Raw genomic sequence first — 70,774 nt, forward strand, 5'->3', positions numbered from 1 at the left:
GCATATATTGCTCCTGCTAGCAAGCTGTGCCAGTATATATATGAGTCGTCTGCAAATAAACACTAATAAATTTTCACTGTATATACTTAATTATTACTATCTACAATTTATAGTAGTAAGTTTTTTTTTACTCCCTAAGGCTTTAATCACCACAGTAAATATATGACTAGCAAAACAAAAGAAAATATATACTCCATGTTGTAGTCCCCTACTTTTAATACCCTCTGCTTGCAGAGATATCCTAATTATTGAGAGAGATCATGCCAAAGATCCTCTATGCTGCGTGCATGCGGCGAGACAGAGAGAGTAGCAGCTAGCTGTTCTTCTAACTTGCATTGCTGTACTGTAACTGTATAGCTCTGCAACTTGTCCAGGTGTTGTATAAACCGACACTATGATTCAGGCGGTGAAAAAATGCATTAAATCCAATATATCCACTTGCTACTAGCGCGAAGAAATTACTACCATTACCATCTACCTCGGATCGGGCGATCCTGCAGCTCACGTAAGTAAATTAGTGAGTATACGTACCGGTACCACTCAACCTACGATGAATGTGCTTACGCACTTTTTTGTTTTTTAAATAAAAAAGGAGCGATAATTATGGCATGTTTGGTAAAAGAAGGTGTTTCATTTTAAGTAAAGAAAGAAATTATATGTTGCTTAATTAATTAGATAAAATTGGATGAATACCACAACTACATCAAACTTTCAACGAACAAACCTAAAATACCACGACACAAAATTTAAGAAAACCAAGCCTAACATACACACACGATGTTTGCCACATGCTTGCTCACCACAAGCTATGTAGTTCCGAGTTTCAAGCTGAAAGAATAAACATGACAACCACATACTTGCAACGGCAATGACGTCGTCATCATCACACCATCAACCTTATGATCAAGCGAATCCGACTCGCCGGGAAGGCGGGCACCAAGGCAAAGACAACATCCCGTGGCAACAACAGTACGGCCTGTCTTATTTTATTATCGTTGTGCTCGCAGCTCTAACTTCGTTTTGCTATCAACAAAAGCTCTAACCTCACCAGACATGTTAAGACACGGCTGAACCATAGCAACAAAAGCTCTATGGACCGAACAATTTTGCTATCTTGCAATGGAGAGAATCACCGGTGATAGGCTTGCAAGTAGTACATTTGCATCAACTCTGACTTTTGCAATGGACAATGGCAACCATGCACAACTTCGAGTCATTGTTACCTAGCTAGCTTGTTGAACGCTCCAACATAGCAGCTATGACTTCCCAATAGCTACATTTGGGTGCCAGTGTAGGACACGACAAGGAATTGCCGAAACACAGCGTTAGATTTGCTCAATGATGTCTCTTGGAAGGGCACGATGACAAACTGAGTCGCCATCATCAGTGTTAAAGAGTTTGCTTGGGTTTTCACTTAGAGAATCCAAACACCGCAGGATGAGGAGGCACAACGAAGATGCCTGCAAGGAGAGAATGGCGCCAACATGCATAGCCGTATAGGCTTTTACCTTGACCTCTATCGAACCACCATTACGAGGGTAGTCTGATATGACGCACGTTGTCACTGGTGTTGCGTCCGCTCGTAGATGTCTTTAATTTACAGCCATCTTACCTATCCATCACTATCGCAGTGCACCAAATGTAGTCTTCTCTCTCACACGCAAGCTCTACATGCACTGGTCGTTGCCCTCCCAGACCAACACTTGAACTTGATCTAGGAGGCGAGTCACCCACAGTTACTGTGCTTGTATCTAGGCCTGCGCACGGTGCTATCAGACGATATCCTCACGTAACGCTGCCATCTAGAGGACACCGATGCATGTCTACTAACCCTCCACTAAGTGACATTAGGGATAGGTCTACCCCCATTCTCAGCCACCCTAGCCACAACACGTCCACATAAAGAGGAGGTCTAACCCCACGTTTGTTCGGAGCTCTCAACCACCCCATACGGCAACGAGATCCAGGGGCCACCGTCGCCGGCCGTATGGCCTCGGCTAATCTACGTCGTCCCCAATGCACCTCCTCCCCCAAACCCTAGGTCCCCACACCATGAGGGACCACCGTGTCCCCCTCCGCGACATGCGGGGCGCTACTCAACGACTTCTCCCGACCCCTGGCACGCCGCTTCCCCCTCGTCGACCTTGATGCCCGCTCCGTGCACAGGGCGGCATCGAGCACGGCCAAGGCCTTCTCGCTCATGCCCTTGTCGGAGTCTACGAGAAACTCCACGACGGCGTGCATCACCCCGAGCTCAACTAAGCGTGTAGATTTTTTTATTATTTTAAAGATTTTATATAATTTTCATATGCCCATGGACAAAGATGCCCCCAAATTGATACCAACGGAGGGTCCTGTACTAGCTAGTGACAAGTACGTACACGCATTACATGCTTAACTAATTAACACAGCTGATGGAATGACAGCTCCATTTTTGCCTTTCTTCTACCTATCTATGTACCAGCTCCCTCCCTGCCCGGCCGTGCGCCAGAACAGACGAGATCGACGTACACGCCTGCCTCCTTCGTCTACATGAACCATATATATATATATATATATATATATATATATATATTCTTCTACGTATGCTAGCTACAATGCATGCGCACAAGAACAAGCTAGAACTCTACTTTGTCATACCTCTCTATTACTAGTTTCATCCCAAATTAAATAAATCAACCTAGCTAACTAGTACAGGATATTATGATATATCATAGTACTAAATCTAGACAGTTCTCTATTCAAATATCATATTATATTGATTTATTAAGATGTTTATATTTATAGAACTACTCCCTCCGTCCTAAAATATAAGTATTTTTGGACTCTGACACGGTTTCCGATATACTGCTTTGACCAACGATATCTATAAGTAAGATGTTTAAATGAAAAGAGTTGTATATATTATGATAGTTTGTTTAATAGTAAATTTAGCAACATCAATTTTACATGATTGATCTTTTTTATTTTTATTGCTATTAATAGTTAAAGTTAAAAATGTTTGACTTGTCACTATGCTAAAAATACTTATATTTTATGATAGAGGGAGTACAATATTTACATTGGTTTATTTTAAGGCTATATATATATATATATATATATATATATATATATATATATATATACATATATATACATATACATACATATACATATATATATATATATATATACATATATATATATATATATATATATATATATATATATATATATATATATATATATATATATATATATATATATATATATATATATATATATCAGCTAGCTAAGTCAAGCTCATCCATCATTTTACCGCGTTTCGCCACGGCCGTCCCCAGCCACCGGCCGGCAGTAGGACGTCGTGGTACCACCGCGCAATGTGGCACGTACTATACGTACGCGTGTGTGTGTCTCTCTCTCTCTCTCTCTCTCTCTCTCTCTCTCTCTCTCTCTCTCTCTCTATATATATATATATATATATATATATATATATATATATATATATAGATATATATATATATATATATATATATATATATATATATATATATATATATATATATATATATAATTCCTTCATACTCGTAAAGAAAGTTGTCTAGGAAAATATTTAAGTCAAACCTTAAGAATATAAATCATGAATAACTCTTAAGTTGTTGAGTTTGAAAATATAAAAATTATATGAATAGATTTGTCTTGAAAAATACTTTCATAAAAGTATACATATATCACTTCTCAATAAATATTTTTATAGAAATAAGAAGTCAAAATTATATTTTGTAGACCATCTCGTTGTCCGAAACGACTTCCTTTACGACGAGTACGGAGGAGTACGGATGTGCATACAGAGACGGCGACCGTATAACGCACGCACGCGTATGTGTGTATAAGTACACACGTAGGTACAGTGGCATCACGTAAGCATACGTACTCGTATATCCATGCGTATATCCTGCACTGCATGTAGAGCCATCAACACACGGTATTATCTCCGTACACTTCACTGTACGTACGAGCTTGGGCGGTGGCCGGCGGCGGCGACGCTAGCTGCAGGGTGGCCGGCCAAGCGTTGGTTTCATTTCAGGACTTCTGCGGGTTATGATGAACCCATCATGCATGGCACATCCACAAATGTCAAAAGGAAAGAAAAGAAGAAAAAAAAAGATCAATAATGTGTAGTGTTACCAGCTCACTGAAGTTCAAGTACGTGCTACCTAGAAGAAGAAGCAACTAGTAGCAAGCTACTTCCCCGTATCAGATTCAGACATAGCAATACAAAATAAAAAAAATATTTTTTTAAAGAATAACGAGTTAAGTTCATCTTCTAGCAGTATCGAATAGAACATGCTAAAGATCTTCTTCATGGAAACCTGCTCGATTTAGTTATTTCACTATTTATCTACTTAAAATATATTTTATCAACTATTTTTTATAAACACTAATACAATTATTGTTATAAAATAAACTTATTTTCAGGAAAAAATGAAGATACTAAAAATGATTCTAGAAAACAGGGAGTAAGCTACCATTTTTTTTTGAACCTTTTTAATTTTTGTACTTTTTTAAAAGAAAACAACCCAAAACTTATTTTCAAGATCTGAACCTTTTGGCCATACCAGCCAAACTGGCGTGGCAAAACAATACTGTCACGCTGCTCCCGCTGGCGTGATAGACGCTCTCGCTGTGTGGTAGGATAAAACTGTCACGTCCACCGCAGGCGGCATGCCAGTGTTGTTTGGCTGGCGTGGTCAAAAGGTTTAGATTTTAGAAATAATTTTTGGATGGGTTTATTTTTAAAATTAAAAATTAAAAAGGTTTGGAAAAATTCCTAGCTAGCTAGTAGATAGAGCCACTATGGCCGAGTTTAGTTCTAAACTTTTTTTCAAACTTCTAACTTTTTCATCACATCAAAACTTTTTTACACACACAAACTTTCAACTTTTTCATCACATCGTTTCAATTTCAATCGAACTTTCAATTTTAACATGAACTAAACACACTACCCTATCTTGATAGAGAGATCGATGGATCTTGATGAGAGCTACATGGAGTAGTAGTAGTGCATGCATGCGTGTGGTGGATGAATGGACATGGATGAACAGTGAACTGCTAGCAAGTGTCTCCCTCTCCATTATGACGCTCTGGGGCCAAATCTTTGAGCCCTCTGGATTTAGGATCCTGCTTCCTGCCTGCCCCATCCGTGTCGAATTCAATTGGATGCCATTGCCTATTTGCCTTCCCTTGCATTGCATTGCATTGCATGTGGAGTTAATACTCAAGATCCACGTAGCTATATCTTGCTATCTACTGTACTATCATATCCCAATTTTGTTCCCTTCTTCTTGTTTTTCTCATACACATATATATTACCCCTCATAATTCACACATTCAGTTAATCTTTTTACTATATAATCATTTTACATCATTGATATATAAGACTTTACTGGAAGCAATAATGATGCTATATACTCGAATCGTCGATCTCCCGTTCACCAACGTCGATGATATATATTTATTTGTATCTCTTATTGTTTTCTAAATGAATCAACGAGCATTTGGTTAGGGTTTGTCATTTTTATTGAATACATATAGCTGGAGATATGAATTATAATTAAGCCAGTAACATGCATGCATGGTTGCACATTGATCATACATGTACTGATATATCTGTCTCTCAACATTGGATATATACTAGCTAGCTATGGCTCAGCTGAATATGCAGATGAGACACAGAAGGGTGCAAGTCAAACAGGAAACATGCAAGGGGCTAAGTACACGTACGCGATCAATTTACACGCAAGAATCCAGCACAAATTAATATACATATATATACATATATATCGCATGTGTAGTTGCACGAAAGATTGCATCAAACGCAGCATGAATATATATAATTATAGCCAGCATCAAATGCATCGCCACACGTACGTACGATGAAACCACCACGGCCGTGATCTCTGATATATTCCTCTCCCCTGCATGCAACTGTAGCTAAGCTACATACTCTCCGACCTAGCTAGCTACAGGGCTACAGCTGAGAAATTAACTAATTAATTAATTAATTAATTGGCACATTAATCTACACTGAGAGTACTTAGTACTATAATTAATTAATCAAATGACAAACAGCTACGATCGATTAATTGATCGATCTAGCCATCGATCAATCGCGGAGGATCAGACATCTCATCGTGCAGAAAAAAAAGTAACTGTCTCCTGCAAACTGTAAGGCTGCAAGTCTGCAACTACGTATAAGAGCAGGTACAATAGCAGGCTATAAGCCAGCTATAAACATATTTTAAAGAGATAAAGGAAGAGAGAGAAGAGCAGCGGGCTACAGATCTGTAGCCAGCTACAGCACGGACTCCAAAACAAAATGTATGTATGATAGGTAGAGCCAGGTATTAATAGTATAGTAGGCAACTATTGTATGAATTAACTATTACATTGGTTATAAATGATTTGAAGCTAATAGTTGCTCTAACCAGATTTTACTACTCGATCAGTATGGATGCAACTTGCAAGGAGAATTTACCTGATGGGAGCCGTACGCCCGTTTTGTATGTGTAAGAACGGGAAGGAATGCATAATATGTGCAGATCGAAGTGAATGCATTCGTCCAATGCATGTTTAATTGCTACTACCTCCGTTCCAGAATACTTGTCGCTTTAAGTTTTTTTTATAATTTTTATCTTTCGTTTTATTTAAAAATTATGAAATTTTTATTTATTTTATTTGTGATTTGCTTTATTATTAAAAGTACTTTAATTATAACTTCTCGTTTTTATATTTACACTAATTTTTTAAATAAGACGAAACATCAAATGTTATAAGAAAAAAGTCAAAGCGACTACTAATTAGGTATGAAGGTAGTACTAATATGCCCAGGCATGCAGACATTCCTGTTTTTTTTACCGTTTACCTTACTACTACCCCTCTGTCTCTCTCTGTCTCGTCTGCACAAACTACTGTACATATTGTGTCATGCATATTGTCATGAGTGATACGGTAAAAACAAGAAAATAAACAGACGAGAGAAAAGAGAGGTAGGGAAAGTTAGCATCTCTACCTTGTCCTCCAGCGTATCTATGTCTAGGGCTGTCAACGAGCCGAGCTCGAGCTGAGCCTGTAAAATGTTCGAGCTTTCCGACTGGGCTCGAGCTCGATCAAGCTCGAGCTCGACTACCGAGCTTGTAAAAAATATATATATTTCAAAGATAACCTTTAAAAAATTAATTTCTAGTTTATCATACTAATAAAAGAGAAAAAAAGAATAAAATAAATATATTATGTCAATATAAGACATACAAATAATATATTTGATCTCCTAATTTATTAAATAACAATAAAAATGATATATTACTAGGCTCGTTAGAAGCTCGAGCTCGGCTCAACAAAGCTCGCGAGCTTAGGGAGAGGCTCGGGCTCGGCTCGTCTGGAGCTCGAGCCGAGCTCGAATCGAGCCTAGAACGAGCCGAGCTCGAGCAGCTCGTGAACCTCGAGTTTTTTTTTTGACAGCTCTATTTATGTCGGGTGCCGTGGAAAGACATAAAAAAATAAGGTGTACTGGTGAAATGTTTAGCTTTGCTTGCATATGCATGTTGTGTGTGTTACTACTGCTATTGATTTCTTTTTATGAATGAACAGGAACTGTGCATTTTCGTAACTTTGGAAGACTAATTAACCACTAGAGATCTTATTTCCTAGCTTCCTAATAGTGACCAATAGTCTTCCTTTCAAGCTAGATCGAAGCCTTAATTGGTGATGAGCGGGAGCTAGCTGTGCATTTCGGTAACTTTGAATACTAATTAATAACTGTGACCTCTACTGCATTATTGTCCCTAAGTAAGCCCTGACAGTGATTAGTGATCACCAAGAGTCCTCCCTTCAAATCTTACACTGCCATAGAACACATTATTGCAGACAATTCGAAACCATTATGTGCATGGCACATTGTTTTAATCATCATGATCAATATTTAAGAAAGTGTTTGTAATTTTTAAAATTGTTTGCAATACAATTTTTAGACAGTTTCTCGAAACCCACTACGTTGAATAACCTAGAAAATTGTTCTCTCTAGCTAGTAGTGTACCACTCCATATTTCCCAGAATAAAGCAACCTAGAACTGAACAAAAATAGTAGGATCTATGCATCCTATTTAATCATAGGTTGTTATATCATGGGACAGATGGAGTAGTGTTAATTGGTTATTAGAACCGACTTTGTTTTTCAATTGATTGTTATTAATATTGAGGCATATATCTATGGTGATGCAAAAACTTCTTGTTGGGATAAAGTGCTTTATTTCTAGCTAGTATATATACACATGCATATCTTTTAAATTTGTGTACGTTTTTTAGCAACAATAAAATCTTGACCCATGTACAATTTCTTTTATTTTTTAATTTGTTATTCTCATTGTAATCTTGGTTAATGATATAATCAAACATAATTAGATAAATTACCAATGAAGTGAAGCGCAAATCCTTTTTTTTACTTAATTCAGTCACTGTTGAACTTTGCTGTCTCAGTTTTGCAATTCACTGCTACAAACTGATTTCATATTATATTGCATTTATTAGTACTGCCCTTTGAGATATGATGAGGGACGTCCAAAGTCCACAGCAGGTAATAATATTGGTTTACGGATTATTCAATCATGCATATTCACTGTCCATAACTAAATTAGGAGCATCAATGGCCATTATATGGAGTGTTGTGCATGTTTGTTGTTAAGGCTATATATATATATATATATATATATATATATATATATATGCGTTTAAATTTGTACTGGACATATTAGAAATTCATTATTGGTGCCAACACTATGAACATATGCATGTGGATAACCGTGCCACTTGGTGCAAGCCACATAGATGCGTGGAGTGTACACACTGGTTTTTTCCAATATAAATTAAGGTAATACCCATGAAAACTTGAGTTTAGCATTAATAATCCACCTACAGAATGGAGTGACAAGCTCAAGACATCCTCCTCCCAGTTTTATTTGCATCATTTGTCGTTGTAAATATGTCTTAAAACCAATTTTTACATTGTAAATTATGTGGCACATTGTTTTAACCATCATATTGTTTTAACCAATTTTTTTTCTGATTACATTAAAGATACACACGTATACACACTGCTATACATACAAGCACACCTCTAGAAAAACTTAAAGAGATTAATTATGGGCAATGGTAAATCTCCGTCCTCATTAATTAATTCCTACTGAAAACACATCGCATGACACCCTACGAGTGCACTCTCTTTATACAACCTCAAAGAGATGAAAGCGAATGGCAAACTAATTCTCAACTTAATTAAATTTCTACCGAAATACATCGCGTATATGCAATATTATAAGAGCATATTGAACTCTGATGAGTATAGTCATGGATTCACGACTCTAACACCACACTATCAATAACTTTCCTTTTTACATGTATATTAACTAAGCTAATATAGCAAACTTGACAATGCATTATATATTTTTGGAGCAAAGAAACTAGGCACATTTGGTGCTGCATATTAAGCCAAGCGGCAAAACTGAGGATTCGGCACTTCTCAATATGGCCGACTCACATATATTAGTGAGAGTGTGAAATATGGGGTTCATAAGAGCTAATCCTAAGGCTAATTAAGCCTTAAGTTCTGCCCTCACCCCAGGTCTCGAGAGAGTTTCGAGTGTATACATCTTTCAGGTTGATAATACTCATAGTCTAGAACAAGCTAGCTTAATGTTAAATTTTAGAATCATAAATAATTTCTAAAACATTTGTCTTATAAATATGAAGACTATATGTACATATTTGTCTTAATTAACTTAACAACTCTTAATTAATAGTACTACTGAACCAACATTGGGAAGGGTGTCCAGGCTCCGGACAGGGAGAAATGGGACTGGATGTGCAATGGCCGGGAACACAGTTACCATTGCATCAGCTGTGCCGGCCCGGCCTGCCTGCAACTGCATGCTCTCTGTTTTCCTCTGCACAGCAAACACAGAGACGGCTGGCTGGGTTATCTGTGCGGTAGTAGTCCACATCCATGTAGTATGCAAAATGCCAAAACTTATATACTACTACAACACATATATGCCAATTGCCAAATGCTGGTTTGGCATGCACAAATCCCATGTGATCCTCCACACTGTTCTCCTGCAAATAATCTCAAAATAGTTCCAAACAAGAAATAGAAATAATAAGACCTCTCTCTCTCTCTCTCTCTGGTGTTCTATACTACATTTTTCAACTCCTGATCCCTTATTTTTCATGTGCACATTTCCTAACTGCTAAATGGTATGTTTTTCTAAAAAAAAATCTACAAGAGATTTGATTTTTTAAAAAATCATATTGATTAAAAATTGTAAGTTTCTAGGCTAATACATTATGTGTTAACCCACTACTTTGTTTTACATCCCCTCTAATCAAACACAACCTGTGTTTGAGAGGAGAAGTAAAGATAAAATTACGAAGATACGTAAAACGAGATAAGCTATTAGCATATAATTAATTAAGTATTAATTATTTTAAATTTTAAAAAATCAATTAATATGATTCTGTAAAATAACTACCCTATAAGTTTTAAAGAAAAAAGACACATTCTTTAACCGTTCAAAAATAGAGCATGTGAAGAACAAGACAAATCTTCTTTCTCATTCTATCGAACGTTGCCTTCAAGTTGAAGAGAGATTTTCGTTGTATACGAAACGAGAAATCTTATTAGCACATAAAAATAATAAATTTTCCAAACAACATATGTATAGAATTTCTTTTAAAAAAACGCACCATTTAACAGTTTTAAAAAAGCGTGATAACAGAAAGAAAAGAAGTTCAAGTTTGAAGTCGAAGAAAAAAAAAACTAGCCTTAGACTAGAGAGAGAGAGGGGTGGGTGTGTGTTTGTGAGTTTTCTCTCTCCAAAACAGCCATGGCGACTTGTTGCACCGAAAGAGCAATGGCGCCGTGACGAGGCGACGTCCGGCGAGGCGGACACATGCCACTACCGGACAACCAACACGCCAATAGTTATTACCCCCTCCCTCTCTCTCTCTCTCTCTCTCCTCTGCCTTTTTAACCACCCCTGCATTGCAACCCCTCCTCCTCTCCTGCAAGCTCACACTCACACACTAGCTTAGCTTAGCCACCTCACTCGCTAGCTCACTCTAGCTCGAGCTCCACTTCGTTGGAAGCCACCACGCCACGACGGCGACGGCGGCGGCGAGGAGGAGGCGGGCATGATGAGCGGTAGGATGAACGCGGCGGGGGACGAGTCGCCGTTCCCGTTCGGGGCGATGCAGGCGCCGGGGCCGGGGGCGTACGTCGGGTTCGACCATGGCGCGGCGGCGGTGGCGGCGGCGGCTGCGGCGGCGCAGCGGGCGGGGATGCTGCAGCACCACCACCACCATATGTACGACGGCTTGGACTTCGCGGCGGCGATGCAGTTCGGCGGCGGGCAGGACCCGCCGCCGCACCCGCAGCTCCTGGCGCTGCCGCCGAGCATGGCGGCGCCGCCGCCGCCGCCCATGCCGATGCCGCTGCAGATGCCCATGACGATGCCGATGCCCGGAGACGTGTACCCGGCGCTCGGCATCGTGAAGCGCGAGGGCGGGGGCGGAGGCCAGGACGCCGCCGCCGGGAGGATCGGGCTCAACCTCGGGCGCCGGACCTACTTCTCCCCCGGCGACATGCTCGCCGTCGACCGCCTCCTCATGCGCTCCCGCCTCGGCGGCGTGTTCGGCCTCGGCTTCGGCGGCGCCCACCACCAGCCACCTCGCTGCCAGGCCGAGGGCTGCAAGGCCGACCTCTCCGGCGCCAAGCACTACCACCGCCGCCACAAGGTCTGCGAGTACCACGCCAAGGCCTCCGTCGTCGCCGCCTCCGGCAAGCAGCAGCGCTTCTGCCAGCAATGCAGCAGGTAAGCTACTGCTCCGCCATCACCGTGCTACAGCGTGTCGCCATGATTCGCTATACTTGCTTTCTTGAATTCTTTCTCTCGCCATGACCGGTCTCGGGATCGATGGAGAGAGAGAGAGACAAGCGGAAAATCGCGCAGGAATCGAACGAAAAGCTGCGAGCTAGTAGCTGCCAACTTTTTCTTGATTCCTCCTCTCTTTCTGCACTGCCACGATGCGACGATCCGGTCTGTGCGTATCTCTCTGCGTCGCCTGCATGATATGCTTTTCTTTTTGAGTTTTTTTCTCTCTTTATCTCTGCTGCTGCTGCTGCTGTTACTGCCATCCCATCCACGCATTGACCAATGCAGCAGCATTATTCGTATAGTGTACTACGTATAGTATGTTGTGTGATGTACACGTTTTAATCTACAGAATTGTGACATTGTGGGTGTACGTACATGTGTTGGATAGGTTTCACGTGCTCACGGAGTTTGATGAGGCCAAGAGGAGCTGCCGGAAGCGGCTGGCGGAGCACAACCGTCGCCGGCGGAAGCCGGCGGCGGCGGCGACGACCGCCGTGGCGGCGGCCAAGGACGCGGCGGCGGCGCCGGTAGCCGCCGGGAAGAAGCCGAGCGGCGGCGCCGCCACGTCTTACACCGGTGACAACAAGAGTAAGCTCTAATCGATGACACTAAATTGTTGTAATAATTGGCTGTAGCTCCCTAAGCAAAGGCCGGGATTCTATTCTATTATCTAAAAAAAAGATTGCATTCTCTGCTACACTCTGCCGTTCGTTTTTAACATGAACTGATCGGATTAATTGATGCAGACGTGGTGTCCATGAGCGCGGCCAAGTCGCCCATCTCGTCGAACACCAGCGTGATCAGCTGCCTGGCCGAGCAGGGCAAGCATGCGGCGGCGGCGGCGAGGCCGACGGCGCTCACGCTCGGCGGCGCGCCGCCGCACGAGAGCTCGGCGCCGCAGATCGGCGCCATGCTCCATCACCACCACCATCACCAGCAAGACCACATGCAGGTGAGCTCCCTGGTCCACATCAATGGCGGCGGCGGCGGCGGTAGCAACAACATCTTGTCGTGCTCGTCGGTGTGCTCCAGCGCGCTGCCGTCGACGGCGACCAACGGCGAGGTATCAGACCAGAACAACGACAACAGCCACAACAATGGCGGCAACAACAACAACATGCATCTGTTCGAGGTCGACTTCATGTAGAGCTTTACCTTAGCTTAGTTACTTCAATTCCTACTCGATCCTACCATGTGTTCGTGTCATTTCACCTCTTGTGTAGCTAAAAGTAAGAAAAGAAGGGAGAGCAGAAAAGGGTATAACTTCCAGTACGTTTGCATCAGCCATGAACCAAGTGAAGAGAAGAAAAAAAAAAAGAGGAGCAAAAAAGAAGGTAAAAAAAAAAAGGAAAAGCAGCAAGGATTCCAACAGCTAGGATCAAACTTTTTTTTCTTTCTAGCTACCCTGTTGCACTGCAAGCAGCATGCATGCATGCCTTCTTTCTCAGCAGCTTTCTGTTTCACTTGGGGAATAATGTGGTTTGTGTGTGTGTGAGTGAGTGTGTTCTTGTTCATCTCATCTTAGTTATTAATTTCAATATTATTGTTGCAACTTGCAATGAAGCTAGATTGTACCTGTTCTTGTTATTGTTGTTGTTTCTATCATGCATATGCAAAGCTCCTATATATGCAATTAATTAACAGATATCAGAGTTTCACTGTTTCAGGTCCCAACATCTTATTACTACCACAGCATAATCTTTTCGAATCTTCCATTGCCTCGTTTTTCTAGTGTTTTTTTACCACGCATTGCGTGTCAATAGTAGAAGTGTCTTCTTGTTTTTTCTTTACCGTGCAGGAGAGTGATTCACATTTATTGCATGTGAAAAAAAAATTAGGGCCCCACAGATCCTGTGCTTATATATGAACCTTAAATTCACACGAAGCTGGCTTTGAACACATCTACGTACGTACTCCGGCATATGCATGCATGCATGTTGAGAGAGTTCATTAATTAATTCTGCAACCGGTTCCTACATTAGTAGCATGGCAGCAGTGTCTTATGGTGGGGTCCACCAGATAATTATGATTTAATGATCCAAGTGTAATAAATACTAGGCCATCGTACAAATTTCTTAATTAGCTAGGGTGCTAGCTCTACTGTATATAACGTCCTTGGAGTTTTAATTTGAACGTGAGGAGATTTTATTAATTTTTGGGACCCCTCTGGAAAGAATTGTTTGGCACTGTTCATTAGATTGAATGTATCAGTCAGTTTGTCTAAAAGAAGGCATGGAAACTTATTTATACTTTAATTTGACACACCACTTTTGAGTAGTCTAGGCCTAAAACATGATTGACGAACAATTAATTCATTTGCACTTCAAAACCAAAACTACGTAGCCCGGCCAGAAATTCAAAACCTCTTGGTGCCAATGCGGCAATGCCATGTTAGTTAAAACCTTATTGATGGAGAAGGTACAGTAGTGGAGTCTCTCTTTTTGTTTTTGCCATTAAGGTCAAATAGCATTACTTTATATTGTAGTGCGTCATTTTTTTAAAAAAATAATTTATTTAATTATATGTAAAAAAAATGCCGACTTGTAAGGGAGTTTGCGAAAAAAAAAACCGTGGTGTTAGCTGACCCCACAACCTTCTATGTAACTCTGCCACTACACAGACACACATCCCACCCCAACAAAATACAATCAAGCAGTGTTAGAGGAAGGATGTAAACATGAGGAGGGGGCATGCGTGGTATATACTCCCTACATTCCTAAATATAAACACTTTCAAACTCTGTAGACAATATTAGCATTTTTAGAGCATTAACATTTGGGAACGGAGGGAGTAGTAATCTCAGGATGAGAACAGAGATAGCTAGGAAGACGGTTTAAGGTTAGAATGGTATTGGTGTGATGTGGATCGAGTGGGGGCAAAGGATGTGGGGACACCAATCTTGAGTAAGCGAGTGCCAGGGGCGGAGACAAATCTTGGGAAATTAGGGTTTGAGCGCCTTAAGCTTGTGTCCTTAATAAATCCTTTGTAAATCCACTAATAAGTATCCATGGAAAGTTCCAAGATTCAACAAATTGAATTGGTTGAGCCTTAGGTTGTGTTCGGCAGCTTGTGTTCCCAACTCTCTTCCCTTGTGCTCCGCGCGCACGCTTTTCAATCTGTTAAATGCTGTGTTTTTTGCAAAAAAAAAAAGTTTCTATACGAAAGTTGTTTAAAAAAAATCTAGTAATGCATTTTTCAAAAAAAAAAAAGTAAACACTCCCTCCATTTCAGGTTATAAGACGTTTTAACTTTGCTCAAAGTCAAACTATTTTAAGTTTGACTAAGTTCATAGACAAATATAGTAATATTTATAATACTATATTAGTTTCATCAAATCAATAGTTAAATATATTTTCATAATAAATTTGTGTTGGGTTGAAAATATTACTATTTTTTTCTACAAACTTGGTCAAAGTTAAAGTAGTTTGACTTTGACCAAAGTCAAAACGTCTTATAACCTGAAACGACGGGAGTACTTAATTAATCATAAATCGCTCCATTTTATGTGCGCGGGGCCGAACACAGCCTTAGTCTTTGTTGGTTGAGCCCTAGTCCGCGTAAATTCCTGCTCCACCACTATATATCTCGGGATAATAATTATTCACTACTACTAGGTAAATTTGTGCAAACAAAAAATCACAGTGGTATGTTCAAACAAGGCGCGAAAACACCGTGTTTCCCATTCAACCCTAGGGCAAAGGCTTCGCCCCCATATATCGCCCAGTTAATTGCAGTATTAACTCCAAGATCACCAAGAGCAACACACACACACAATACATTCATCACCCTGGCCGTCCCATTGGGTAGCTCTCCATCTAATAATAAGGCAGGCAGGACAGGGCAATAAAGCGGCGTACTTACTTGCGCATGTGTGTGTGCAGATACCAGCGACAGTACAGGGACTAGATCAATTACCCCCATCCCCCTCAATGCAACGAACGAACGATAAACAGGAGAGAGACTAGAGAAAGAGAGAGATGTGATTGCATGTGTGTGGGGATCAATCTCAATCATATCTTGGGGTATTCATAGGAGCAGTGAAAGCTCCCGGGGATCCTCCTGGATATGGGGGGATCGTCGATCACACGGACGTACGTACGGCCGTCTCTCCTGATCGATCGCCTACTAGCCCCCCAGAAACAGCCACGGAAAATATACTCTGTATCAACATTGAAAATGGATTGATCCATCGCCATGGCTGCAGTAGCTAGAGCTTGCTGGATAGCAGTAGAGTGTAGGATAGCTGGGCAGTGAGTGGCCATGGCTACTGCTACAGCGGCGGCAGCAGCAGTAGCAAGCAGATGAGGTAGCAAGCGACGTCATGCAGAAACGGACTCTGGGGTGGCAGGCAGGCAGCTAGCCGCGGATGCCGCGGGCGGGGGGGCCTGCACCGTTTGGACCGACTCGGCCGATCCACCGCGAAATCGAGATTGATCCTCCCTCGACTCGCTTGCTGGGTTGCTGCCCCTGGAGTACAGTCTGTAGGGAGCAGTATTCATCTTTTTTTTTTCTAAGAAACACAGTAAAAACATAGATATACACACCGTGTGCACAATACTACGGGATATTTAACTTTCTGTCACTTTTAAACTTTTAAGATGTGGCAATTAATTATTTGCCACTCACCGTCTATAACACGTGAGCCCTTATATGTCTATGATATATGAATTTCATAGCAAATAATTTAGCACCACTCGTAAGAGTGGCAAATAGTTAATTAGGATGATTAAGTCACTTAACACTAGAAAAATAATTAGCTGTAAATAGTGAGTGCTCGTGTTAAGGGAGTGACTAGTAGTAGTATTCATCTTTGGCCTGGTTTAGTCTAAACTTTTTCTTCAAACTTTCAACTTTTTTATCACATTAAAACTTTCATACACACACAAACTTTCAATTTTTCCGTTACATCGTTCCAATTTTAACAAAACTTTTAATTTTGACGTGAAATAAACACACCCTTTGTAGGAGTACCGCTGTTAAATTTCAGACTTTTCAGTTGGAAATTTGTAGTAGGATGCCACTGTTGCCCTTCCTTGTGCTGAGGTGATGTGGATTGGAGCGTTGTTGTGCATTCACCATGTGGAGTGGGGTGATGTTGACACTTTGTCAATTGGTGGTACTACTGGACTACTGTGGCAGTGTGCTCTGTTTATCGGTTGGACTCGGGGTGTTGTCATGTAGGGATACTATTCTGCAGTACCGCATTGCTAGCAGGAGCCGAGGGGTGAAAACGAAAAAGAAACAAAAAAAATTTGAATTACCTCCTGAGCTTTTACGATATTTCGATTTACCCTCCTTAATATAAATACCTGACAAATTAACACCCTAAACTCTTCAAGCCAAACGAATTACCATCCTATTTAATCCGGAACAGTTTTGGTTCTATACTTCTATATGGCGTACATTTGCAATCCCTTGGCAGTCCAGTCAATCATTTTTTTTTTCTAAATCGTTGGGGCCCACCTGTCAATGCTTCTCACAACTTCCATTCATCCCCGACTCGCCAGTTTGCGCTGCTACCAACACAACACCACTCTCTCTCTCTTCCTCTCTTCCCTGGGCTCAATCTCGGTAGGTGATATCGAAAACAACGAGGCAGTGATCAACTGTCATGGGCCTAACCTCAGCAGGCAACGCCGTCGACGACGATGTAGGCCTTAGCTGATGCCACTTCATCTTTCTTCTGCCTCAGTCATCGTGTGCCTCACATAGGTCCATCACCTCCACACATATCCTTTTTCAAGCTCTGACGCTACAAAATTCATCCCCTTTGAGGATCACCGCTTCTCCCAACGTCCGACTCTACCTTGCTTTGTCAAAACGATACACCGCTTGTGACAAAGGAGGCATAAGAGACACTAGTGAACGACAAAAGGTGGCATGGGAATAGATTTAGAGAGGGTGGACAACAACTCAAGAGAGAGGGGTAGGGGTATCAAGGGGGACTCAGGGAAGCGGTGCCTGTGAGGCTGTGACACGAGGGAAATGCAATGTCCTTCGAAAAATCGTTGGGTGCATGTCCCATGGGAGAGGACGGAAGACAGAACTTGTAGAGGTGTAGTGGTTGCTCGGTGAGACTCGTATCTAAGCATTTCCTCAAGAGGACAAATATAAATTGTATCAAGATGGAAAAAAATGAAAATCTCATAGGTAGTATTAAAGTGAGAGAAAAAAAACTATTCCTTCCCCAAGTTAATTTCAGAGATTCAGGAAATACGGCATTCGAACTATTTTGGGAAGGGACTGTAGCCCTAGACTTTTGTTTTTTTTTTCACTTCAATGCTACTTCCTCCGTTTCACAATGTAAGTCATTCATTTCTCACATTCATATTAATGTTAATGAATCTAGATAGATATATATGTTTAGATTCATTAACATCAATATGAATATAAGAAATGCTAGAATGACTTACATTGTGAAACGGAGGGAGTAAGACATTTTTTTTTCTTCTTGACACAATTTATATTTTAAGTTGAAACATTGTATGAGGAAATGGCAACGTAGCTTGTAAGAACATAGACCGATTTAAGCCCTCGCGTGTAAAATGCAAACTATCACAAATTTTTTCTTCTGAAAACTACTCCTTGTGTTTCAAAATATATAATTTCTACAAGTTTCTCAAAATGTATTTTGGCATCCTCCGTCCAGATAGATATTTGGAAATGTGTAAAAAAATAATTATATTTTGGAAGGATGAAGTACTTTGTTCCATAGGATAGGCTGGCGTCTATCATCCAAAAGAATATATATATATATATATTATCAAACAAAAAAATATTATTAGATAGTGAAGTGAGACGCTTTAGTAGCTCGGGGCTTGAAATGACTCAAAAGTATTTTAGGCTTATTTGGTCGGGCGAATAATTTGTGAGTTAGGGGCCTTTTTAAGCCAGAAACAACTGGACCAGAGGTCTTCTGGGCCGCTGCTGCTGTGCAGGGCTGTAGAGATTACGCCAACCTAAGCATGAACGGCAGATTACTGGGCCGTTGTATGGCCAACATAAATAGGTTGGGCCACGAGCCCATAAATAGGCCTTCCATGTGTAGATGGCTGCAGGGCATTGAAGACATTTCGCAACCTGAGTCGGCAGAATAACTAGCAGGATGTGTCACTCAACAAGGACATGGACAAGGTCGCCCTCTCTAAAAAGAAAAAGTCACACTTCACAACAATCGAAATGCTGGTGCCTTTATCCACTGGTAGAATTCAGATTATTCACCAACATACTAATGGTTGAGTCTATTCTGTGCATTCGTACGATAGTGAAATTAGATGTACAAACTTTATGTCTGAGTTTCACATTAAGATGAAACAGTCTAGGAAAAATATCCAGATGAGGGTTTTATATTATCCAAAGAAAAAATCTAGAAAATGACGTGCAAAATCAAAATATACCATCGACGAGTGCGAGTTTTATAAAATATCATCGTATAAATAATTTTGTTATAAAAATGTTATTCCAGTAGGATTGCACCCATCCCATTCTGTTTAATACATTGTTTATCCTAAAACACTTAACGGATAGCTACTAATGAAACTCTAACGACGATAGCTTTGAGTCACTTGCAATATGAGTATTTTATAAAACTCGCACTAATCGATATTATTTCTTTCTTGTTTTTTTCGATTATCAAAACTGAATAGCCACCCGAATCTGCTGCATCTCGCATCACAAGTCAGAAAACCAACCGAAAGCACCGGAGCAGCAGAGAAAGCAACACATTGCCCTGAACTATATACAGAGTCATTGTACACAATAGATCAGGCCATCACGAGCCATTGAGCAATTTGGCACAGTATCTTGCAACATCTCAATTGCAGAGGCAGTCAGGCAGAGGAAGAGATGCCCCTCTCTCCGTTTTACATGGCGAAGTTGCAATCGGCAGTAGGATTCGGTTCACGCTGCTGCATGCCTCGGCCGCGCGGCGACCAGACGGCGGCGGGCCAGACCGGCAGCCGCAGCCGCCACAACGCACGCTTCCGCGGCGGCGGCGGCGGCGGCGCCGCCTCCTTCTCCGAGCTGAGCATGTTCCACATCACCTGCACGTCCTCGTACCCGCAGGTCTGCACGTCCTGGTGGAGGTCGAGGATGCCACGCTCTGCATTGACGATCGATCATATTTGTAAGGGAAAGAGAGAATTCTGAAGATGTTTGGCAGGAAATTCGTCAGAATTATATGGCAAATCCGTGAGAATAAAGATGGTAATGGCTGCAGATTGGGTGGTCCAATGCAATGTGAGGTTGGAAGCAAAAGATAACAACGATTCTTGGAGTTCATGGACCAGTACTGAACACTGATCGATTTGTTTGTTTCCCGTGTAATTTTTTTTTTCTTTTTGGTTGCAAGACACCCACAGAGGCTAGCTCCCTCCCATTCTACCAATCTACTGTATATCTTCTAGTAAGCTGAAGCCTGAAGCTTCTGCATTAGCATCGGGTAGATGGCTAGATCTGTGGATGCTATAACTAATCCCATCTTTCTTTGCAAAATCTCCAGTCTAACATACAAGAACTGAAGAACAGAGGCGTGAAACTCGATTGCATTGCGCAGAATCCTACTATTATCTCTGCTGCTTTATCAGTTCTTGCAATCAGCTCTGAACTCTCGAACCAGTGTAACCAAGAACTACAATTATACAACAACAGAATACGCATAGGAGATGGCTACGTATGAGCAGAGTTGGGGGGCGCGGGCGGTGGGCTTACCGCCGTTGCGGGCGCGCGCGCGGGCGGCGGCGACGGCGAGCCACGCGCGGCGCACGGGCGCGACGACCCTGGCGCGCCACCACGCCATGACGCGCGTCCCGATCTGCTGCCGCGCCGCCCGCCGCCTCCCCCCGGGCAGCCGCGCCTCGCCGCCGCCGCCGCACGGCTCGGCCGGCCGCCGGGGCTTGCCGCCGCCGAGCCTCGCCGTGGCTGGCACGCGCAGCCGCCGGCTCTGCCTGCTTCGCGGCTTCGCCTCTCCCTCCCACAAGAGGCAAACACACGCTGACACGCACCACCTCTACTCGCGCGAGCGCGACTTATACTAAGCGCGTGTTGCTTTAGTTTTGCCACCCTCAGCTAACTTTAATTAATTTCGGTTGTAGTTTTTTTTTTTTTTTTTTGCTATCCTTGGTTGTTACGATTATTACAGCAAATGGCCACGTGATTTTGGCCATCGGACCACGCTACCGTACAGTCTCCACGATTTCCAGGAAGGTGAAGAACACATATTTTAAACTGTATTACACACCACTGTAGTAAAGTAGCACATTTTATTTTACAGTTACTAACTAAACCAACTTTTCGAACACAAGAATCTTTTAAAGAAAAGTGACTGAAAAAGGTACTAGTATCAAAGACAGTCAATTTAGGACTTGTTTAGTTTGAGAAAATTTTTTAGATTTGGTTGTCACATTGGATATACGAACATATATTTAAAGTGTTAAACATAGTCTAATAACAAAACAAATTACAGATTCCACCAGGAAACTACCAGACGAATTTATTAAGCCTAATTAATCCATCATTAGCAAATGTTTACTGTAACACCACATTATCAAATCATGGCACAATTAGGCTTAAAAGATTCGTCTCGCAATTTACAAGTAATCTGTGTAATTGTTTTTTTTCTACATTTAATATTCCATGCATGTGTGCTAATATTCGATGTGACAGGATGAAAATTTTTGCTTTAGTAACTAAAGAAGGCCTTAGTTCGTATAGGTATAAGAAAAATGTCACGTTCAAAATAAAGGGTTAATTTAGAAGATGAGAGAAGAATTCTGCTATTTACACTTAACTCGAATTTTTTATGGTTGGCTTGCAATATGGCATGATCTGTTTATATTTCTTGGTCATTGGGGAAAATGGGGTGTAGCGCAGCGAGCGTGGGGCATGCGCTGAAGTTCACGTGCGCCCACCACTAAATCAGTTCGAAATCCGGATGCTGTACTCGCCCGGTGCCTCCTCCCAATGATGACGTGAAACGTCGCGCCCCTGGAAAATAAAATTACTAAAGAGACTGAAGCTTAGCCATTCAGAAAATTCGTGTTTAAAACTGCAAGGTGCGAAGTGTAGGAAACAATGGAATAATGGAAATGGTAGATAACAACTCTGACAAGAACATGGCAACTAGACGAGGATGAGATTCATTGGTTGGGATGATATGTTCTGAAACAAAGCCTGTGGATTTAGAACTCAATGATTGTGCAGAGATAACTTAAGATGCAACTGTGTGTGTTGTTTTTGTTTGCTGCAAACATTTGACTTCCCTTCATCAGTAACAGAGGGAATACTGGGTGTCTGTGACACGGCCCAGAAAAACTTCACCAATGTATGCAAGCGACAAGAATCTCCCAACAAAGAATAAATTAATTTTGATGCGTAACATTGCTTCCTTTAGTTTTTAATTTCTACTCACTGTGATATACTATTGCATAATGTAATCCTGACCGTGCAGTCGCAATCTGCCTGCCTTTGAGGCTTTGATCGAGGTCCTGTGCATATGAGGTGTCGACGGCCGCTGTGCTCCGGACACCACCAAATATGTTCCACCGTCGGCATGGACTTGTTGCCTTGTCGTCCATTTCATGGAAGCCAATGCCAGCCTGCGTAGATCAGCAATCATGTAAAATCATCGTTGCCGGCAGAGATTATCACCCTGTTCTCAGAACGATGGATATAATCTTGTGATATGTCCAACTGCAAATGCAACATCAACGTCTGGCTCTGCTACTAGGGCCCATGTATCCTGTTAATAATCGGTGATATAACATCTAAAGCAGATAAACAGTCAATTAGGCGTCTCATGCAGGACGCAGCACGTTTGCACAATGGGCTGATGTGACGTACCTGAAGATGGTTGTTAGATGCATGCTGCGGCAGCTTCGGTAGCTACTGTGAGATCATGGAGTGTCTGGAAAACTATCATGTCAAGAAGACCATGACAACAATCATGAACAGCTTCCTGTTTAGCATGCTGATATCCCTACATGGCCATGTGAGATAGAAGCAGGAAACCACTTTGACCATGGATGACAGCACCTCATCATGATGATACATCCTGACCATAACAATCAGTTCGGTTGGTATCACGAGATTTCTTGCCAAATCAATAACAGAATCAACCAACTGCACAAGGAGTGAGAGTTAGTTAATATTTATCGAATGCATAGGTTGCAGGACAATCACATGCACTAATTTGATCCATCTCAGCATGTAAGGTCAACAAAGAACATGCATTATGTAGCTAAGATTTGGAAAATTGTTCATATTTGTTAATAAGTTTTTGTGATTCAGTGGTGATCCAGATTTCATAACATGATAATGGCTACAATTTCTGTACTACAAGTCTACAAATAACATTTCACAATCATAATCAGTCGAGAGGAAAAGAAAACAGAACCTGCACCAATAATTTCAACATTATTGAAGAGTAATCAACAGCAAGTATCTGTATGTACCTGTGAACGTAGTCAATAAAACAGGTTTTCCAAAGTAAGAACATAATATATGCACTTATTCACGCTAATATGACAGGTACTTATTCATGGCAATTCAGAGTTAAAACTGATAACAAATTTCAATGATATGAGCGCAAGTGCGCAACTGGGCAACGCGATGTATTGATGGCCGCAAGAGAGGTAACATGACTAATAAGCTGTTATATGATTGGAAATGTAAGCTAACTAGATTTTGTTCACTTTTACAAGGTATATATATATATGTATATGATGTATAAAAAATATAGTGCGTGATGTGGTCCAGGGGTGTTGACTGAAAGAAATACCTGAGTAGCATTGATATGAAGTTGTTCCGCATACAATTTACGCTAACACTAGTAAGTAGCAACATTCCTGGGAGAAGATAAGATAATATTTAGTTATCCACGTGATGATGCTTAGCAGCCTTTCAAAGCTTCCATGAAACACATACCTCTGGAAAAGAAAGCCAGCATTTCTTCTACTACATGACAGGACTGTAATGGATCTAACCATGACGCACTCCACCAAGGGCAATCAACACTAGATGCACTTGGCAAGAACCACAAATAAATGCATGATACATGTGTTTCCAAGAGGTATTATGCAAGTGTGTTTTACTCCACATCAACAAATCGAGTACAGTCAATATCTTGAAGAGTAATCTTGCCAAGAAGAAGATCACTTGCATGCATGGGGCACAAAGGGAGGCATTTCTTGTTTAAACTCTCGTGAATGGCACTTAGCCCTTGGACCCACTTCTTCTCATTCAGAGGATCTACATTTAGACGATTCTGGAGTAAACGTATACGATAAATCACAGTGTCTGTTTCAGCACAAAAATGTGCCACACATGGATAGGTGGTGTCATCAACAGCTAATCTGACAAAGATCATTGTCAAGGCTCCATCCACAGGCTTTGGATCAGATAGATTCTTATCACCCATCATCCTGATCTCGCACTCTGTTGGGAAGTGCACTTCAGCCACTCCATCGTCATTTTTCACCTTCAAATCCTTTGAGTAATGGCTAATTGCTTGTCTCTTGGTGCATTCATGCTTCTCAGCCAATGTCAAGAAGCAGGAGAACCTCAAGTGGTAACTAACAACAGTTTTGACCATCTTGAAATTCCGACAACAGCAGAAAAAATCAAGCCACCTCCTCCCAACACCTGCATACCAATTGATAATATCTGTATCATCCAAACAGATTAGTAGCTTGATTGGCCGTGGCCGTCCCATGGAATTTGTAAACCCAGCCAACTTTACTGCTTTCCTTACCAGCTCTATTGGCGCATTGACCCTCATCTTCAATTCTGTCAAGTCCTGAACAGTCCTCTTCTCATACTGTCTCTCTTCCTCCTCTGCTAGCCTCTCCTCTTCATCAGATGTACCACGGTCTCTCATGGGCATCAAGAACCTGTCGAGTGTCTCTTGAAACTTGTCGTAGGAATCCACCAATTCTGGTGGCAACTGGTCTCTCACCCTAGCCAATGACAAAAAATCACCTGAAGTGAGCAATCGATGCCAATATCTGCAATGCTCTGGTGATTTGAAGTATTCAGTGACAACCTCCTCTGCCCACTCCTTGAACAGCTGCTGCACTTCACTCTCAATCTGGAAATCAAACTCGAATTCATGTCCCCGCCTCACCTTCTTGAACAAATGGCTCAATATCTTCAGTCCAAGCTTCTTCCTCCGTGTTTCCCGAGCATTCTTCAGCTCCTGTGCCTTTGCCGCCTTGCGCTTCAAATACATCTTCCTTGCCCTCTTTGCCTTCTCTGACATGGGTGGGTGTAAGACTGATGGTGGTACCGCTTGGAATTCCATACCAAGGAACTCCATCTTCTCCGACTCCGCACTATGAACTGAACTCCCCAATTTGTCCACCTTCACCTCCAAATCCCTCTCTAGGACTGCAAGGATTCTATCCCTCACCTCAATCGTGAGCATCTTCGAACCAGATGTCACAACCAGCATCTCATCGAGATACCGCACCGCGTACACTCTCACAGGCGTGTGAAGAACACTGTCATCCTTAACTCTAGGATTCTTCTTGTGCACCTCCTCACGGATGGCGATCACCTCTCTATCGACAGGATCGAAGAATATGTTCAGCAGCGTGGCGGTGAGCTCCGACTCCTGTGGGAGCCCGCGGCCAAGCTCGCAGCCGCCGAGCTCGAACGCTACGGCATCGGAAGCGAACAGCTCGCGCAGGAATTCCACGAAGCCTGGATCATCAACCTTACCGGAGATGGCGCTGAGGAGGCGGCGGACGTGACAAGGGCCGAAGGGCTGTCGCGGGATCGCGACGCGGAAGAACCAGGACGCGTTGGGGATGGAGCGGAGGTAGCGGACGGCGGCGTGGCGGGCGCGGTAGGCGAAGGTGGCGGCGCGCGGGGCGAAGACGGAGTCGAGGGCGGATGCGGCGGAGAGCGTAGCGAGGCGGAGCGGGAGGGTGGGGACGGGGAGCGGGCGGCCCTTGACGCGGGAGGGGAGGAGGAGGCGGAGGTGGGAGGATGGGGAGGAGATCGCTTCGGCGGCGGCGGCGGCGGCGGGAGCGAGAGGAGGGGGCTCGGGTGGTGGGGAGTGGAGCGAGGGGTGGGCGCGGCGGCGGAGGAGGAGCGCGGAGGAGAGGAGGAGGGAAGGGTGGGAGAGGAGCGGGAGGAAGGAGTGGAACCTGCGGGTGGAGGCGGAGTAGTGGTCGCGGCGGAGGAGGAGCTCGAGCTCCGCGGCGGAGAGCGGCGCCTCCGCCGCCTCGGCGGGGGACGCGGTGCTGAGCCCGCGGGTTCCGGGGAGGAGGACGCGGAGGCGGGGGAGCATGTGGCCGCGGCGGCGGCGGGCGGGCGGGCGGGCGGGAGGAAGCGAAGGGGAACGCGTTTCCGCTGCTTCGTTCTGGAAGTTGGCGGATTTGCTTTTCTTTGGGCTGTGACAAGCAGCCCACGCCGCCACGGCCCACAGTCAGTCTCGTCATCCTGTCTCTGGGCCCATTTCGGTAGGCCCATTAAGGTCTAGAGCCTGTTTGAAACAGATTATCCATCGGATAATTCGTTACAGATTATCTATAATTTACTATTATTTAAGAAAAATCTAAGAAATAACATTGGTAAACGTACAAAATCAACAAATGTCATCGGCAAATGTGAGTTCTATAAAATGTTATCGTATGAGCGACTTTGGCTCAGAAATGCCATTGTTAGTAGGGCTTCGTTACCATCCCTTCGTTAAATGCTATAGGATAAACAGTGCATTTAACGGCACGGAATGGATGTAACCCTAACGGTGATGGTATTTCTGGGATAAAGTCACTTGTACGATGATATTTCATGGAATTCATACTGTCGATAATATTTCTAGAAATTGGACACTTTGTCAATGGTATTTCTTGGATTTTTTTTTCTCTTTATTTAATTATAGAGCTGGCTGATTTAATTATTTTGTTAAATGAGCTTAATAAATGCTTAACTTAGAAGTAGAGGTATTTTTTGAAGAAACGTATTTTTAGAGATGTGGAGCAATTAATTCATAGTAATACGATGAAATAGCCGAGAAGAACAACGATTATTGACTTAACAAATCGATCTCAAGAAGGTAAAAACCTGTAGCTGCTCGCCTCCGGTACTGTAAGTACAGTACACATATGAGAGATTGGCACTTTTAACATATGACCAAACAAAAGGCGTGTTTGATATGGTTGACTTCTAAATTTAACTTTAGGAGCGGAGTTTGGAACATAATTGTAGAGCGGCTTAAATCCCATCCCGTAACTAGTTTAATTTTTTTAGCCACTCCAGCGAGCCCAACTTTTTTTCTTTTGAATGGAGCTAATACCGATTAGTTAAGCTCCAGCTTCAGAAGATATGTGGTTGGAGTTGGAGCAGAGGCTTAGAGCCCTGCCAAATAGAATCAAACACAAGAGGGCAACGAGACACGCTCAAAAGTAAAAGCTATCTGCTCTACTAAGGATGTGTTTGGATGGAGGGATATGGGTGGATAGGACATGGCGGCCCATTTTTTTTGTGGGTGTTTGGTTCCTGGTCGGAGATGGGATAGGGTGGCCTGGAGGGGAATATTCCCTCCAGATGCTGGATGAGGGGATCCGGCCGATTCAGCCGGATGCAGCCGCCCGAGCGCCCGGGCGAGCGACAGTGGGTCGCGTCACCCCTCTCACCACAACGCGAGCTTGGCGGCGGCTAGGGCGAGTGACGATGCGAGCTCGGTGGCGGCTAGGCCAGGCGACGACGGCGGGCAGCGAGCTAGGCGGCCGGCGTGGGCGACGAGCGCGGCGGCAGTGGGACGCGAGCGCGGCGGCTGGTGAGAGAGGAGACGGGAAGATGACGCGCTGACGACGACCGGATCTGGGGCGGCGTGCCGCGCCGGCGAGAGAGGACGCACGGCGGCGGTCGGGGAGAGAGGAGATGGGGCGGCGGCGGGTGAGAGAGGAGGCGCAGCGGTGGCCGGTGAGAGAGGAGGCGCTGACGACGACCGGATCTAGAGCGGCAGCGCCCAGGGAGAGAGGAGGCACGGCGGCGGCCGGCGAGGGCGAGAGAGGAGGCGATGGGCGGCCGGCGATTTCGAGAGAGGAAGATTTTTTTTTCTTTTTTCTGTTTTTCTCCTTCCCCTTTATTTCGCTCTGTTTTTTTCTTTCTATTATTTTTTTAGTAGGTTGAAATATTTTTTGGGTTTAGAGAATTTGGAGGGGTAAACTCACCACTTCTAATGGAAGGGTGATTGTAACCACTCATCTATCCCACTCCCCCAACCAAAAAAAAATGGATCACCATATTCCTTTTCATCCCTACAACCAAACAAAAAAACTGGATCGCCATATTCAGTCCACCGAACAAAAAACTGGATCGCCATATCCAGAAAAATATGAACCGCCATATCCCATCCAACCTTGACCGGGAACCAAACACACCCTAAACCTTTGCCTGAAGCTTTGGATGTCCTGTCTGCTGAAAGAACTTGTACTTGTTCCTCCTGTACTCTTGGTCTGTAATGTTTGAGCTTGTTAGTTGGGGTTGCTCAACTTACGATGCCGGTGTAATGCCGTTGTTCTAGTATTATTGTTCATTTTTTTTTCTCCTTCGGATGGAAATGGGGTTAACCCTCCTTTTTCCTCTTTTTTTTTCTCTTTTTAGAGACCAGTTTAGAGCTTAAGGCTGGTTACAGAATGCTTATGGGTTGACAATGCTATATATTCAAATTTTAAACATGAATTTGAAATCCAACGATCAAAATTTAAAAAAAAAATCGTTTCAATGTCTGCCCGGGAAAAACAATCAGCAGGATAGTCATCGAATTTCACTGGAGACTGATATTTATGAAAATACAGGTATTCAAACCTACGAACAAGTGTGCAACTAATAGCAACGAACGAGCAACATAATTTGCATTTCACATGCATCCTGGACAGCGAGGCAGAAGCTCGCACAAAACAGTAGTATCCGCAAACAGTAAGCACAAGACAACAGCTCAGGAAAATTCTTCAACAAACTCTTTTGTACACCATTTTCTGTTGCCGAAGTTACACCATATATGTCTCCCTTATTGTCTCAGGGAACCCTCTAGTTCAAAAAATCAAACAAATATGAGGCTTTAAGGTGGGGGGAAGAATCAAGCTCACAACCAAACCCTTGACCTAGGAATGGTGAAAAAAAATGGAGTAACTGGACCGCTAATGCAGCAATCCAACACAACATGAAAAATTGTCAATGAACAACAACACATATTTGGAAGCAGGAGCAGCTAAAAATTCACTGATCCTGCGTCCGCCCATACCTGACAAGGGGGTCCCTTGACCCAAAGCCAGGATACACTTACAACCAATGTTGCATACCACTGCAACCCCGCAAGAGACCACAAAAGTGACTGGTAAACATGATTTCTACCTTCGGAACCAGTCTCGTCATACTGTTCTTTCGCTAACTGTTGGAAACACTGTCTCGTTTCACAGTAAGAGATTTTAAAACAGCTGAAGGGCAATCTTTAACCTATTCTGCTTCCACTTTGGTAGCTTCGCAAAAGCTTCCTTTGTCATCCCAAACCTTTCCCTGAACTCCGCCGCAGATAGATATGTCTGCAATGTGCAGTACAGTAGTGTTAGGGTGGGAGGAGGCTTAAGACGATAAGGTCACAAGGATAGCCAGTGTTTACCTCACGCTTAGTCACATCAATGTCTGTCACAGGATTGATGGAAGATGTCCTCAAGCGTTCGTATGGATACACTGGGAGCCCTTCCTCGTTTTCTGGCTGTCCCTCCTTCAGATCTTCCTGTATCGTTGGAGTTACTGTTGGGCTATCCTTTGAAGGGGTACTATCCTTGCCATTTGCCTCTGGTTTAGGCTTGCTTGCTTCAACTTGGGGCTTGTTTACATCAGGACTCGCTTGACGCCACAATAACAGAGTGGGTAAGAGAACCATTTGAAACATAAAATACCTATATTTGCTTCTAAAGATAGAATTGTACCTTTGATTGACTTTGGTATCAGAGTTGGCCTAGGTCGCTCGAAAGAAGCAGAAATTGCAGCAATTGAAGCAGCTCGTTGAGGTGGCTTTGTAGGATCTGAAGAGGGGGACTTCGGAGATGGTTTTCTGATAGCTGGTGGAGGTGTTGATAGATTCCGAGCATTTGGGTTCTCAAAGTTAGCAGCTAATGCATTGAATGCTGGGGATCTTCCTCTGACTCTTACACGGTCAGGACTGAACGACATACTTCTGGAGCGCTGAGATTTATCAGGTACACTGGATCGTCCAGTGTGTGATGATGATGTCGTTGGCCTTCTTTTAGGTTTCTACAAATTTTACAACTCAGCGTTAACCTTGCTATAGGAGAAACAGCATTATAAACTTGACCTTTGAGAAGGGATGCATGTATCACTAGCCAACACCAATATGCTACCTAGTCTGTTCATGCCTAACAGAAAACATCCACTGTAAGCTCAGATACTTGGCCTCTCATAAAAGGAAATGGTATATGTCCATACCTTTTTCTTAGACTAGCTTTTTTTGTGTGTTCAACAAATAAGGACATAACTAGGAAGTAAATAGCCATTAAAATATACACTGATGGCATAACGAGTATATCCTAGCTAGCAATTACTACCCAGTACCACAACCCAGAACCTTCATCAATATGAAGAATGCTACCATAACTCAAAAGAAACACCAAAATAGCTATGGTGGACATCAGGTGATCCGAAATTCTTAATCCGGTAAGGCCCACCTTTGATCCCAATCATCATAGAAAGTAGGCAAGAGAAAATACGAGATTCAAGTTAACCAAGACAATCATCAATATCAGTTGTAGAAATCTTACATCTAATTTTGGTTTTACTCCATCCTTCACTATAGATAACCTCCTTTCAAATGAGTTTCCATGCATCTGAAACAGTTTATAAGACAACATATGAGGTAATTGATCCTGAAGTTTACACGATGCCAAAACATTGGAATCTAGGAAATGCTTAAGCTTACGGCTGATTTTGCAGAGTCCCAAGTGAAGAACCTGGTGAAAAATTGGGGCTCACTCCCTTCAGTGATGACATAAACTGGTGTTTCTTGTGATGAGTTCTCCATCAAAATGTCAAGTTCTAAAAATTTCTGGCAAAGAAGGAAGTTGGGAATTAGCAGTATAGATTAAAGATAGAATTTGTGAATTTGCTCTAATATAGTAGTCAGTCAATCATGGTATTGTCATATACCTCTCCAACGCTCAAAGCTTGTGCTCGCATTTTTGTGTCCACACGTTGTCCAACCCATACGAAGACACATGAATGACAGTCCAAAATAAAAACGTCCTCCGTCATCAAATCATCTTGAGTAAAGTTGAATATTTCTCTAACCTGCAATAGAAGAGCAGCAATCAATTTTTCATCAGTGTTTTATTTTCATACTAATAAGATTTAAGGAATGAACCTCATTATTGCTCACCTTAAGCACTCCTTCATTACCCCCAAGTGTACCACAGAGAACATTGATTCAGAAAAACAACATGTAAATAAGTAAGGTGCATATTAAATAAAAAAATACTGACTAAAATATTAAAGGGTGCATAGAAATTGTGAATTTTTCTTACCCTTTGAAAAAGTACAAGAGAACAAATGAGGATCACTTTCTTGATCTTTTGCAATCTTCTGGCTGGGGTACTCTGACTTGACTCCAAGTAGCTTCCAAAACTGATCATATTCTGACCCTTCCTTGAGCATTCTGGACTGAAGATTTGGCTGCAGATGAATATATTGGATGAGCATAATGGAAAGGCCAATATTATGGTAGTCTCTTTGATAGAGATTAGAGAAGAAAAAGGTCAGAACACAAACATGCTCAGGTCAAGCATAAACATGTTGTATCTAAAACGCAAACATTACGCTGATATCTAACTTCGGAAGATGCAATTAGAAAGCAGATACGTGAGGAATACATGGCATGCTGTAGAATTGTAGATACCGTCACATATGGCATATATACAATGCTAGTTAGGAACCTTCAACACGACAAAGATATGGAGATGTAATATTGAACCCAGAAGATTTATATTATGCTTTATGAAGATGCACAAAGTTTTGTTGAAATATGAAAACTGGCTGTCTACCAGATAAACCAGAAAATAGAACCACAGTTTGTGAACATATGCGTCATATATATTCATATTATTACAAAACTAACAAAGATGCCAACTAGTTATTCATGCACCATGTTCACTGATTACCATGAACAGGAAAGCAAGAAAATTAGGAGAAAAAATGATATGTCGATGACCTAACATGACGAAAATAAGTCCACCAGGATGTATTTACATCAATGCTTCATATTAGAATATTAGTTCCAACGGTAACCACTTCTATATGACATGATCATATCGAATAGCATTACTCATACCTTGATCACATCCAGCTGCCTCTCAGCAAGCTCTTGATCCATTGACGAGCTTAAATTCCCAATCCATGTAAATAGTGTATCTCCATCATGTAGTACATAACAATAAGAAGAGTTCAGCGAGGTAGCAGCCTGGTAAGAAGAATCATGTATAATTATATGACGTCATACAGTAGTAGAAGCATAATCCACTAGGATAAAAGTGTTCATAAAATGAGTGTAATGCATTTTCAAGTGAAAAAGAAAGTACCGTATCAACTTGAATGGCTTGCATATTTTCTGGTCCAGAGCCTTGAACCCGGAAAAGGGCAACCCCATTTTCTGAATATGTGTCATCCTCAATACCGTTTTCTGAGATAAATTTCTTATACCCAGTACTAACACCACCCTGTAAGTATTGAAAAATTAAATGACACGGATGCGGCTACTTATTGTCAACAAAGATAGGGCAGTGAAATGATTGCAGAACTTGGTAAAAGGCAAACCTTGAAGATAACCAGGTTCTGAAATATTGAGAAAAACTCAGCTGGTTCCTTTCCTTCATAAAGGCGAACCTGTGATAGACAGTATTGTGATATCGAGATAGTGAACCAAGATTTGCACACATCTTTCAAATAAAACTAGAAATTTACCATGACTGCCTGAAATTTCAGAGACTCAACCATCTTGCTAGCAACTGAAATGGCTGTAGTCTTCTCGTCCTGTTTTCAAAAAATGAACCATGAGATTAGATAATTCTCCAACTTGAGCAATCAAGATATAGAGTGATTAATCTACCCTCAATTCACAGATAGAATTGAATATAACAAGAAATGAACAAATTTCAAGAAACTAGGTACTACCTCATACTCATCAATAGTGACTGACTGGTGTAGTATGACTAATTTTGAGAATATGAGTATATTCTAAAAAATCTACTGTTCATGTTCTACATGAGAGAAAGATGAGCAAATACATTCCCACTTGTCACTGTGCCAAATGCCTTGTTGGCATCTCAATAGTTTGATAGTGCACTGCTTTGCACTGCATGAGTTAAGATATCCATTTTAAAAAAGAACATAATACAAACAGCTGCTCAACAGCTCAAATGCTTTGCCTTTTAGATGGGAGAACAAGTTGGGGTTGCAAGTCATACTTCACTAATTCACCTTAATCAGTCATCAATACATGCATGACTGTTATGGATTACCATCAGCGTTTAAAATCACTACAATGGATGGGAAATACATCCAAATGTTTACCTGAACACTCTTTTTCCCGAACCAAGTACCAATGAGACACTCCTCGCCTTCCTCACCAGGATAGCTATATTGAAAGATATAACAGTCCCCACTGTAGAATTTGCATTGCTCAGAGAATGAAAGGAATGTCTTTTCAGTGCCATTTACACGCCAAACCTACAAGATACAGCCATTAAATTTTTAGCAGCATATTGTTCCGTGTATATTTGTTATTTACAGAAGAGTTCAACAAAAGAAAATGCAACAATTTATAGATAAATGTGATGTCACTAAAAATCTTAAGCAATAAAAATCTTAAGCAAGGAAAAAAGTTTGCAGACCTGCAGGTTGCCTGTGCAATCAATTTGAGGTTGAGGCTCTTCCTTCACAGGAGCAGCTTTTGCAAGACCCTTAACATTAAATCCTTGTCGCTTAAGAAGAGCTACAGAGAGAGAAAAAATATTTACCAACATATTTCAGTACTGAAAGAAAATAAACAAGGATGATCTATGATATATGCTAACCTGCAACTTTTCCTCTGCTCTCATCAGACACAACAGCATCAGCTTTCTTAGGCCATTTACTGAATTTCGATCGGAATATGACAGTCTCAAATCCTTCCATGAGACGAACAATATGAGATTTTGGCCTGTTTCCTTCACGAAGTAATTCCTGCATAAATGACAGTGAGAATTTCTGCATCTTCAAGGAGAGAGAGAGAGCGAGAGAAAGATATAGAGAGAAAGAAGTCAAAAAGGAAATGAGAATTTAGAATGCCAGGTTTCCATATTATTATGATGATAGATAACTAAATTAGGATTAATAATATGCAACTCTGGAGATACCATCCTAATTTGTGGAGAGAGACGATCTGGCTATGAACTAAACAGAGGCTAGATCACCCAATCATGGTACTGCATGTCATTAATTTGAGCGGTTAAATTATGACAAGCCATCCAATGAACTTAAAGTCAGAAATCAGAGAGAAGATAATGTTACCTCTGCAGCAGATCCTGCCCGTTTCCTCTCTTCGAGTGGTGTCTCTCTACCCATCCAGACATAAATTTCAGATCCACAGTCTAGCAGATAGCACTTTGTTGAATCTAGCAACTCTCTTGTTAGAACATCAAAATCAACTGGTACTGTCTGACCCTTATTTAGACTGAAAATAAAATGAAACTAGTGTTTCATCAGAAGCAAAAAGAGACATATAGTAACCAAACTTTAGAAAAGATAGCATTTAATGTTAAGATAACAAAATTGCCCTAGGATTTGTCCCTATGACATATTACCAGATCAACTTCGAAGAGAAAGCAGAATCTTTTCCATTAAGATCAGAAAAGGTTTTTCTTGGAAGAGGTGCAAATCCACCAAAGAGACCCCAGAATTCACCGGCGTCAGCATCTGCCATCAGCTTGCCGTCCTCTGTTTGAAGGATCAGTTATAATTCTGAAAGAAAAAGGTATGACCTCATCCATCTAGACCTTATTACTCAAATATAAACTTACCAACTGAACCTACGTCACATTTTCCCTCATGGTTGCTGTCTTTCAAATATTGCACAACCTCAAGGGCTTTAGCCCTCTCCTGAATACTTGAATTCGATCCATTGAACTGGAATATTTTGGACTTTGTATCTAAAATAAATATATCATCATGGTTCAGCGATGATCTTGCAAACGGAACCTGTAGGGAAAAAAGTAATGTGGCATATGTATTTTACTATTTGGTAACTATCACCAAACAAGGATAAAATGGCAAAAATGTACGAATCATATAAAACTCTCACCTCTTTGACATGGACTGTATGCTTTCCTCTGCAGACAAATAACCTTGTCACATGCTCCCGTTCATTGATTTCAGTATGCCTGAAACCAGATGCAATTCCACCTTCCTCTGGTATAATACAAGGTTTAAAATATGAAAGAAATCTCTCTGTCTCATTCCCCTGTACTTCACGGTATTGAACAGCACGTCCACCAAGAGCAGCATCCAATTCCACAGTCTTGATTGCAGCTGTACCAGCTTCATCCTGTTCATTAATTGAAGTGTAAATTAAAAACGCTAATTTATTATCTAGGATCTCAGCAAAACGGACAAGAGCTTAGAATTTAAAAACAAACCTGACTGGTATCTTTACCAAGCCAATAATGGATATCATGCCGAAAAGAACCATTTTTAAGAGCGGTTGTCTGTCATAATGATAAAGGTAATAGTTAGTACTAATCAGAATTCCACCATAGCATAAAATTATTCACAACAGGACTGTTCCTAATTTAAATGCAAACAGAGTATCACCTATAATTATATAGCAGAGAAACAAGATGCCAAAATAATAAACAAACACACACACACACACACACACACACACACACACACAGAGGGAGAGAGGATATAATTCCTTCTTGTATGAAGCATTGCTGCTCATGGGAACCAAAAAAAAAATCTAATGTACTTAAGAGTTCATGTGTAAACAATTACAAAATTGAAGGGTTGACATCAGACAGCAGACTTTTTGTGTAAAGTTATTGTACCTTCAATATCACATAGGAATCTCCTGTGAAAAATCTCCCATGTGATTCCTTGGGAACTGGAACAGCTTGCAGTTTTTCAATCCGCCATATTTCCAATGCACTGAGGGTTGTTAAGGATAAACATACTGGGATATGTTAACAGTCATCAAGTAAAGAAATGGAACTAAGCGCACATACTGCAGCACCATGTTAGTTTAATATCTCCACTTGCATTCAGTTGAATGTTTTCTCATAGGAATTCGTGTTTAGTGAAAGCATGGCAAGAATGTTCTATTGGATATAATGGGCTTCATCATTTCAACAATAGCACGCAACGGAATTGAGAGAATTGAATATGTATGACATTCTTTAAATGGAAATGTATTAAAGAAGTGAAAATGGCAAAATAGCTGAAGGATACTCTTTTTGACCAGCCCCTTGAAAGACCGCATCCACTTCCCTCATTGAAACAGCCATAGAACCCCTAGGTTTTGTAGGGCTGGTCTTGGGTGATTTTTGCTTCAGGAGAGAAGAAAATGTGTGCTGAAAAAAAAAAGGAAATCTCTAAGTAAACTTAGCGAAGACTCCATTTGCAACAATGCAAGCTTTGTAGCTCAAAGGCAGACCAATTCAAAACACTCTTGAACAAGAATATCCATACATATAAATATTCGTTTTTACTTACGTAGCCACCAAATGAGACCAATAAAATCTGCGCTCAAACTCTACACACAAAAAGACCCAGTCCAAACAGCTCACTGCATTCTAATTGGTGGCTCTGGCAGCAACATCATACTATCATATGGTATAGAACTCATTTTCTCTATGACATAGTATAGGTAAAACTCATTTTCTTTACTGATGAAATGTTCAACAGTTGGTGGACCTACGACGTGCTCTGATGCCCTGATAGACATTCAATACCCAGAATTCTGAGCATATATCACAAAAAGCTAACAAGCTGGGGTCACCCTGGACGAATCAAATCCAATTTTATTCAGCTAAAACAATACACCAAGAATTGCTCATGAAAAACTGATCATACAGTCTAGCACATGGCTACAAGCACAAGCACTGAAATGAGCAGCTAATATTCACCAAAGTCCAGAGAATTGACTCTGGTATTTGTGACAAGGACCGTGTCTTGACACAATTCCAGGATTCTATGGAGCTGCCTGGATCAAACCATACTCCATAGCCCCTAATGGCAACGTCGCACAAGGATTCTATAATGGACATCCTTGACAAAACAATCGCCAATCAGAACACAGTACCAGAAAAGAGAAACATCGGTTTGGGTATCTTTATGCTGCAGCCACAAAAACCAGACGCTGGTTTCGATCAGTTCCCGGTAATAAAAAGCTAAAAACAAAACGGAATATATGTGTCGTTTTTTGTGCAACTTCAAGCCACAGAATCCAATTGACTAAACCCGACGTCCTAGGATCCGACAAAAAATTCTACATCCAGCTCACTAAATCCAAAAACCAAAAATATCACAAGGAAACTCGCATGATCGCAGAGTTCCAGCACACATCAACCTACAGTCACCTTGCACGGCAAATCAAAAACTGCTGGAACCCAAATCTGGCGTACTCCGAAAACCCGAATCAGAAAATGGAACCGACACCAAAAAGGCATCAAAGTTTCGCTTCCGCGAAAAAAAAAAAAGGCACAGCAGATGGAAAACTCACAAACCGAATCTAAATTCTCACCTCCCCAGTGGCGGATCTAGCATGGGGCATGGGGTTCAGCTGTTGAACCCCCCAAACCTTTTTGGGAACCATCAAACTGCTACTAGTATTAACGTTAAAGACAAATTCCTAGAGCAGAAGCTAAGGGTGAAGGCGAATTCTGAGAAGAAGTGCGTGGGTAGAGAGAGAGAGAGAGAGATGGGGAAGAGGACGAGATGCGGCGGGAGCAGCAGGACAAACGGCGGCGGCGGCGACCCTGCTCGCTCGCGGAATGGATGGGGGGATCGGCGTAGGCTGCGGGTGGCGGGAGGACGTGCTCACCAGGGTGATGGATGCGGCGGAAGCAGCAGGACGAACGACGGCCGCCCTGCTCGCTCGCGGGATAGATGGGGATCGGCGGAGGCCAACTGACGAGGTGGGGGGTTCATGGTACGCACGACAGAGGAGGCGTCAAAATGGCGAGAGGGTTATTTAGTAATTTCGCTCAGCACTCATCCCACCCTACCCAAACGGTGGAAATCTGAAAAAAATGAAGGGGGGTATAAATTGGGTCTAGGGCTACCTTTTATTAGTTTCATTTTGTACTATCTTTTAAACTATCTTTTCACTTTGTCCAAGTAAGTTATTATGTCTTGTTTCACTTTGGAGTTTGAACCACCTAAAAACTTTTCTCAAGCACGTAAATGACTTTAACCATGTTGTCACCCGTAAACTGATAATCTTCTCGACTTACATCTTTGCAAGATTAGAAAATAGATGCGACTAGATAAGTGACTTAGGGTGGTCCAAAGTACAATAAAGATAATCTTACCTAGTCCAAAATGAAAATATTAGCTAGAGGTGATCCAAAGTGAAACTTTGGTAATAAAAAGCGGGCCGATGTGCAATTAACTCAAATGGAAATAATATCCATCAGTCGTAATCCCATTTTTCAAATGGAGCCTCTAGGTCTAGACCGTTGAGACGTGGAATTTTTTTATAGTATATGGTTGAGATGATGGATAAATAATACTATGTTTGGACACTGATCGATTAGACACGACTCATTGAACGGGCCGTGTCGTGTAGGCTCACGTGCTAAGGCTGGAGCCCAGGCACGGCCCAGTAAGAATGTCGGGTCATGCTGTGTTAGCATGACACGATTAGGGTACATGGGCTATGTGTAATCCGGTTAGCCCAAATTTGACATACATAAAAAAAATACGAACAAAGTCCGTTGTATTTTCCTACACAAACTCCGGCAAAGCTCTGGCGAGGCTCTCTGCTCACCAATAGCACATTCCTCTTCCTGGTCATCAAGCACCACCATGGCCTTAAAAATAAAAATCCGAGTCTTCTCATCTTTTTTGCAAATTGTTTTTATGGGAAGGGGTCAATGCACACCATCTCACACCTAAGTATCTTGGGACTAAATATCTCCACTTATTTCAATAAAATCAGTAGTCTCTTAACCGTTTTATAATTAATCATCAAAACCCACTTAGAGAGCTAGATTCACTTTCAATTGTACGATGCAGGAAGGCAAGCAGGTTGTTGAATATGGGAGTGGCTGGCATTTTATCAAAAGTTTGAAAGGGTTTGGATGGCTCCCACTGAATTAAATAAATGAAGGAAGAAAACTAGTTCAATCGGGGTCACTTTCGGCTGAACCAGAATTCAAATACTACACCATTTTGGATATTGATATAAATGATGGTCTAAGGCGATGGCTGTTGAATACTCATACATGTACTGTATTATGCAGCAACAGTAAAAAAATGTGAGGTTTGTGTCACTGAGTATGGCGCAAAATGTAGCTTGAGCTAGCTTGACCGTTATTTTTTTATTTTGGTGCAAGGAAAATCAATGGTTAATATATACGTGTCTTCTTTCATCGGGCATATGTTATGGCGTACAAATGCGGTTTTACTGCTCCATCGTTTGGCTTATTTGAATAATAAGCAAAATGACATACAGTGTTAGTGTTCTTCGTAGATATTGCGTGAAGTGGAATTTGGTTGAACTCACTCATTTATTATTGAAAAATGTGGTTTATTGCTATAAACAGCAAAGTAAGTTGATTACCAGGTCCATTCCAGGAAGGATTGCAAACATAGGAAACAATTCACTCGCCACAGCTAAGCATATCCTGCACATAAATGCTGTATCCAAAATTACCAAACACGCCATCGTCTGAACTGGTTCCAATCCAAATCCAAAACCGCCGCCAGCCTCTGCCACCGCTGTGCTGAGCTGTCCAGCTCCATCTGCTGAATGCAAAGCCATCCATTCCATCATCCTACCAAAATGAAAAATGCCATCTCCACCAAAAAAAAAAAATTCAGAACGGGCAAAACTTTTTCAGAGAAAAGAAATGGCCAATGTCTAGCCGAAAGGTGAGTAGGTGGCGACTCGGATTGCTCCTTTTCTGTAGTAGTAGTAGTAGCATCCATGTCCTGATGTCCAGTTGTCCAGCAATGGCATTTATAATTTCGTACGGGTCGGCCACCGCCCACGGGGCACGGGTAGCCATCATCAACGGAAGCCAGAGCTTGGAAAAAACGAGTGCGAGAGACAGGGCGGCGGTCGCGACGAGATGATGACAGCTTGACAAGGACGCGCGGCGCGCTCACAAGAGTACAACACTGGAGGCGCTGTTCCACGTGTGCTCGCCACCCTGGATTCCGGCAGGTTGCCGGGGTTGGTTGGGGACGATGCCACGGTGGCGGTCAAAGTGGTCCAACGTGGCAGTCAAAGTGGGGCCCACCAGTCACGCCCCCTCTTTGTGCTTAAAATTTCAGCCGTCCCAATTTTTTTATGTCTAAACACATGCAATCCAGTAATTACGAATGTATAAGCACAGCACGCCTTGTTTGGAATTCTAGTTCTAGGCAGATCCCACGGGAGCACGGTCAATCCGGTTGACCAGGAGACCTACCGAAATATATGGGCTGTCTCGTTTAACATGGGCTTTTTTGTTGGCTTGTTTCTAACAAGGAAAAAGTTCACCGGAGGTCCCTCAACTTAACAGCGAGATTTTTCGAGGTCCCTTAACCACAAAATAAGAAATGTGTACCCCTAAACTTACATAAATCGTGCACACAAGGTCCTATGGTAACATATATGGGTGGCTTCGCTGACGTGGCATCTTAGTCAGCAAATTTTTTTTAAAAAAGTACATGGAGCCCATATGTCAGCAGCACATCTTTTTTTCTTCTCTTTTCTTCTCCTTCTCTTCTCTCTACCCTTCTTCGGGCCGGCAGTGGGTGGAATCAGTGAGCGCGGCAGCGGAACGGAGGCAGTGGGCAGTGGGTGGTGGGCGGAGCGGCGAAGCGGACGGCGGGCGAATGCGGTTGTGAACTTGTGGAGTGGCCGGCAGCGCTGTGTGGAGCAAGAGCGATAGAGGAGAGGTGGAGATGGCCGGGCAGGTTGTCGCCGTCATCGTGTGGTGCGATTGCAATGTGGACAGCAACGACCTGGCTAAGGACGATGTCTACGACATGAACGACAAGCATCCCGCTGGGTCGGCGAGTTCCTCGACCCAAGCTTGCTCAACGGAGTGAACGACGGACACGCTCCTTGACAGGTTCCATGAACGCACTAATCCCAGTGCTATGTTGCCGCCGCTCCACTGCCTCCCCTCCGCCCGCACCCGTCGCTGCTCTGTGCCGCGCTCGCCGATTCTGCCCGCCAATTTTTTTCTTAACTATTTTAATTGACATACAAACAATAAGGCGGCATCCCTCGAGGGATCAAATTCCACCCTCAATTCAATGGATCACTAGTTTATTGGAAATCTGGTTCGATGGAAAGCAATCTACTGCATCTGAGCATCCCGCTTATACATCCAAATTTGATTGTTGCATGCTTATTTTGTTGCACCTGCTTAGGGGATGTTTGGATCAAGAACCACATCGGATGAAGTGTATTAAACATAGACTATTTATAAAACTAATTACATAAATAAGAGCTAATCTGCAAGACAATTTTTTTAAGCCTAATTAATTCATAATTATAGAATGTTTATTGTAGTATCACATAGGCTAATTATGGATTAATTAGGCTCAATAGATTCGTCTCACGATTTAATTCAGAGTTATGAAATAGGAGTAGGTTTTATCGTTCTGTTGTGTTTAATACTTAACATGTGATGTGACCCCATCCAAACTCCCCCTCACATGCAAAAATTTCGGCCATCTTGACCCTTCCAGTCGATCTGACGCGACGTGTCGGAGAAGTAATTAACTGATGCGCGCGTTTCCCGCCAAGCCACTCACTGCTCGGCTCGACTCCTCCTGCTAGCTCGCCCGTATCCAGCTCTACCTTCGCCGGCGGTGGCGGCGGTGATCGGTGGTCCTCGATCGATGCCGCCCGCGGCGGCGCTGCTCCCGTGGCGGCGCCTCGTCGTCCCGCTCCTCGCCGTCGTCTCCGTGCCTTTCGTTCTCCCGCTCGCACTCCCGTTCCTCCTCCGCTCCTCCTCCTCTCGCCAGCCGCTCTCCGTCCACCGCCTCGACTGGCTCCCTCCTCTGTCCCCGCTGCCTCGCACCCCGGATCCATCAACTCCGCCGCCGCCGCCATTGACGCTCCCGTTGGCGCCACCGACCACTCCGCCGCCGCCGCCATCGACTCTCCCGATGGCACCACCAACGAGGTCGTCGCCGGCCGCTTCCCCGCCGCCTCCCGAGAAGGACGAGGGTGGAGGAACGACATGCGACTTGTACGACGGGGAGTGGGCTCGCGACGAGGCGGCGCGGCCGCTGTACGCGCCGGGGACGTGCCCCTACGTCGACGAGGCGTACGCCTGCGCGTCGAACGGCCGGCCGGACGCCGCGTACACGCGGTGGCGATGGGCGCCGCGGCGGTGCCGCCTCCCCAGGTAGTACTAGTACTAGTACCCCGCCGCTGCCGCCGCTTCGTCGCTCGAGCTCGCCATGGCTGATCCGATCTCTCTAGGTCCGTAGGTTCAACGCGACGGATTTCCTGGCGACGCTGCGGGGCAAGCGGCTGATGCTCGTCGGCGACTCCATGAACCGGAACCAGTTCGAGTCCCTGCTCTGCATCCTCCGCGAGGCCATCCCGGACAAGACGAGGATGTTCGAGACCCACGGCTACAGGATCAGCAAGGGCCGCGGCTACTTCGTCTTCAAGTTCGTGGTAATTAACCTCACTAAAACTGACAAATGGAATCCATGGCGGCGCAGCGTGACAGTAATCATCGTTATCCTGCAGGATTACGACTGCACTGTTGAGTTCGTGCGATCGCATTTCCTTGTCCGGGAAGGCGTGCGCTACAATCGGCAGAAGAACTCCAACCCGATCCTCCAGATTGACCGGATCGACAAGTCGGCGAGCCGGTGGAGGAAGGTCGATGTCCTCGTCTTCAACACCGGCCACTGGTGGACGCACGGCAAGACGGCGAGAGGGTACGTACCTACTCCCTCGTCTCTTAACATAGCAACTAAGAATCGGATGGGACATGACATAGTATAGCGAATCTGAAGAGAAGGTCTGTCTAAATTTAGGTTTGATGTACTATAGGATAGAGGGAACATGTGCCATTGTTGTGCAGCTCAAAGAAACCAACCATTTTGGTGTCGCTAGCTGAATCCTGATTGCTGAGCAATGTGGGCAGCATCAACTACTACAAGGAAGGCGACATGCTGTACCCACAATTCGACTCGACTGAAGCTTACAGGAGAGCTCTCAAGACCTGGGCTCGCTGGATCGACAAGAACATGGACCCGGCCAAGAGTGTCGTCTTCTACCGAGGCTACTCCACTGCACATTTCAGGTAACCGAACCTGATCATCACTCGCCATTGCAACAATTTCAGTTCATCTTGATTCAGATTTTAGTATCGAATTTTGGCAGGGGAGGGGAGTGGGATTCGGGTGGGTCGTGCAGCGGGGAGACGGAGCCGACGCTCAGAGGGGCGGTGATCGGCAGCTACCCGCGGAAGATGAGGGTCGTGGAGGAGGTGATCGGGAGGATGCGGTTCCCGGTGCGTCTGCTCAACGTGACGAAGCTGACCAACTTCCGCAAGGACGGCCACCCGTCGGTGTACGGCAAGGCGGCGGCGGGGAAGAAGGTGTCGAGGAGGAAGCAGGATTGCAGCCACTGGTGCCTCCCCGGCGTGCCGGACGCGTGGAACGAGCTGATCTACGCGTCCCTCGTGTTGGAACCCAAGCCCAGATCATGGAAACACCACTAGTACACTACTTCAGTTTCTTTTTGTGTGTGTTTCGGTTTGAGCAGTTGAGCTGATGCGCAAACTGAAAATGTGCTTGATGTTTGCTCAATTGAGGACAGGAGGTTTTGCCTTGCCTTTTGAGATGCAAAAGTCTTCCTCCTAATTTTTTTTAAACGCCATTCAGCTAGCTTTATTGAGAAAAAATAGTTACATCATTTACTAACATGCTCAAAAAAAATTAGAGGGTTCATCGACCCAAATACATCATTCTAATTAAGATATTTCAATTATTTCTTTCTTTCTTGAAAAAGCATCTCTATAGATAAGGTGTTTGTTTCTGTAGCTATGTTTGTGGAATCATAAAAAAAATAAAATCAAAACCGTTCTCCCCAATTTCAGTACCAAAATTCACAGCTTTGCCATCTTTCCCCTCTAACTTTTTTTTTGTTTTTTCAAAAGTCTAATACCTATTTCGTAGTCTCTAAAATTAAATTGTTGATCGGAATATAAGAAACCATCTTAATACTGATTGCATACATACGCATAGTACGTCAGCTGGTTTTGTTACATATTGGATTAGTTAATTACTCGTTGGTTTTTGTTTGAAAAAAAACGTAAAAGAATAGATCTTTGGTGGTGTTTGTAACTGATAAAGATGAAGATTAAGTTGGCGTATATAAAAAAACTATTAGCACATGTTTAATTAAGTTTTTAGATCGTACCGTTTATTAGTTCGAAAATCAAGGTAAAATCTGAATTTTAATGGGAGACTTTTGGATAGTGGGAGTATTACGTAACCTATACATGAAAGTGCATTCCTGCTTTACGTAAACGAAACAAGGCCGGACGGCCCAAGTCAAGAAGAGAAAGGATCCAGTCAAAATCTGAGAGAGCCGAATACTCTCTTCCCCAAACTATCTCCGCCTCTTCCTCCTCCGCCTCCGGTGATCCGGTCTCGCTATCTCTCTTCCGCATCTCGGGACGCGATGGCGGCGCTGCTGGGCCGGAGGTTCGGGATGGCGGCGGCGGCGCTCATCGCCCTCGCGGCGCTCGGATCCGCCGCCTCGGGGACGGCGTCCAAGTCGTCCTTCGTGAAATCCACCGTCAAAGCCCACGACGTCGTCATCTTCTCCAAGTCATACTGCCCGTACGGCCCCCCCTCTCCCATCTATCCTCTGTGCATTCCGCTTTACTGCTCTCGCTTAGCTTTTGCTGAGAATTTCGATTTGGGTTTTGGGATGTAGTAGTCGCCAGTATCATCTATGCGTTTAGCTGATCTAGTTGGGGGATTTCGATTTTGGATGTTGTTGCCGTGAAGTTGAGCGGACCTAATCGTGAATTTGTAGAAAGTCTGGAGAGTTGGTACTGAATTAGTTCTATATCCATCGGAAAACTGTCTTTTCGTTGCGAATTTTAGGAGAGATACATGACCTACTGGTCCTGGCTTGTGACGCTGTACATGAGTCTGGGAATTAATCCTCCTTTTGCTCGATCCAACTGTTGAGTTTTTGGTTTGATCCTTTACACAAATTTGGGACTGTTTGAAACGGACAGAGCAGATAATGGTTGCCTAGTTGGTATTGGACTAAAATGGGGAATGGGGAGGAATTGAGGTCATATGACCTTATGTGGTGATCCAAGTTTTTATCTCTCCTGCAATTCTATATGTGCTGTACACCATGTGATAGAAAATGCAGTTTTACTCAGTACTTTACCAACTTTTATAAAAATCTCTAATTATTTGGTCAACTGCAAATTTACTCCTTTTGATTTAGGCTAGTCGATTAAATTGATGTGCAAAGTATTGTTAACAGTAAGTTTCAGAGCTTTCAGGATTTTGTTTTGTGTAAGAGAGTTGTGGGGGCAATTCTTGCTCTATGATACAAGAACTTGCTGGATCAGAATTTTGGACTTTCAGATTAATTTGCTATTGGTGCTTGTGAAGAGTGAAGAGTAGGTAGCTATATGGAGTGTTAGCTGATGAGTAATGAATGTACAAAAATGATGCCCATGATACCAAAATCCAACCTACCCTTGTCTGCATACATGCTATGATACTAGCTAGAGAAACTCAATCTTAAAAAAACGCATAATTTTCCAGGTACTGTAGAAGAGCCAAAGCTGTGTTCAAGGAACTTGAACTGAAGAAGGAGCCGTATGTTGTGGAGCTTGATCAACGAGGTTTGTTTTATATACGTTTTCATACTGTAATTGCATTGTGGCTTTCTTAAGAATTTTTCTCTTTGTAATATTTATTTTTCTTTACTCTTTAGTATTTGCAGTTATTGATTTATAATGTTATGTCCTTGTGTTCTCAAAGTTTGCTAAATTGAGTATACATCTGCTGTAGAGTGGGCTGTAGCAGTAAGCAGTGCAGTTTATGAGACAGATCTGCTCACGGCTTTCAGCTATATACTTTTTTTCCCTTAGTGGAAGTATCATAGTTTCATTGAACTAACTGGGTCGGCGGGCCCAACATCTTTTTTAGAATGTTGTCATGTACAAAAACAGCACCACTCAAACTAGAGGCTGATATAGGAGTATAAAATGTGATAAAGGACATAGTCTAGTGTGGCAATGAGGTTACCATATAATATATTGAAAATGGTAAGAAAACTGCACAATGAGTGTCAGCGAACAGATATAAACACCAGGGATTCAAGGTCTATAGAATGTATCCTTCTTGCCTATCTGTTCAAACTATTTTCCCTATATGGCACAAAGGGGGGTAAAACAATCAGTTATATCAGACAGAATCATATGCATATTTACTGCCACTGAAAAACCTATCTGTTTTTGCAATTTGGTTACTCCTTGAACATACGCTATCTTTTGGACATTTCTTTCTTTTAAGTACAAATATTGTTCTCAGACCTGACACTAAAAAACATAGTCATTTTGATGATGCCTTGATGCAACAATTTTTCCTTAATGCAGAGGATGGTTGGGAGATTCAGGATGCCTTATCTGACATGGTTGGCAGGCGAACTGTTCCTCAAGTTTTTGTCCATGGGAAGCACCTGGGTGGCTCTGATGGTAGTTTTCCTGTAAACAAATCAATTAACTTTAAGATTCCATGAACTCTCTTTCAATCCTGACTCATACCTTCTGATTGGAAAAAAATGCAGATACTGTTGAAGCATATGAGAGTGGCAAGCTAGCCAAACTTTTGAACATTGATGTCAAAGAAGATCTTTGAGTAGTAATAGTTTAGCATCAATGGCAGGCCTCTTTCATTTCCATAGAACATACCCAAATACTGTGCAACTATGAATTCTTCATAGAATTTGGCTGTGAATGTACCTCTTTAGACCCCTTTAAACTGTACTCTATGACAAACCGACAATACCTCCGTTACCTCACATTTGTTATTTGCATAGGCCATCGTAATTGATTGCATCGCAAGCAGCATTCTTCCATTTTTGCATTTCCGTGCATATTATGTATTCAATTCAACTAGATGATATCCTGTACGCTGCTGCGGACATTTGCTTGGCAAATAGCTGCCGATCTGGTAGGGATGCGTGCACTAAGAACTGGGATGGAAAAACATGCATTTGCTTGGCAAATAGCTGCCGATCTGGTAGGGACGCGTGCACTAAGAACTGGGATGGAAAAACATGAAAGAAAGCAAAGGCAACTAATTTTATGAAATCTCACTTATACTCCAATTATAATTATCATATAATTAGAGTAAAGTTACAATGTGATCATATTTGATTTACACTAAAATGTTATAATTATAGTTGAAAGTTCTTCATAAAGCTGTAGAATATTGTATAGCCACTTACTGAAATAATAGGGAAAGAACCAAATCCAAGAGGGATGGATCTGTTTCCTTTCCGCACCCACACGGCCACACTAAAAATTCAAAACCGATTCTAAGAGGCATGTACTGTCAATTCGTCTTTGATTCGTCGTGCTCCAAACGTAGGCAAGATGAACGCTCTTCACCTACGCATAACAAACCTGATCGATCATCGATCAGTAGAAGAAAAGCTACTCCAACTCAATCGTCATCATGGACGGCGACCATGCCGGCGCCTGGTCGGACTTGCCGGCCGACGTCCTGATCACAATTCTCGAGGCGCTTGACATCGTCGACCTCGTCCGCGCCGGCGCCGTGTGCCAGTGGTGGAACACCTCGTCGGCGTACGTCCGCGGCCTCCACCACCTCCTCTCCCGCCCTTGTACGCCCTGCCTACTCTACACCACCGCCGCCGCCGCTGGCGCCGACGCCGACGCCGACGACCCCAACGTGGCCACCCTCTACAGCCTCACCGACCACCGGTCCTACACCGTCACGCTCCCGGGGCCCCACGTCCACCGCCGGTGGCTCGGCGCCTCCCACGGCTGGCTCGCCACCGCCGACGACGACGCGGCGCTCCACCTCGTCATCCCCGTCACCGGCCAGCAGATCAGCAACCTGCCGCCGGTCACCACCGTCGAGCCGGTGCGGCGGCTGCTCGACGACGGCGGCGCCGTCGTCCCTGGCATGTACGTGGTGTACCCGTACGACTGGACGCTGCGGGTGGAGCCGCTGGTCAACGCGCCCATGACGTTGACGGCGCGCGAGCTCTCGGAGTACCTCTACCTCCGCGTCTTCCTCTCGTCGGACCCTTCGTCCGACATCGTCGGCGGCGGCTGCGTCGTCGTGCTCCTCCACCGCCCCGACGGCCAGATGTCCTTCGCGAGGCTGGGCGACACGCACTGGACGTGGATACGCACGCCGACGGGGAACGAGCTGTACGTCGACGTCGGCTTCAGCGCCGACGGCCGGATGCTCTACGGGATACGCCGCGACGGCGCCATCCACGAGTTCGACCTCGGCGGCGAGCCGGCCCTGGAGAGGACGACCATACTCCCCGCTCAGGATGGCATGATGAGGCACACCAACTACCTCGTCGACGCGCCGTGGCTCGGCGGCGGCGACGGCGGATGCTGGCTCATGGTGTGCAGGCGCATGGGTGCAGCGAACCTCCAAGCCTACGCGGCATGGCTGGCGGACCGGAGCTTGCCCTACGACGGGGTCTGGAACACGCACTCGATCAAGGTGTACCGGGTGGATCCCGCGGCGGGGACGGCGGCGGAGATCAACGACGTCGGCGGCCGCCACGCCCTGTTCTTGGGATGCAACAGCTCGTTCGGCCTCGCCATGGCGGATTGTCCAGCCGGGATCCTGCCGGACCACGTCTACTACACGGACAACGAGGAGCAGTACGCGCTCGACACGCCAGAGTGCGCGAGGGACATCGGCGTTTACAGCATGGGAGATGGGAGCTTTCATCGGGTCAAGCCTCCTTCGCCGTGGTTGGATTGGCCGCTGCCCGCTTGGATTATACCCAGCTTTGGCTGCCTAGGCTATAGTAACAGGTTTCTAGCTAACTAGGATTCCAAAGCTACACATGCATGCATGAACAATGATCGCAATTAGTTAAGCTACAGTTAGTTTGTGTGGGCTCTGGACCAGTATATTTTCCTCGTGTTGGCTAATTTTTATACATGAATTTGTATACAAAGGGTACGTGATTTCAACCTCAAAGTAAGTCTCATGTTCAATCCTCAACATGCTCACAATTTCTTCTTAAAATATATTTGGAGCGAAGTCTCTCCAAATCTTTTTATATACATGAATTTAAAGGCACGTAGCTTAGTGGTTAGAAGAGCCTCAGGAGCACCTTAGGTTCTGGTTTGATTTTCCATAGAAACGAATTTTTCAGGATTCAGTCTAATCTTTAAAGATGCTCATAGGGATAGGGTAAACATAAATATACACAGTTGCACACTCCGTAGGGAACCAGCGGTTGTCCACGGCTCGAATACAACATCAGCATGCATCCCAAAACAGTCTAGGCCCATAAGCATCCTTGATGGTGACCTTGAGTCGGTGACAAAGGAAAAAGTCTATTTTAGGTCCCTCCTTTATGGGTCAAGTTACATTCATATCCTTCAACCACAAACCAGGCATAGAGAGTCCACCATTTTATCAAAACCAGTATAAATAAAATTCCTCGGTTTGGAAGACGGTTTTGTCACATGTGACGCTTACGTAGCATATTTACTTGATCAATTATGTGACGTGTCACCTACATGGCGAGGTTTAGGAGGCGGCTGCCGTAAGCGCCGCCATGAAGGCCGATCTCAAGCCGAGAGAAGGGGTAAAGGGAGAGGGAGACTGACATGTAGGCTTACTCTCTTATGGTTATGTGGATCCTATTGTTTTTTTTAATTTTTTACTTAGAGCCCGTGCGTTGCAACGGAAATTTTTTTAGTACCTAGCTTATTAAGTTAGTTAAACACAAATTCAGTTTAAGTAAAACTTTTATAATTTTTCTTATTATAAATAAGTAGGTGATTTAAAATTTTGAGAAGAGGCAGTAGTGAAATGGGAGATTCATTAGAGGATGATATAAATATCAATGGTAGAGGTGAGAGGTGATGCGGCAGAACGAACACCGCCACTACTAACATTTTAAGCAGTACATAAATTGACTATTATGCCATGTAGTCACTACGTCATATAACCGACCAAGCCAATACACCATATGGATGTAATACAAAACGAAACCATCTTCTAAACCCACCAAGGGACACTATTCATATTTGGTTTTGATAGTTGGAGAGCGCTATATACCCAGTTTTTGTGGTTGAGGAACGCGAATGGAACTCGACCCATATTTGAGCGACCTAAAATATACCTTTTCTTTTTTTTTGCCGGTGGCAAAACACCCAACCAAATCCTATCCTTTGGACCTCAAACCGGCCTAGTCCTCACCCGGCCCCATCACCCTCCCTACCTCCCAAGGCCCCAACCATGGGGGGGGGGGGGGGGGGCGCTAATGGGCGATCGCCCAGCGATCGGATCCCCCGCCTCCCCCTATAGACAGTCCTCCCACTTCTTCCCTTACTACAGTAAACCACAAAATTTTTTTAAAAAAACAAAAAGTTAGAAAAAATTTATGTATAGAAATACTATATATAAAAAATTTGAAATCAAATTCAAATTTGAATTCAATTTGAATTTGATTTTTCAAATTCAAATTCAAATTTAAATTTGAATCGGGTATGTAAACTTTTGACTTATAAACTTTGGATCTATAAACTTTAGGTGTATAAACTTTAGATGTATATAGAAAATATTTGAATTTAAATTCAAATTTGACTCGGATATAATTCAAATTCAAATTTGAATTAGGTATATAAACTTTAGGTCTATAAACTTTAGGTGTATAAACTTTAGATATATAGAAATACTATATATGAAAAATATTTGAATTCAAATTCAAATTTGAATAAGATATTTGAATTCAAATTCAAATCGGATATAATTTAAATTCAAATTTGAAACGGGTATATAAACTTTAGACTTATAAATTTTAGGTGTATAAACTTTAGATGTATAGAAATATTATATATATAAAAAATATTTGAATTCAAATTTAAATTTGAATCGGATATATCAACTTTTGGTCTCTAAACTTTAGATGTGCAACCTTGAGGTGTATAAACTTTAGGTGCATGAATTTACTAAAATAGAAAAATAATGCGGTGTCAAAAAAGAAAACAGTTGGAGGGAGGGAGGGGGGAGGTGGGGAGCGAATCTGATCGCTACCCCCTCCCCACGGCGAGCGATCGCCAAACAGCATTTCCGCCAACCATGTGCAGAAACCACAAATCTGCAGAGCCCCCATCACGCGATTTTCCGCTCAAATCACACGCCCGCGCCGCACCCCCCACCACAGAGAGCCAATTGTGACGGATGGCTTCGATCTCTTCCTCGCGTAGGACGGTGGCTAGGCCACTTTCAACCTTTTTTCCTCCCTTCAAAATCATCAGAGAAACAGGGGCAAGCAAACATGCCTTGCCAACGACCCTGCTAAAATGAAGAGAAGACAAGCAGCACAGCATGTGACCCCCCAAAAGCTCAAAAGGCAGCAGGCAGCCACACTCTCTCTCTCTTTTCTGTTTGACAATACAAAAAGTGAAAATTGGAGCAGCAAAGCTTCTCTCCCCATGATGAGGTGAACGATTTTGTCCAGTGAAATCGGTGGGGATCTTGCTGCTGATGTGATTCTGGGATAGTTACTTGCCAAAGCTGTGTGATCTTGTTTGGGAGCTGTGACAGTGTGACCAAACAAAGATTATGGGTAAAATGCATCAAGCTGTCACTGTCTTCAGTCTCTACTGGACGGTTAATAGTTTGGTCTTCGAAATCAATTATGACAGATAAGAGAGAAAAGATGCCATGTTTGTACTGGTTGGTTGCAAACCCCATCAACAGTGAAGCAGCTGGAAGTTGTTACTGCCAGAGCTTAGCCAGTTCGAATCAAGTCTGACCGTCTGTCGATCGATCTGGAGAGTTACACACAATGACAGAAGAAAATGCATCACACGCATATCTCCAGTAAACCCCAGTAATTAAGCATCAAGGACCAAAGTACAGGAGGGTTGGTAGTAGTTCACTGGTTTGGTAGTACTGCGACAGTGCCGCAACAACAAGCGTAAGGCACAGGGCGACGACGCATCACGCCATGTGCTGCCTCCGGCCGGAATGATTCGGTGTGCTTCATACATCAATCATCATTCGGCCTCTGTGTTCGAGTGAGTGAGTGAGTGAGAGCCGCCATGCCTGCCATGGCCTTGTTCATCAACAGAGACAGACATGCGCCATCATTGGTCCCTTCTCCAATGCACAACCATTCCCAATTTAGCAGAGAAGTATAAATTGGCAACAGCAACTCGTTTGATGCAGGACTGCTATCAAACGACGGCTGTTAATCCGACCAAACGATTAACACTCCCATCGTTTACCCGTCATTTTGTAAGTCGCAGTCAAAAATTATTCTGTATGCGGTTTTATCGAGCTGGAGTAGATTGATACTACTATTAACAAGTTATCCTAGGCTACTAGCCTTTGTTACTGTCAAACATGAGATCAGGCACTGAAAAGACTTAAACAGAAGTCTGAACTCTTGAAGACATTAACAACAAAATGTGAGGGCGACGTTTGCTTATTACGATCAAAGACAAAAATAGGTTAGATTTTGGAACATAGCTGCAGAAGAGGGAACATCCACGCATGCATGATGCATCCACGTACATACATTCAGCTACTGGCTCACTCATCCACTATACACATCACCTGTTTTTATCTGGACAGAAAAAAAAATATTCAGACTTTTGTCCCAGAATATCGCAGCGGCAGCAAAAGGACGACAAGAAACATCCTTTGTCACGTACCAGCAACTGAATTCGTTTCTGCTTGTCTTTCCTATCTGGATATATGTACAGGTAATTACTGTATTTTTTTTTCTCAAAAAGATAAATAAATGAGGTCAAAGAAGGATTCTTCTTTTGATACTTTAAGTACCAAAATACTTTAAGTACCAAATGGTCATAGCACACGTACCGCTGTATTCAGGGGCAGAATCAGGCATGGAGCAGCTATGACTTGAGCCCCATGCCTAGTTCCATAATCTCCATTATAATCTTGAAAATGCTATGTAATTTATGAAAATATTTAAGACCATTAGCTCAGCCTTAGGCGTGAAAATTTCTGGCTCCGTCACTGGCGGTATTACTCCTTCGAAAAAAAAACATAACTTTCGTACATGAATCTAAACATAAATATAGTTATACACACACACACACATATATTTGCGGAGAGAGTACATCTACCATTATACAGTAGAGTATAGTACAGAATTTCTGCAAATACGTATGGTTGTGCAGAGAGGAAAAATATTGCAGGTGGTACAATTAGAAATGAGCAGCAGATAAGCAGGCAAATCATTAAACCCTCAATAGAGCACTGGACCTGCAAGAAACTCAGATCTGATCGAAGGAGTGTGACATTAACTGCATTTTTCTTTCTTGCTCAGATCTGTTCTGCTCTGCCCTGAAGTCTGAATTTTGCTCTGCTCAATGCTCATCCATGCATCTTTGTTTAGGTACCCAAAAGACTACAGCAAGAGGACACTCCTTGGAAGCTCACGTCAGGCTCCTTTCCTCTCTCGTCCTTCCTTTATTACCAAAATTATCTTCTTCTTTTTTCTATCGACCAAATTAAAGAGAAATTTCAGCAAACTAAAGATAAATCAACAAAATTTAAGATCGGTCGCTCATATTAGTTTGCCTTTTTCGAAAGTTCAGTTAACTGATACTACAAGAGAAGATCCAAAAAGAACTGTGTAGAGGAGAACAAATTGAGATAATGAGATCACACACAATTTAGACACAATTAACAACAATTTGGAGAAAATTATATATATCAACATGATCAACTGTGAACAGCGAGTTTGCAGGAGTTGATCTTGAATTCTTCGTTCTGACCTGCGCGATGACATTTTCGCGCAGTCTGAGCAAGAAGTATTTACAATTCGATTATTTGGACATGATGTTCTTGTCTCAGAAAGAAGAAATTAAGCCACTGCAAATTCTGAAACTAACCAAACTTGTCGGGGCAGCACACACATGTCGTACGTATGGGAATTCATGGCCATTTTTGGAGATTCGAGTAGTATCTATCCCACTCTTCCAGCTGTGGCAATGGCGTTCAGATCGACGCGAAGGTGATCTAGCGAGATCGTCGTCGTTCAGCGGCGACGGCGAGCGAGACGGATCACCCCACGGCGTGGACGCGGATCTTCTTGGCGGGCGGCGGGCACGGCGGCGAGGTGGTGGCCGCCGGGGCGCGCGCCACGAACACGGCGGCGAGGTCGTGCGGCACCGGGAAGAACGGCCGCCGCGGCCGGCCGCCGCCGCCGCCGCAGCAGCAGCGCTTCGTCATCCTCTTCCCCGCGGGCCTCGGCTTCCGCGGCGCCGGCGGGCACACCGTCGCCGGCCGCAGCGCGCTCCCGGCCGACGTCGGAGTGACGCATCCATCTGACGATTCGACCACCGCCGCCGCCGCCGCCGACACCGACGCGCCACCACCACCACCACCACCACCACCTTGCCGCACGGTAGCTGACCCACTCTCCTCCGGCACACCGGCGTCGTCCGGCCGTGCTGTCGCGGCGCCGCTCCCAGCCGCCGCCGCCGCCGCCGCCGTCACCCGGATCGGCCGGAGCGCGGCCAATTCCGACGACAGCTCAAGCTCGAGCCCCATTTGAAGTTAGCTAGAACACCAACGATCACCAAGAACGCGGTAGGCAAGAAGCCAAAGAACTACTATATCTACCTAGGTCAAGTGAAGCTAGCTAGGCTATAGCTAGGCAACCGATACTGTCAGTGAGTGAGTGAGCTTGTGCCACTACACATGCTAAGCTCTCATTTGTAGCTAGCAAGAAGATGAAGAAGATGGAGGTGATGATGGCTAAAGGCAAGGAAGCAACCGAATTATATGCATCTAGTGAGAGAGAGAAGGCGTGGAGGAAATGATTGTGGGAGGAATGAGCGGTGAAACCGAGCTCACCTCACCACCTTTGGAATTCGGATGGATATATCGAGCCGAGGAGGAGGAGTAGATCGCACTCTCTCGGGCTCTCTCTTCTTCTTCTTCTCCTCGCTGTGATCTGCCTGCCTGTCTGGGCTCTCTCTGCACAGGGAAAGGGTTTAATACGGGAGCAGCATGCTGCGTGCTGACGGATGCATGCATTGCCGGAATTTTTTACTGCATGCATGGACAGAATGCAAGCGGTAATTAATATGGGCTTTCAGCTCATATGACTAGATTGGCAGGCGGCATCTAGATTCAAGAATGTTGCTACTGGAGGGCAGGAGGGATCAATTGCATCATTATTACTAGTTCATTACTACATTCGATATACACATGCTAGTACTAGAAATCTAGACGAAGTCGCATCCTAGTGCTAAAAATATAACAGAAGGTATGTTTAGATTAGTACTATGTCTAGATTAGATTTCTAGTATTAGGATGTGTCACATTTTATTCTAAATTAATTTATTCTGGAACGGAGCGAGTAGTACAGAACTTTGGAAAATTGTTTTTTCTAAGTTCTATGAATTGGACAGACCATTATGCATGTCCAAATATTTAATGGTATGTTTAGTTTGTTGCCCCCTTTCAATTACCAGATTTTGATAAGTTAACAAAATATGTCGCTCTACCATAATTCCGAAAACTTCTACTCTTAAAAGCACTACCTAAAATTTGGTAGGATCTCAAACCAAATACATCCCATCACTACTAACATCCGGTAATATCAAAATGTGACAAAATTTAGAATTACCAATTTTTGGTAGTGCTGGTATAAGCAACAAACTGAAAAAGTCCTACAAAATTTTGCTAGCTTGAGGATATGAAGTTTCATGAGATATACTCCCTTTTCTTTGTAATTCTATATATTCATTACTCCGTCCGTTTCATATTATAAATCAGTTTGGGTTTGTGCTAAGCTTATTCCACTCACCTGCTAAATGAATGAGTAAAAGACCAACAAAAAAATCTAGAAAATAAAGACCTTTAGATAACTTTCAACAACCCATTTTAATAATTATTAAAACCGCTCTAACTTACCAAGTTGCCACACCAAATCGATGTGTGAAAAGCACAGCGAGAAATTACATTGAATAACTCGGTCTACAAGTTTTCAAACTAAACCAAGCCAACCCACCAACCATTTCAATTTGAAAACCTTATGTTTCAATGGATAGCTGAGAAGATAACCTGCAAATTTAAGTAGCACTACTACTGTACACACATGTTTACGTTTCAATAGGAGTTAAAAGTTAGCTTTTACCCGTGCAAGCTATACAGTTCATGTGGCCGTGTAGCTCTCTCTCTCTCTCTCTCTCTCTCTCTCTCTCCTTTAGGCTTTTCATCTGGGGACCACTGCCAGGTGGGCCCGGCCCTTTGTAGCCGTAATGGGCCGCACATCAGCAAGGTGGGCCAGAGACCCTAATAATTTTCAGACTGGCAAACAATCGGATCATCCCAGCCGTCCACTGCTGTCCGATCGACCGCAAGGACACTGCTGCACCTGCCAACTGCGAGTTCCATCGCCTCCTTTCATTATCAGTGTCCCAACTTTTCCTTTTCTGACATTTCACACAAACTTTTCACCAAGCTACATTTTGAATTCCAAATGCATGAGTCCAAAGCACAATTCCTATACAGTTAGATCTAGGCATGATTTGTTGAAAATTCGTGCAATTCATACATGGTGCATCATGTGCCCTGCTGAAAACAAGAATCAAGTGCCAATCAATCAGAAAAATTATCTAAACAGAAAAAAAGAGAGAAGGAAACTAAGGCCCCCTTTTTTTTAAAAAAAATGGTTGAATTTTACATGATTTTTATGCGAATTGAATTGCTTTCTATAGAGACCCTATAAAATTAAGTGTTCCAAAGGAGATCTAACGAACACTTAATATCGAAAAAACTTGGAATTATATACCTTCACACCAGAAAATTTTGTAGGAAAACCGAGCATTAAGTTGTAGTTCAGGATAATATTTTTTTTTGTTTGGCAATTTTTGCATGCATGCAGATCACGTAGGAAGTAGGAAGTTGCAAGGCAGGATGGCCGTACGGACCATCGCCTGATTAAGCCTGCAGAAACTAATGGAGTATATGGACGCCACGCTGACATGTTTGGTGAGACATGAGTGGCACTGTGTGGCAGTATAGTGCTGGGACATGGGCACCGGAATCTGTTGCTACTCCTTGATTCTAACTACTACTCCCTGCAATTTTACAGCATGATGCATGTGTGTGTGTGATTCATTTTGGTGGTCAGATGTGCAGCGACATGCATGTATTATCTGAATGAAAAACAGGATGAGAATTTTACAGCATACTAGCAGGCACTCTTTATAGGTTTCAGTGCCATTTTTCCTCCATCATTAATTCTGACTCACGCTTTCATATTCAGAAAACACTGCAAGTTTTTTTTTTTTGAGATCAAAACACTGCAAGTTTTAATTATATATGGACCTGGTAGTATTTATTTCTTCTCTCTCTCTCTCTCTTCCTCAAAACCTGTTTGTGTCACATGGCCATTGTTGTTGTTTTACCCTGAGATCTGCTGGTAATTACTCCAAATAATTAATCTTCACAGCGAGAGCTAGGTTAATGCAGACATAACAAGACAAATAAGTTAGCTAGCTCTACCTTAGCTCTCAGTAAGTATGGAATAGTGCTTTTGCAGTACTATCGTATAGTCCCCCCATCTAGCTAGTCAAGTTAGCTAGCAAGACAAATTAAGAGAGACAGTCGTAGTGAGGAGAGAAACCCAAATTCAATGCATCCTGGAGTGGTACATTTCAATTCAAGTACATTTCCCTCCAAATTCTTGACTCTTCCCTTGGCATTTCATGAAAGCAAACAAAAAATTAGATGGAACCTTAACTAATCAGTCCATTTGCAATGAATGGTGTGATCCTTCTGTGGGTCTACTCCACATAAATTTCTTTGACGTCTTCAGGGCAAAATCAATACGCTCTGGTCGATCAGCAACAACGATAGCAGCAGAGCAACCACTACATAGTAGCAGGATAATTGGCAAGTGACAACTAATCCAATAGAACAAATGTATGAAGGAGAGACCCCATTTGTTTCTTCTTTGATTGTTCATGTACAGGACCACTTTCTGAAACCCCTCTGCAGCATGCATGCTTCAGATCCATATATATAGTTGATGTACAGTCACAAGTAAAATTTTGGTAGAAAATTGAATCTTGCATGGATAGATCGATTTAGTAGTACTGTTTATTTTCAAAAAATGAATCAGTTGGGCCGTACCTATCATTTAATGCACGTTTGGTTGGACTAATTTATATTAGCTGATTGGAGTGGTATATATTATGCCTTCTTTAAACTGAACATTCTGAGAAGCAACTGGTGGAAATCAACAACGGCGGTGAGATGTGCTTTCCAGCTTCTAGTTTAGTTTCTACTTTATTTCCTAGGTTCTTATAATATATGAGAATCCACATACTGTTTGGGAAACTAAAGACTCTGAGAAGAAGCTGGTCAGGTAGCCTCCTGGTGAGAATATGGAAAGGTTAGTATTTTTAGAATCTGTGTGAGAATCTAAAATGTTTAAAAAATAAAGCTAGAGATTTTGATAGAAATTACAGCTGCTAAAAAGCTGCCTAAATAGGGCCTAAGACTTGTTAGAAAAGAATAAAAAACATAATTGTTTAATGATTAATTTGAGAAAAAAACATTCGATTAAGATATTAATATCCTATATATTTACCATCTCTTCTTATGTGCTTGTGTTGGTTAATACAACGATATGTATAACATTATTTTCCCTAATAGTATACGCATAGAAAATATTAAAAGTATAATAACATGAAAGAATTCATACTAATATCATTTTCACATATCAAATGCTACTTTATTTTTATATACTAGTAAGCTTTTTAAATTTTACAACGTTGTTTGATCAACGTCATTTTTATGTCTTCCAGGTGTCTTCATTGTTAGCCTATAATGTTATGATAGGAGCCAAGGAGTAGTAGGATACTATGTACAACGATGTTATATGTTTGTAATTGGTAGTCGATTGGCTTTAGTTTCTTTTCATTATAGGTGGCATATAGGCTTATTAATTTATCTTCAGGAAATACATATTTGACTCGCTTCTCGGTCTTGAGGAGCTACCAAAGGAGCAATGAAGTGGACATGTATACCTCTACCCAATCGATGTAGAGGTCGGAGATGTATACTATTTTCATTAATTGTCAAAATAAAAGGAGCGTATTGTAATACTCTGAAATACATACAACAATTAATGTATATATGCGTGTATAGGTGCAGTACAGTTCTGGAAACAGCAAGAGAGCTAGCATCTGGAAATTTACAGGGTAGCTAGGCTAGCTACTATATATACGTACCCTGTGGTCTTCTGAAGGGAAACATACGTACACAACATGCTGTCAAATTATGAACAGTTGTAATATTGGGGGAATTAATAGTGGAGTTGTGGTACTAAAGCCTTGACCAAATCGGTGGTTGGAAATTAATTAGCAGAAAATGCTGAGCGCTGAAACAAACGTACGTAGTACGTGCTCACACACTTCATCAGTACGTAGATTAATTATGGCTTGAATTGCAATCTCTGTTTCGACCATATTATTGGAGAGATAGGATCGTTCATATAAAATTAATTAAATATACAGGTCGCACGCTAGCTAGTTAATTAGAATAAAATAAATTATAGGATAGTAGTTCATACACATATATACCCAAATTAACAATGGTATATATGCATAAATAATGTGGTAGCCAGCTGGTAGGGTACAAACACTGAATCTCAAGCTAGCTATGTCTAAAATAAATTAAAGACGTCAACAACTTTACTTTATAGCGTCCAATGACGCTTGTCTAAAATACAACAATATAGCAGGAAGCTAATATACTCTGTGCTATGGTAAAGTAACGGAGCCATGAGCATATCGTACGTGGAACCTAGACAACGATATATATATTATATATAGCTCCTAAATCCAGTCATATTCATGGCGAATTTTTCAGTAACAAACCACGGTAAGAATGGACATCGTCGTCGTCATCGATCTGCAGCAACACAGGGTACAAATCTTGTATAAAAAAACACACACACACAGAGTACAAATCACAGAGGACCACACAACATGCTTAGTACTGATTACTAGCATTTGCATATATGGTTAATTATCTCTTCGCACGTTCCCGCCATAGTAAATTAAGAAAAGTGATCAATTACTACCTTTTTTTTACTAGAAGTTATAGGTATCGACATAGTGTTTAGTGTGATTACTAGCATTAATTTGCATATATGGCATTACTAGCATTAATTTGCATATATGGCTATCTCTTCGCACGTTCCGGCCATAGTAAATTAAGAAAAGTGATCTTAGCTAGGTTTTAATCAATTACTACCCTTTCTTACTAGAGGTTATAGACATTGACATGGTGTTTAGTGTGCTTGTTTTTTATGGCAAGTTTTATCAGTAGTTTGTCTAATTATACGTATTTATATAAATATTAAAAATAACTACGTAAACGTGTTTTTCATGAGAGATATGTACCAATATAATTTTCACACATCAAATCCTAATATTTTTGCATCCATTAATTAATAATTTTAGTTTTAGTATTTTTTTAATTGAACATCATCTATTTGAGAACAGAGTGAATATTAATTAATGCGTTGATATGTAAAATATTAGAAATAACAACGCAAACGTATTTTTCATGACTATCGTACTAATACCACTCATATCAAATCCTAATGTTTTCACATCCATCCATTACTAATTTAAGTTTTAAACTTTTTTCTCTAAACATCATCTATTTGAGATGGGAGTGAATTAATATTGATTACTACAGTAGTATAAATAATAAATAAGCAAATTTAGTACTCCCTCCATCCCTCCCTCCCAAAATATAAGTAGTTTTGGTTACATATGACATATTCTAGTATTACGAATATGGACAGATTTGTAATCTTAAGATATATGTCATATATCCAATCAAAACTCTTTATATTTTAGGATGGAGTGAGTAGCTTGTGCACGGACGGTTTAGGTGCGCCACCTAACCAGTTTTGTTTAATTTAATATGTTTAGTTCCGTTGCATGTGACGAGGGCTCCACGTAGTGATATCATTTGATCGACAGTAAAATATGTACTGCCACATGCTACGTACGTACGGCGCTGCTCATCGAATTCTACTCCACTTGCCCACACTACTGCCTGTCGTGGATCGTTTCATCGCTTGCTAATTAAGCAAACACGATGCGTTTTTACTGACAAGATTTAATCGCCGTATATAATTAACAGCTCGAGTAGTAATTAATTAATTGAAAGTGTAACAGAAGCATGCATGCATAATGCTAAAAGCATGCATGGTTTTGTAAAAGAGTGGCTATTAATTGAGTTTTTAATTCGTCCTATTGCCATATATGTCTAAGTACCAGATGGTAATTAAATTAAAGCATGATATATATGGGTCTCACACTCGATCACGTAGTCAACATTGGTACATTATTAAGGTACTAGATCTTACTTTGGTACTAGATCTACCCCTGTACACGATAACAACCCAACGTTGGAGTTTAAGGGAGACATGTCGAGTACTAGATTAGTCGTGATGTGCCTGTCTGTTTCTGATCAACATATACTCGATCGAAGCTATGATCAGTTATTAGCACGGAAGTAGCTAGATTTCAATAAGCTCTCGATGACATGTGTGTACTCGTTCCTAGCTTCTTTGTGATCTAAATAGTTGTTAATTTTTATTATTCAAAAAGTTGGAAAGGCAAATTATTGTATCTTTCATCACTATACAAATTAACATGCAAGAAATTCAATTGTATATTTTTAAAAATAAATTCAGCTACAAATACGACTGTAATTTTTTTTATGATTTTTTTAATATTTACATCGAATTTTTTTTGACTTTTGTGTGTGTGTGTGTGTATATATATATGTATGTTCTTTTTTTTTTCAGATCTTATATATTTCTATTTGGACTTTATCTAAGAAATTATAAATGGGCGTGCATGCAGGCATGCATGCATATTCCTGGGAGTTTAAAAATCACTTTTTTGAAAAAAAAAATCCCACTGATCGAGGAAGTGAAGATACGCTCTACTTATAGTAGTTAACAACCTAGTTAAACCTTACCCGACCGGATCTGTCGCTAGGGTTAACGACGAAGGCAACATCTCTGATCTGAAGAACTTAACCCATGCAGTAAGCTCCAATTAGCTAGCAGCTAAGCTCCAAACATCGGATGCTCTCCTCTCTTTCGGCGTAGGAGTGTGTAATACTTGCGTGTGCCCTACAATAATAATCACCAATTCACCATAGCCCATAGCCATATACTAGCTGTCTGTATGTGACGATTTGTGCTGCCGGTGGGCCCACCTGGTCAGAGACAGATCGACGTGTACATACAGGGCCCACTCTCTCTCCTGCAGCTGCAGCTGCTGCTTGCTTCCATGTGTTGTTTTCTTCTTGCACTAGTACAGTAGTAGCTGGCTAGTACACTGCAAGTGTGCATTATGGCCGAGTTTTAGTTCCAAACTTTTTCTTCAAACTTTCAACTTTTTCATCACATCAAAACTTTTTTACACACATAAATTTTCAACTTTTCCGTCACATCATTTTAATTTTAACCAAACTTTCAATTTTAGCATGAACTAAACACGCCCTATATTGTGCAACATATACTGCAGATGTCTACTGTTACAATTAAAAGGGCCAAGCAGCATTGAATGCCTTAGTTATACCAGTAATTATCTGGAGTAAATTTCAGACAAAAACTTAAACTATCAGTGTGTTGTAACATTAGCAAGAAATTTCAAGTAGCTGCAAAGATAATTCGGTCATTAAATTTGCTGTTCTCTAAAATTTACTCAATTATCTATGATAAACTGTAGTTAGTAATTGCCTGCATGTGCCCCTCAGTCTCTGTATTCTGAAGAAATTAATCGGCTTCTGGAATCTGGAAACAGCATCAAGCCAACATTTACCTCTGTCGTTTGTTGAGCAGTGGAATGTACAGTATTTAATTTTGTAGTTGGATAATTGGATTAGATTCTTGCACATTGCTGGCATTGTTTACAGAATTCATGGCAGATCATATCAAAGCTATCTGCAGGGATTCATCAGCTGAAGGAGATCTACTGATCTAGAACATGGGCAGGGCATCATTAGCCTGCTCATGCATGTTCAGTAAAGGTTTTAATTAATTAACCAAAAGAACTTTCACCGTACGTCGGATCGATCTGCATAATTGTTAACTCCCCATCAGTTAAAAATTGTACTATTTTACTTGTACCATGTCTAAGCACAAGGAGGCATGCACATGCAACATATGCAGGGTGAGAGATCCAAGGCAGACACCAATATCTTGTTTATTCCAGCAGCAGTGATGATCCAAACCAACCAACCAAAGCTAGTTGCATGAAAATATACCAAGCACATTCATTCAGTGCCCGGTCTTATCCAAAATTCCATCTAAATTCTTACCACTAACTCACACTTATAGTGTTAAACTAAACCAATGAATAAAATAGTTAAAGGCATCTATTAAAGGAAATTAACTAATAAAGCTTCCATGATTTAGGGTGTGGTCGGCCGGCTTGTGTGGACTATATTTACTTGTTTGCATGCATGGCAGAGGCAATGTGGACAGCAGGGGATGTACATCGATTTGTGGATACCACTGATTTGTGATCTGAATTATGTTGCTTAATTGAGATTAATTGATGATTTGTACTTCCTTCGGTTCTCCTTTACTCATAATTGACATTTTGGATGATTGCGTACAAACTACGCAATCATCAGTAATATACCGGTGTTAACGCTACGACAATGTTTGACAATGTATTGTAATGCATTTTGAAGAAAATTTTCTTGAATGAAAGAAAATTATTGGGTAAGACTATTTTGCCCTTAGAATATTATATGGTGTTGTGTGTAGTAACTACATGGATGAAGAAGCTTCTAAATTAGTGTGGGTGCTGGGTGCATATGTGATTGTTATTGTAGAGGCAAAATAGGGAGCTAAACTTTGGTTTATTCATATTTGTTTGTTTGTCTCAATGTTGTGGTTGTTTAGTAGTACAACATATTTATTCATATTTGTTTGTCTCAATGTTGTCTGTTTTAAATTACTAATGTGTACACCTCATTGTAAAACCAAGTGATGTTCAAAGTTTAACTTGAAAATTTCCAAGAACAATATGTTGTTTATGATCAGATGGAGTATCTGTGAATGGTCTTTTCCTTTTGTTCTCCACACACCAGAATATTTTTCTGTTAGTCTGATTCACTCTGTCATTTGCCATGTCTTCTCTCTGATATGGTCTCCTATAATTCCAATGCACTTTTCCTTTTGCTGATCAGATCAGATTCGGATGTGCATAGCAGAACAAGACGTCCTGACAAAATAGGCTTGATTTCTGCTGGAAAGATAAGCTGTGGTGCAATTTTTTTGGTTTAAAGCATATGTCTCGCAAAAGGAAGAGAGATATGCACAAAAGGTAGATTTTTCTGATCAGGCCACTACTAGTTGAGCATAAAAAAGAAGTCACTGCTGAATGCACACAGGTCAGGTCAGTACAAGTAGCTATGCCAAAACAGCAATTTCAGATATGAATCTGCAGCGCAGCAGGTAGCAATTTAAGTGGATCAGTCAACTGCTAAAGGTAATTTTGAGTCCCCAGAAAGGTCCTTTTCATGAAAGCGATGCCACACCAGTAACCTCACCAGTAACCTGAAGAGATCATTGTACACATAAAAGTTCAGAAATGCATCTGGTTTTGTCAAGCAAGTTCAGAATGGATGGAATGGAAGCTGACTACACTGCAGCCTGCAGGCATGCATGCAAATTTGCTAGGCACACGACTACTCGCACAAAGTGCATGAGACTGTATAAACTGTACAAGCATGTGATCTGCTCTGTGATCTTGATCATAAATTCATAATACAGATTTTTAGATAATGGACATTTCATTAAACAATGAAATACATAATACATATGGCACAGGGAAGTATCTTTCAAAGTCTTGGTAGAGCTTCGATGCATAACTCCAGTCCAGCAAGGTTCAAATCCTAATATTCAAACCAAGTGATGTTCAAAGTTTAACTTGAAAATTTCCAAGAACAATATGTTGTTTATGATCAGATGGAGTATCTGTGAATGGTCTTTTCCTTTTGTTCTCCACACACCAGAATATTTTTCTGTTAGTCTGATTCACTCTGTCATTTGCCATGTCTTCTCTCTGATATGGTCTCCTATAATTCCAATGCACTTTTCCTTTTGCTGATCAGATCAGATTCGGATGTGCATAGCAGAACAAGACGTCCTGACAAAATAGGCTTGATTTCTGCTGGAAAGATAAGCTGTGGTGCAATTTTTTTGGTTTAAAGCATATGTCTCGCAAAAGGAAGAGAGATATGCACAAAAGGTAGATTTTTCTGATCAGGCCACTACTAGTTGAGCATAAAAAAGAAGTCACTGCTGAATGCACACAGGTCAGGTCAGTACAAGTAGCTATGCCAAAACAGCAATTTCAGATATGAATCTGCAGCGCAGCAGGTAGCAATTTAAGTGGATCAGTCAACTGCTAAAGGTAATTTTGAGTCCCCAGAAAGGTCCTTTTCATGAAAGCGATGCCACACCAGTAACCTCACCAGTAACCTGAAGAGATCATTGTACACATAAAAGTTCAGAAATGCATCTGGTTTTGTCAAGCAAGTTCAGAATGGATGGAATGGAAGCTGACTACACTGCAGCCTGCAGGCATGCATGCAAATTTGCTAGGCACACGACTACTCGCACAAAGTGCATGAGACTGTATAAACTGTACAAGCATGTGATCTGCTCTGTGATCTTGATCATAAATTCATAATACAGATTTTTAGATAATGGACATTTCATTAAACAATGAAATACATAATACATATGGCACAGGGAAGTATCTTTCAAAGTCTTGGTAGAGCTTCGATGCATAACTCCAGTCCAGCAAGGTTCAAATCCTAATATTCACATAAAGGAGCGCTTTTCGGTAGGAGTTTAGTGAGGTAACAACCAGATTTATCGTTAGCATCTGTCTCTTGAGCGTGTGTTAAAATGGCATGCTGGTAATGGGCATATGAGTCTTCACGCAAATGCAAGAATGAGATAATCTAATGTAACTGATATGCAAGAGAGCGGTGGGCCGATTCCGTTGCGTCGAGATGGGCCGAATTGGTTCGGTCACGGCCCACAGGGAGGGAGAGCCCTTTGCTGCATGGGCTGTCCTGGACTGGGCTTGTTTCGACTCGGTTTGCTTGGGCCTGATTCAAACAAGGCTGGTTTGATGGGCTTGCTGAACTGGGTGTATAGTGGAAGGAGTCAATATGGACTTTTCCGTTGCTGCAGACTGCAAGTTCTCTCATTTGGATCGCACATGCACGGGCATTCGGCCTATTTCACAAGCCCGTTTGCCTTCTACTATAGAAATAAGTTCATCTAAGGTCCCTTAACTTGTCAAGGAATTCGATGTTCGTCCTTCAACAAAAAAAAAAAACAGATACAACGGGTTCCTCAACTATTAAAAACGGTGCAAACAAGGTCACTTGGTGGTTTAGATGATGATTTTGGCTGACGTGGCGCCTGCATGGCTAATTTGACTCGGTCTTCATCTAACGTGGCGCCTACGTGACAATTCAATTTGGAAAAATAATAAATCCCGTGGGACCCACATGTCAGTTTCAAACACAAAATAATAAAAAATGGTGGGACCCACATAGACCCCACATGTCATCCTCAATCCCTTTCCTTCCTCCTCTCTCTCCCCATCTCCCCTTTCTCTCTTGTCTCTCTCCCATCTCCTTTCTCTGGCCACGACAGGTGGCAGCAGCGCGTGCCACCCGGTGGGAGAGGAGGGGCAAGCGGTGGCTGGCGGGAGACGAGAGAGGAGGGAGCAGCGTGTGCCGCCCGGCTAGAGCGGGAGAGGAAGGGCGCGCAGCAGCCGGCGGGAGACTGGAGAGGAGGGAGCGGCGCGTGGTAGCCGGGGGAGAGAAGCTACATGACCACAGCCGTCGATTGGCTGACTTCTCTGCTGCGCCGCGGTATTTGTCACACCCCGATCCGGCACCGCCGTACAATGGCACATGACCGGAGCGCGTCGTAGGAAAAACGGCGCGAACCGCTTCCTATGAAACCGCGATCTCAGTACCAGTCCCAGGACATAGCGCTGGTACTCATGGTGACAAATATGAATCATTGCAATCCTTAAAATAAATAAAGGACTTATTTACCTTAACTTAGATTGCAACTCAGAACAGCCCGAGAATGCAACCGACGACGCAGACGAGGAAACACCAACAACAGCAGCAGCGGCGGAACCAACGAACTAACACCCAAACACCACAGGCAACGGCTGGGAATCAGGACGAAACCCTAATCTTCACTTCACTTCATCTTCACTTCAAGGCGGAGGAACTATATATATATTTATATAGAGCAAGGGTGAGTACTTTCGTACTCAGCAAGTCACGGGAATTTAGGTGTTTAATGCAAGCTTGGAAGAGAGGCAAGGTTGTTTTGCAAATCTTTTGTTTGAAAGCATTTTGAAATCACTAAGTGATTTATTTATTTTTAAGTTTGGGTCGAAAGGAGATTTGCGTCTTGATTCGACTTAAGAGATGCTTTTCAACAACTCAAATGGTAATGTACCGACCTCCCGGGTCAGATCATTACTTCTCGGCTCCCAGAGCCATTTCACTTGATTAAGCGGCTCCCAGAGCCTTATTCATTTTCTCGGACTCCCAGAGTCCAGCTGCCTAGCAGCACAACAATCCGCTTTCACTCGGGAAGCCTAGTCTATTATGCCCGTAGACATCCCGAATCACACAGATTTGTTTCTGACCACTCAGGTCATCCATCTGCCTCATAGGCTGATTCTGGTTACGATTCCCACACCACAACAACTTTTCACAAAGCACAGGCAAACAAATCTACGCAACGGGAACCACCTCACATCCGCCCATGACCGTGGGCACGGCTGTTCGAACAGTTAGTTAACCTCTGTAGAGAGGTACACTTTACCCACAAGATACGGACTTACTCCAGACACTGGCCGGTGTCAGAGGTTCGCGACAAAGCCTTTCTCAAGCCGACCCAGGGATACCTCATGCCACATAGAAGGATCAAATCCTCACATAAACATAGGCCATTTTAGGCGTTCACAAATTATCTCCAACCATCTCGATCGGTAAGTTAGAAAGCTTCTCGTTCTTGCCTTACGAGGAACCCGGTTTGGCTCCAACCGACCCCGCCCCGGTGTTCCCAACTATTGGCATGCGAGGTTTCCCTGAACCGACTAGTTACTTAGCTAGGGTGTCCCATTCCACCTTGTGGTTGCACTTTGATTATGTTCGATGAGTTTCCCACAAGAATCGGTCCTTATATGCGAATATGGGACAGTGCCACATAGGCACAACCCCCGCATCGCGAGTTTTCACAATTCATTTTATTTTCAAACACACCGACACCACATGTCAGGTTTTGAAGGCTTCACAAACCCATTTCCTAAGTTTTCGACAATCAACAGTGTATATGGGATATTAGGTATACGCGCTCAGAGAGCACGGATACCGAAGTACCACAAGGGTGGAGCGACAAGGAATCAGGGTAGTACAACCTACAGGAATTAGTGCGACTACTGGGTAGGTCCGTCGGTTTGGCACGCAAACCGAGGCCAAGCAAATTAAGTGTGTGATTCTAATAATGCAAGTTTCAAACAAAATAATAATGATTTTCCAATTATAGGAGCAATTGGTCAAAGGGTGACTTGCCTTGCTCAAGGTCTTCACGAAGCTTCGAGAAAACCCGCGATTGACGGAAATCCGGTAACCGCAACTATACGCAAACAATCGAAAACCTAGACAAAAGGCCAAGAAAAAGGCCCTATTTATACTAAATAATAGTGCCATTAAATAGCTCTCAATTTTACGGAATTATTGGAAGTGGAACGGAGTCAATCGGAGGAGCGGTTGAGAAGATATGGATTCTCTAAGGATTAAGGAATTTCTGTCTAAAGGAAAAAGGATTTAATAATTTATTAAACCCTTTTTGGAAAGAAATTGAAGGAGGCATATGATTTAGACTTCCTCGGGCGGCTTGGGTGCGGCCCGAGAGGAGAGGCACGGCTCGGCCGAACTAATGGGCCGGCTGGCCCGGAGAGGCTACCCAAGGGGGCGCGGGGAGAGTGAGGGAGAGAGAGGGCTGGTGGGCCGAGTCCACCTTGCGGGGTCCTGAGTGGGGCCCGCTTGTCGGTGGCGCGGCTGACCGTGGGAGCGGCGCACGAGGGCTGCGTTAGGGTTTCGGGTGAGTGCGGTTCACGCGCGTGCACCGGATGGACCAGGGATGCGGCGGGCCCACGCGCAGCCGGTTGGCGCACCGTGGACCGTGCGCGCGAGGGTGGGGGAGGGAGGAGGCGGCTGACCGGCTCGGCTCGGTCAAAGCCGAGGTGGCGCCGACGTGGCGCCTACGTGGCAGCCACGCGGGCTGGCGGGAGGAGGAAGAAGGGGAGGCCGAGATGGACGGCGGACGGCGGCAGTTTCACCGGACACCATGCGACGGCGAGGGCGACGGGGAGCACATTGGAACGACAAGGAGGACAAGAGAGAGTGAGCCAACAGCTCAGATTCGCCGGAGGGTAGCTGGCGACGGTGAATCGCGGCGGCGGCAACCGGCGGCGAGCAAAGGGGGAAACGACGACGAGATGATGAGGGTTCGATTCAAAGGGATGGGAGCATCTCCGGGGCTCAAGGGTTTCGTTTCTGGGATCGGATGGGGTGGGGAGGCGCCGTGGAAGTCCAGCGACGAGAGGCGGCCTCCGGGAGCGGGCGCCGACGGCGGCAAGGCCATGGCGAGCGGCGGCGGGGCTTGGGGCGGTGCCTACGAACCACCGGAAGGCTAACCGAGCTACCACGCGAGTTAAAGGAGGAGAAGGGCGAGCGAGGAAGAGGAACGGAGGGCTATCGCTTTGGGACAGGGCGCCGTGACGAGCGGCGGCGGCGCGGGAGCAAGCTCTCCAGGAGCGGCTGGGGAAGGGGAAGAAGAGGTGCCCGGAGCTCCTCGTCACACGTCCACACACGCACTGGCCTCCCTGGTGCTTGGCGACGAACGGCGACGGTGCGAGCCGAGCAGGGCGACAAGGCGTGGCAGGCGAAGACGAGAGGGATAGAGAGGAGGAGGAGCTCGGCTTGGGTTTTATAGGCACGGGAAGTCGGTTTTGAGGGAGGAAACCGACTTAGGTGGTCAAGGGAGCTCGGCTAGCAGTCATGCTCGGAGCTAGCGGCCAAGCGGCGGCAGTGGAGGTGGTCACGGGCGGTCGGGCTGAGAGGGAAAAAGCAAAAAGGGGAGAGGAAAGGAGCTCGGCTCCTTGCCGATTTGGGCG

At 43.0% G+C, this 70,774-nt stretch overlaps 6 protein-coding genes across 11 annotated transcripts; 4 read left to right on the top strand and 2 right to left on the bottom strand.

Annotated features, from left to right (window-relative positions):
• The first annotated feature begins 11,092 nt into the window (after positions 1-11,092).
• Positions 11,093-13,614, top strand: LOC127775959 (squamosa promoter-binding-like protein 10). Its single transcript, XM_052302277.1, has 3 exons — positions 11,093-11,906; positions 12,358-12,557; positions 12,716-13,614. The coding sequence occupies exons 1-3, from the start codon at positions 11,227-11,229 to the stop codon at positions 13,114-13,116; spliced, it is 1,281 nt and encodes a 426-aa protein (XP_052158237.1). The 5' UTR covers positions 11,093-11,226; the 3' UTR covers positions 13,117-13,614.
• A 6,322-nt stretch (positions 13,615-19,936) lies between these two features.
• Positions 19,937-26,259, bottom strand: LOC127777266 (nuclear intron maturase 3, mitochondrial). 5 transcript variants are annotated; one of them, XM_052303837.1, is made up of 6 exons: positions 23,892-26,259; positions 23,746-23,812; positions 22,809-23,087; positions 22,410-22,564; positions 21,758-21,953; positions 19,937-20,070 (listed from the first exon to the last, which is right to left on the bottom strand). In XM_052303837.1, the coding sequence occupies exon 1, from the start codon at positions 26,257-26,259 to the stop codon at positions 24,055-24,057; it is 2,205 nt and encodes a 734-aa protein (XP_052159797.1). In that variant the 3' UTR covers positions 19,937-20,070; positions 21,758-21,953; positions 22,410-22,564; positions 22,809-23,087; positions 23,746-23,812; positions 23,892-24,054. The 5 variants fall into 5 exon arrangements, with proteins under 5 accessions (XP_052159797.1, XP_052159800.1, XP_052159799.1 ...); XM_052303839.1 differs by lacking the exon at positions 19,937-20,070 and adding an exon at positions 23,362-23,419 and having other exon boundaries at positions 20,904-21,953; XM_052303840.1 differs by lacking the exon at positions 19,937-20,070 and having other exon boundaries at positions 20,903-21,953; positions 22,378-22,564.
• Positions 26,260-28,914: 2,655 nt separating this feature from the next.
• On the bottom strand, positions 28,915-38,220 carry LOC127776459 (villin-3). Of its 2 annotated transcripts, none has more exons than XM_052302834.1 (23): positions 38,065-38,220; positions 36,471-36,592; positions 36,071-36,170; positions 35,660-35,728; positions 35,326-35,568; positions 35,045-35,222; positions 34,829-34,961; positions 34,536-34,698; positions 34,061-34,208; positions 33,878-33,978; positions 33,558-33,713; positions 32,949-33,017; positions 32,802-32,870; positions 32,567-32,704; positions 32,320-32,448; positions 31,517-31,664; positions 31,372-31,382; positions 31,143-31,283; positions 30,916-31,041; positions 30,758-30,823; positions 29,909-30,233; positions 29,596-29,825; positions 28,915-29,518 (listed from the first exon to the last, which is right to left on the bottom strand). In XM_052302834.1, exons 2-23 carry the CDS (start codon positions 36,524-36,526, stop codon positions 29,405-29,407), a joined length of 2,913 nt encoding a protein of 970 aa, XP_052158794.1. In that variant the 5' UTR covers positions 36,527-36,592; positions 38,065-38,220; the 3' UTR covers positions 28,915-29,404. The 2 variants fall into 2 exon arrangements, with proteins under 2 accessions (XP_052158794.1, XP_052158793.1); XM_052302833.1 differs by having other exon boundaries at positions 37,765-38,186.
• Positions 38,221-41,917: 3,697 nt separating this feature from the next.
• LOC127777419 (protein trichome birefringence-like 5) lies at positions 41,918-44,161 on the top strand. The gene is made up of 5 exons (XM_052304006.1): positions 41,918-42,598; positions 42,684-42,876; positions 42,952-43,145; positions 43,355-43,513; positions 43,594-44,161. The coding sequence occupies exons 1-5, from the start codon at positions 42,087-42,089 to the stop codon at positions 43,931-43,933; spliced, it is 1,398 nt and encodes a 465-aa protein (XP_052159966.1). The 5' UTR covers positions 41,918-42,086; the 3' UTR covers positions 43,934-44,161.
• Positions 44,162-44,786: 625 nt separating this feature from the next.
• LOC127775687 (glutaredoxin-C8) lies at positions 44,787-47,331 on the top strand. Its single transcript, XM_052301972.1, has 4 exons — positions 44,787-45,059; positions 46,014-46,093; positions 46,850-46,948; positions 47,041-47,331. The coding sequence occupies exons 1-4, from the start codon at positions 44,899-44,901 to the stop codon at positions 47,109-47,111; spliced, it is 411 nt and encodes a 136-aa protein (XP_052157932.1). The 5' UTR covers positions 44,787-44,898; the 3' UTR covers positions 47,112-47,331.
• A 602-nt stretch (positions 47,332-47,933) lies between these two features.
• LOC127777045 (uncharacterized) lies at positions 47,934-49,301 on the top strand. Its single transcript, XM_052303553.1, has one exon. It carries the CDS (start codon positions 47,934-47,936, stop codon positions 49,299-49,301), a length of 1,368 nt encoding a protein of 455 aa, XP_052159513.1.
• The last annotated feature ends 21,473 nt before the right edge of the window (positions 49,302-70,774 follow it).

This window comes from Oryza glaberrima, chromosome 6 (assembly GCF_000147395.1).
Source record: "Oryza glaberrima chromosome 6, OglaRS2, whole genome shotgun sequence".
Classification (NCBI taxonomy): Eukaryota; Viridiplantae; Streptophyta; class Magnoliopsida; order Poales; family Poaceae; genus Oryza; species Oryza glaberrima.

Coding starts and splice junctions, on each gene's coding strand:
- LOC127777266 (XM_052303837.1), bottom strand. CDS start 26,259: ATGCTCCCCCGCCTCCGCGTCCTCCTCCCCGGAACCCGCGGGCTCAGC.
- LOC127776459 (XM_052302833.1), bottom strand. CDS start 37,836: ATGGTTCCCAAAAAGGTTTGGGGGGTTCAACAGCTGAACCCCATGCCC. Junction 35,569..35,659: donor TTGGTAAAGATACCAGTCAG/GTTTGTTTTTAA, acceptor ATTAATGAACAG/GATGAAGCTGGTACAGCTGC. Junction 34,209..34,535: donor GGGCAGGATCTGCTGCAGAG/GTAACATTATCT, acceptor TCATTTATGCAG/GAATTACTTCGTGAAGGAAA.
- LOC127775959 (XM_052302277.1), top strand. CDS start 11,227: ATGATGAGCGGTAGGATGAACGCGGCGGGGGACGAGTCGCCGTTCCCG. Junction 11,907..12,357: donor TTCTGCCAGCAATGCAGCAG/GTAAGCTACTGC, acceptor TGTGTTGGATAG/GTTTCACGTGCTCACGGAGT. Junction 12,558..12,715: donor TTACACCGGTGACAACAAGA/GTAAGCTCTAAT, acceptor TAATTGATGCAG/ACGTGGTGTCCATGAGCGCG.
- LOC127777419 (XM_052304006.1), top strand. CDS start 42,087: ATGCCGCCCGCGGCGGCGCTGCTCCCGTGGCGGCGCCTCGTCGTCCCG. Junction 43,146..43,354: donor CACGGCAAGACGGCGAGAGG/GTACGTACCTAC, acceptor CAATGTGGGCAG/CATCAACTACTACAAGGAAG. Junction 43,514..43,593: donor TACTCCACTGCACATTTCAG/GTAACCGAACCT, acceptor GAATTTTGGCAG/GGGAGGGGAGTGGGATTCGG.
- LOC127777045 (XM_052303553.1), top strand. CDS start 47,934: ATGGACGGCGACCATGCCGGCGCCTGGTCGGACTTGCCGGCCGACGTC.
- LOC127775687 (XM_052301972.1), top strand. CDS start 44,899: ATGGCGGCGCTGCTGGGCCGGAGGTTCGGGATGGCGGCGGCGGCGCTC. Junction 46,094..46,849: donor TGTGGAGCTTGATCAACGAG/GTTTGTTTTATA, acceptor TCCTTAATGCAG/AGGATGGTTGGGAGATTCAG. Junction 46,949..47,040: donor GCACCTGGGTGGCTCTGATG/GTAGTTTTCCTG, acceptor AAAAAAATGCAG/ATACTGTTGAAGCATATGAG.